The sequence below is a fragment of the Amblyomma maculatum genome, chromosome 7 (assembly GCF_055883805.1).
Source record: "Amblyomma maculatum isolate TAMU_Amacu chromosome 7, ASM5588380v1, whole genome shotgun sequence".
Lineage (NCBI taxonomy): Eukaryota > Metazoa > Arthropoda > Arachnida > Ixodida > Ixodidae > Amblyomma > Amblyomma maculatum.
The window spans coordinates 100,363,416-100,435,504 of NC_139350.1; the positions used below are offsets into that span (position 1 = coordinate 100,363,416).

Consider the following 72,089-nt stretch of genomic DNA (forward strand, 5'->3'; position numbering starts at 1 on the left):
CCTTGGCACTTAGGTGCACACTTCTGAACCTAAGCACAAAGATATAATTTTCATAAAGCACAAACAACCGGCGCAACAAAACGCAACATAATCGCGCCGTCGCGAGGACGTGCGGCGGCCCTTTGACGTCTTATGTCCTTACCTGCAAGAAAAAGCAGCACCTTGGATGCGGGACGTGTTATTTATTAGCGAGGACCGTGAAACTTTGTTATGGGTAAACATTCAGGACAAGAAATCTTCAAAAAAAGACTGTCACTTATGCGTCTCAGCGCAGAACATGGAGGCAGCCATCTTGAATGTTTTTTTTTTTCTTTTTTTTTGGTGTACATACACAACAGATGGCGCGAGACGCTACAAAAACGATAATGATGATAATGGCCGCGAATTTTGAAAATTTAATTTGGGCAGAAGGGTGGCGTTTTTCGCTTAAATTAGGCGCAAATCGACGAGTTTATAGGCAGACGCCAGGCATGAAAGGGAGATTCAATTTGTCTACGAAAAAAAATTTACGCCATACATAGCATAAAAACAAATCCCACTAATAGTCCTTTTCGACTTCAATTACACTCGGAGACAACTTATGGCAGTGTGGCCAAGGCTAGGCAGAAAAGGTAAGATAGGCTACTGTTCCCTAGCCTTGGAAAAGGAGCCAACTCACCCCTAGTGACCTTACACTTTCTCTTCAATTTATCCCTTTCACCCGTCCCCTCGCCTTCCACAAGGCAAGAGGACCATGGCTGTCCTCTTTCCTTTCCTGTCTGGCCTTGGCCTTAGTATATACATAAAATATACTGACAATGAAACATGAACTGATCGCACAGCGCCTAGCTTGTCCGTGCGACCCTCCATAGCAGTTGCAGATCCTGTATGGCCCGAGAACTTGTGTTCCGTCCAAAAAGCAAGGTAAGGCACAAGCTTTCTAAACTGGTTTATTTTATTTCATACATACTGCTAGCCTCCTTTTGGAGGCTGTTGCAGGTTTGGGGCATAATATAGAAACAGCAAATGACAGGAATACTGACAATCCACACTTGTCTAATTTTTATATAATTCTATATGGCAGTGTGGAACAAGAAATGGAAAAGAAGGATATGATACAATATAATCACACTGAAGACACATGTTTCATTATATTTGTACAGAGGTCAGGCTACACATATATAGGGTACTCAAGGAACAATTGCCAGCCGTGAACTGAACCCATCTAGTGATGAGCAATTAACCACTTCATCGGCTAAACCATTCCATTCGCGGACCGCCAGGGGAAAGAAGGAGAACGTATCACAGTGTGCTCGATACTCGACTAAATGCTTGGAATGACGCATTCTTTCGTTTCTATGTGGTGACAGTTTAATAAATTTGGAAGCTGTATGCAATCAAGAACATCCACACCGAGCGTGCTGCATAGCAAACAGCCTTCGGATACTTGCCATTGAATCAAGCTATAATTGGAGTCTCTATAAAAGTCTTGACCATGAACTGCAGTACTTTATGTTGCTTTTCACCTCATCTTGGTTTGCAACTTCAGGTTTAGGTTCATTGCACAGGCAAGTTCTGAGTGTACCTGAGTGTAACTATAGGCAGGGGTGTTGGAAGAGGAGGAAAGGCAGGGAGGTTAACCGAAGAAGAAACCGGTTTGCTACTCTGCACTGGGGGAAGGGGGTAAGTGGATATAAAAGTGATGGGTAAAAGAAAGTTACAGAAATATGAAGTCAGTACTGTCACATCACAGCCATATCACGTCGCATCGCAGCAAAATCACAGTCTACCGATCAGGCCCGTGGTTTTCATGAAGCAGAGCAGTGCCTGGGAGGTCTTCACCGCAGCCAATGGCATATAATCTTGGCATATAATCGCCGCAGCCAATGGCATATAATCTTGATTTCTGTCAGAGGGTGTCCATATAGACACTCTAGTGCAGGGCAGAGACATTGTATGTGGTCCACTCGCAAAGAATGTGGCCTATAGTCTCGTCAGACCCACAGGTTGCACATGCAGGGCTATTAGCCATACCTATCACAAACGAATTAGAATTTGTGAACGCTACACCAACCCACAGGCAGCACAGCAAAGTTGCTTCACGGGGTAGGCCGTGTAGAATCCGAAGCTTCAGGTCAGGAGCAGGGGTGCCGAGAAGCCTGTTCTGCTTATGATATAATGACAGCACCACATTTAAGCTGCAGTGAATATGTTTTGTTACGAATGTTGCAATAAGTGGGTACCGCACGGTTGCTGATTTATCTATACATAGGAGAGTGTCCCCCTTATATGATACAAGGAAAGAAATAACCACATAGCGATCAAAAGGATGGAGGAAGGAGACACTGATGACAGCATGCTTTCTTGCCACTGAAAAACTGTGGAATAAAAGAAATCAGGCTAGTGCCAAGAGACGGTTGGTTGGTAACTGGTTTATGGGGTTTAATGCCCCAAGCATCTCGAGTCTCATGACATCAAGAGAAGTGGTTATGGAAAAACCAAGCCCATATAACAGTGCTCTGCACATATAACAGTAGGACAAAAAAAAAAAAAAAAGACATAACAGAACTTGCCCAGACATAACAGATAAACAAATAAACAGACAAGTGTAGCAGTATAACACCAAAGCATTGTGCCTTACAACATATTTACAAATTGCCTTTTCAAGGTCATGGAATCGAGCATGTTGCATGCAAGGGCAAAAGTGGCTGTAAGCGTGGGAAGAAGGTGACACAAGCCGCTGACAAGGTGAAAGCTTTGAAACAGTTCACAGGAATAGGGAACGTAAGGCACAATGAGCAGGTACAGGTCTGGACAGTATCAAGGAAGTGACAGTGGCTGCGCACGATTGCGTCGCATGAATGTGAAATGTGTAGCCTCTCAAATGACGTCAATGTATCCATATGCATTTGCATTTTAGCGTGCAGTTGCTGTTTGTTTGCTTTTCTTTTTTTAGCGAAGTGGGGGCTTGACTATGGCAGGCCTGAACTGTTTGAGATCAAGTTAAATATTTATCTAAAGCTTTCCTGAGGCCTAAAACTCCATTCGTGTTGTATCTGCGGAAATACGATTTCCCATCATCATTCTGTTGTTCTGTATACTGATGTCCATTTAAAGCAAGAATAACATCAGGAGAATGTGGCTGCTAATATTTAATTTCGCAACAGATGCTTAAGCTAGGGCAGCGCAAAATGCTGAAGCCAGTCTAGTGCTCAATAATACTGGGTGAGGTTAGAGCATTGAAGGATACTGGTTCATATCTACGGCACTCACACGCCATGCACGACTATCCTACGAGGGTGTGGAGGAGCAAGCAGTCGGAGGTTGCAAGCCCAAGCCACGGATGACAACAAGGACAAGTGAGCGGATGTCTATACCATGAGGTATTGCTAATTTAGGCATCTAGATCATCATCATCATCCTCAGCCTGACTATACCCACTGCAGGGCGAAGGCCTCTCCCATATTCCTCCAATTAACCCGGTCCTGTGCGAGCTGCATCCACTTGACCCCTGCAATCTCGTCCGCCCCCTGCTACGCTTTCCTCCGCTTGGAATCCAGTTTGTTGCCCAAAGCGACCATCACTTATCCTTTCCTCGCGCTACATGTCTTACCCATGCCCATTTCTTCTTCTTGATTTCCATTAGAATGTCAGTGACGAGTTATTTCTCTGACCCACTCTGCACGCTTCCTATCTCTTAACATTACCCCTACCATTTTTCTTTCCATAGCCCTCTGCATTGTCCTCAACTTTAGTAGAACCCTCTTTGTTAGCTTCCACGTTTCAGTCCCATAGGTAAGTACAGGTAAGATGCAACTGTTGTATGCTTTCCTCTTGAGCGATACCGATAAACTACTAGTCATAATCTGGGAGTACTTGCCAAATGTGCTCAATCCCAGTCTTATTCTCCTTGTTATTTCCCTTTCATGGTCCGGATCTGCTGTTACTACCTGTCCTAAATAGATATATTCGCCTACTACTTCAGTGCTTCGCTACCTAACGTAAACTGTTTTTCCTTCCCTAGGCTATTAAACATTACCTTAGTCTTCTGCATATTGATTTTCAAGCCTACTTTTTTACTTTTCCTGTCTAGGTCATCATTCTTTGCAATTCATCCCCTGAGTTACTTAGCAAGGCAATGTCATCAGCAAATCGCAGATTACTGAGGTATTCTCCATCTACTCTTATCCCTAACTGCTCGCATTCTAGATGTCTTCTTTCTTAGATTCTAGCATCTAGATGTCACTGCATAAATTGTTCATGGTTTTTTGTGCACCTATTTCTGCTTACAGCTTTTTCTTTGCTTGTATTGTAAGTTATTTGTGTTTATTTGATGAATCCCCCTCCCTATGTAATGCCCGCAAAGGCCCTTAGGGTATTTGAAATAAATAAATAAATAAAAAAAATATATGGGTGTGTAGTGCTAACAGTAAGTGCTGGACTAGCTCGGTGCAGTAAGCAGCCAACAAGTGTGGCAGTTACGAGACGTAGTGTTGGGTTGAGCGCTGGGGTATTATAGCGTATAAGTGTGTATTGCAACCCAGATTCAATTTCAGTTTGGTGGAATGACTATGCAGGTAATTCATTGGGTATAGGGTGTGGCATGTCCAGACGATACCAACGACAATGGCAACAATGTGGCCTCACAGATTGACACTCATATGTTTTAATTGTTGCTATAAATGTTTTTCAGTCACTTAACAAATTGCTATCCATAGCAGAAACGATACTCATGCACTGAAAAATAAAATGAAAATACTGAATATAATGCACATATATATACCTTGGTACATGTACTGTACATGTAGGGAGCCAAGGATGCGAAAGTTGTCCAGAATAAACGAGCGGCTGCGTCTCCAAGACTGCTGAAAGTAAAAACAAAAAATGGCATAGACACATGTAAACACTGAAATGAAGTGAGTGCTCTACAAAGCAGCGTTGCATATGAGATATCAGCCCAAGTTTATAGTCTACTAACACGTATACAGTAACAAGGCAGCTGCAAGTGACCTGAAGGAAGTTAAGCAAGCTACCTTCCTGGCCGCATTTTGGCAGCTCGCTGCATTCGTTACTCTGGGCCTCAAGCGAACTACTGTATATTGTGTCATAGTTATATATATACTTTTTATTTTTACCTACCCTGTCCTTTCTCCCTATCATTCACCTCTCTGATTTCCTCTACCCCTTCCTCGCTATCCCTTTAATTCCACCGCCCCTGTTCAGGTGCTTCAGATATCAGATACCGGGGCTGGCAAACATCTTTTCTTTCCTTTTGTATATGTAATAAAATAACCACTAAAACAACAAATGCTGCTAATGCTAATCATCTTAAATTAGAATCAGATAAGCAGCAAGCTGACACAGTATAGTGCCTACGTTGTCGCGTAGCGTTGTCGCGTAGCATTGTCGCAAGTTCCTGACAGAAAAATAAAATGTATTTGCGCAAAGCTTTGTTGGAAACAATTTCATTCCTTCCAAAGTCATTTTTGCTATACTGCTTATATATCGATACATGTTCTGATAAAACACGCGAGTTTTGCACCGTCTCCAGATTGCTTTCCAAAGCTAGAAGGTGGCATCCATGCCACAGAGATATAAGTAATTGACAAATTGCACGCTAATTTCGATCTGTCATATCTGCAAGCTCAAAAACAATTAAGTACCGGGTTGCTGTTTACCTTAATTCACTGCTGAATGACACCTCTCGCATTGATTTCGCGGACAAAAATGGACACGACACCCACCTACCGCTGCACTCAGCGCACTATGTCAAAAAACAACAGCAATGACAATGGCTTACGTGAGAAGCGACGGCCGATGTCAGATCGTTGACGCAGACATCGCAAATTTGCTCGGTACCCATGAATCGAACGTCCGACTTTTGCAGTTGAATGGTTTAATGCACTGCCTGCAATGGTTTAATGAGGGTGCGTTGCACTACCTCCGCTGCAGCAAAACCACGCCAATAAACTGAGAGACTTTACAAACACTATAGTGTTCAATTCTAGGACACTATTCGCCGCGAGATCGACCTAGAGGTGGCGCCACCATCGCTCCGGTAGTGTGGATCGGCAGCCGGCGGCGCTCGCAGAAACGCAAGCTGCGTAGGTCGTCTTCCGAGTTTACGGCGGGTTTGTTGGCGATGAAAACGTTTCTTCTGCAGTATTTCTGCAATATTGCAGAAAAAAATTCAAGGATTTCGCCAGTGCAGCAGAAGAAGCGCGGATTTTAGGAAAACAAAGCACGCTCCACCACATGTCTTCCAGATTTACTTTGCACGTTTCTTGCGCTGCACCGCGCTCACGCACCTAATACTTGGGCCTACCTAATGACAGCTTTGTTTTTCTTATCGACTTTTAAACAGTTTGCGTGTGTCTCATGCGAGTGAGACCGGTGAATTTAGTGTCAAGCCAACGCAGATAAAAGGTTCGTGCTGTGACCTGCAGTACTTTAGATTGAATCGAGAAAGCCTGGTTCATTATATCGTACTTGACTCGAGGATTAAGCAGGTTAAATGTAGCACTAGCAGCGTACTGCATGACGAGTTGCTTTAGACTCAGCGCACATCAACTCTGCCCCAAACAACCACGCACTAGTATTCCCCAAAAATGAGATCACGCCGACACTATACAGGAAACCTCGCCGCACAGGAAAGCTGATTGTTCACGTGTACAGCGCTGAGTGAATTGAATTTGCCGAGATGCTTTTTGCGGCCACTGTCATAGAATGTGATAGTGTATTACTGCATGCGCCACTAACTGTAAACGATTCCCTGAAACCCAGAAAATTATAAGGGATTTCTGAAGTGTGGTGTTATATATATAATGGTAAATTAGTAGTTTAATTATCTTGTTTTGCATTGCCAATAAATTTCACCGTGTGAGAGAACTTTTACACACTTGACAGAATTTACAATAATCAGCGATTAATGTTCAGTAACGTTAAAGTGCAAGCTACGAATTACTCGCTGCGAAGACATCGTTATAAACTGCACATGGGCACTGTCATGTTCTGGGAAGCAATTTTAAAGGCTGAAAATTTCTTTATCACTAATTATTTAGCAGTGACTAAATCTTATGCGAAGTAAAATATTAGGGTTGCTTCCATAACAGGTGCCGGATATAAAACTATTTCGAACGAAATGGAGGTCACCTTATCATGCGTCTATAAAAATGTATTTATTCCCGAACTAAACACTGATATTTAAGCCCGCATGAAGCTGTTTTACTCCCCTTGTCTGAAACGACTTGTTTGCTGGGAAGACAGCACTTGGAGGAAAAGGGATTATAATCATTATAATAGGCTACCAGTAAAGTACATTAATCTCGGTGTATTGTGCAATATTTAGTGTAACAATTAGGTGCAGGGAAGATGTTTCCCAAACATTCAAGCATTTCTCTGAAGCAAAATGTGCTCACTACCACTTTTACGGATACACAGAAGCCTTCAACAGCAGAAAAAAAAAAAGAAATGCATATTGGCTCGGGTCTAACGCATGAAAGCGGCATCGGCTATGACGGATGATAGCAGAGGCTGGTTTTGGTGTGTTTCTTTTTTCTTCATTATTAACACCACATTTACCACGTGGGATTGTTTATTGTGCAGAGGAGCGCCTTTCGAAACGGTCGTGTCGTGATTGAAACCCCCGTTCTCGTAATCAGCAGTCGAGCGCCCTTGCCATTCAGACACCGCGACAGTGGTTTAAAAGCAAAAAAAAAAAAAAAAAAAAAGGTACGCACACAACTCTATCGTGCATACAGAAGGCATAGCAGGCATAGAGTGGCCTGTTCAAACTGCATTCTGCTATATGAAGCAGTCTGCGGTGGCATATGTTTTAGTAGCTGCTGTATTCCAAACAGAAACGGGAATATGCGATTTCTGAGCGTTTGCATTAACTTTTATTGACGGCAGCGACCTGTTTTGCTTTGACACGGCGACAGTACCACTTCGTTTGAAACATTGCGTGTCAGAGGATCTCAAGCGCCGAAGACCGCGATGGATGATGTCCTTATCCAAGCATATGACATACTCGATACGGACAAGTATTTTTTTTTTTTTTTTTTGTACTGAAGCGTGGGGTTATAGACAGTTCATATTTAGTTTGCAAGAGGTATATAGGTAAGCAAAAGCGCACAGGAACCGCGAAACAAACAAAAACACTCCTGTACACGCCGCATGCGCGTGCGTAAATCACTGCGGGCTGGCACGCGACGCGAAAACGCATCCACATTGAGTAGGTTTCGCCGCTGAGCCGCAAGGTGGCGACTCTGCTCGATCTCGAGGCCAATACAAACACTGCCCGAATGCGCCGACGACGGCCGAAAAAAAAAGAAAAGCCCGCCAGCCCGCCACGAATCTGGGGACAAATTCAGACTCAACTAGGCACATAATAGTCAACATTTAGGTACTTTGTAAAAACATGGCGTTCAATGCGTTTGGGGAAATCTAGGGACAAACTTTTAGCCGAAAAAACCCTATTCATGGCGGGTTTTAGTCTCGCCCACGCCCGTGTGTCAGCCGTCCGAGCGCCCGCGTATGCGCGCTGTGCGGCGGGGCGGATACCGCGCGGACTGTACGTTCTTGTTTGCTAGTGCGTCGTCTAGAGCTGTTCGCGACAAGATTTTACAAATATGCCGGTTAACGGTGCTCAGTACTGTTAGCAATCACCTAATTTATTTTCCATTTTGGCCGTCGGCAACACCTCGGGGAAGTAACATGACAGGAGTTGGCTCCGAAGAAAGCAGCTTGGAGAGGGCCGGCGTACGACTCGCACAGCACGCTTCACTCGCCGTACAGCTTGCTTTAGCATTCCTAAAGCACCTAATTCACGTCCAGAAATGTAGTCGTTTTGAAAAGAGGGCAGTTTGGAGGCAGGATGTATGAAGAAGTGAAACATACAACACGACCATTATCAAAACAGTCCAAAATGGTATATTCCGTTGTTTCCCACGCCAACTATGCCGACTACAGTACGTCACTGAAGCCACAGGAGAAGTCGGCATTCAGTTGGAATGAATTAAATGCGGACTACCCCGCATGGAGGTAGATATGACCTAATTGTTCAAGAAAATGTTTCCATTCTAGGGTACGCAAGCCACCGGTAATATGCAAGTCATTGCCTCCAGAAGGTCGCTCTAGTCCTGTTTTATGTACATACAAAATAAAAAAAATGAATAGCTTTGAAAAAGAAATAACGACGGAAAATAGAGGACGCAGAGGCTATAGGGTATACGCTTATTCGCTTCCGCTAGATCATCCTTCTGCGAAAGAGAGGTTGTGAGGCCGGCACAGTTTCTCACCACGAACAAAAATAGTGCTATAGGTTCGAAGCTAGGTCGCAATTTACTCAAAAATTTGGCTCGATGCATGGTCGTTTTCGACTGCTTTGCACTTCAGATTGTGCAAACTTCCTGTAAAATGTAAAGGTTCAAAACGTTTACCTACTTAATTGGAGCACCAGAAAAGCTCCCACTTGAAGCAATGAAATTTCATGTGTTTTTGCGGCTTCGCTGTTTGCGAAGTAAGCGAATCACGACAAGAGTTCCCAAAGGGAAAATAATTAAATTCCCTTGCAAGTATTTCACGTGTAATATCAACCTTGTTAACAATTATAGTCTGGTTAGTACTGCAAAGAGCACCCGCGGCAAGTAGCCCGATTATATATAGTCCGGTAAGCATTAGTTGCAAGTATATCCTGTCGATTACTCATATTTCATACCACACACTCAAAGAATAAACACGTATTATGTCCGCATTTGATTTCGGCATTATATTAATTGCTTGCGTGTTAGGTGTTCGTCATCTTTTTTGCATTTTTCCGCTTTCTCTCGGTGCGCGCCAAGAACTGCATCATACCTGCCAATTCGACGCGTAATTATCAGTGCTTTTATTTTTGTTTGTTTGCTCTGTACCATTTGATGCCAGTAAAGCGTCCGCACTCAAGTGCCCACTATGAACGTATTACGTATGTGACAGGTTTCATTTTTTACATTTTATTTGAAGTAATGCCGCAGCTGTACTTGACTTTTTGTTTTTGTTTTTTTTTTCATCTAAACAGCTGGTTCACCCTTTGGTTAGTGGCACGCAAACAAATGTCCGTGATATACGTATATGTTAATCACGAACAAAGAATAAATGCTTGAGTCGCGTATACCTTGTTTATTTTTTTTTTGCCGGTAAATACCACAGTGCTTTAAATTAGTACGGTAGTGAATAAATGTGTTTTGCTCGCACACTGTATTAGTAATTTATATAAGCGGTGATTAGGGCAGATAAAGAACACCGATTAAAGAGATATATTACAGATTACTGACGATTTAAGATAAACGTTGTTATGTATTAATAAGCGCAAGCTGAAAAATGTAAGCAGGTGTTCGTAAATAAGGTTTGTAAAAAATAAATGTTCCTAAGGAGGCCTTACGAAGCACAAGCTTTGATTCGCATGTACACTGTTTTTCTCCGCGTGTTAATAGCGCTCCTGGGCAGTAGCCTTTATTCCCTTACAGGAAAAATGAATGCAAAACACCACGCTTCGTTGCAAAAATTAAGTACAAATTGCTCATCTGGACGATTTGTAACTGTCCGCAGGAAGAAATGTTGAGAGTTTCAGATAGCGATTCAAACATAGCGCGCTGCTCCGAAGGACTACCCAAGCGTGCACAATGTCTCCAGATAGACATAAAAGAACGGCAGGGATCAGTTTAAGCACCTGGAATAAGTCGCCTCTTTATTAATTATCACACTAATTGCGTAACGTCTGAAAATCGCTTCAAAGAGAACCGCACCCCTCCTCTGTACCCCCGCTATCCCGCGGCCTCTACGCGCCGAGCGGCGAACGTGGCACCCCTGTTGCACGTCGCGCCTTCTCGCGGGAGTCGGTTCTTGTCATCGCAAAAGCGGCCCGCTCTCCGGCGCCGGTCGTTACACTGCCCAATATTCTAGAGCACTATAGCCATGTGTCGCCGGCTCCGAATCCGTGATCGCTCGCAAGCCGGACTTGACTGTGGCGATGGTGGCGGACGGGTTTCTTGGCATCGTAGTTTGAATATCGTAGCCGAGTGGCCGTGTGTGGCCGTGTTCCCAGGTGTTCCTTTCCACTTGTTATAATACTCCTTGAACTTCAGCCTCGCGTACTGCTGTTCGTCAAGCGGCATGCTGTGATAGCACCGTCTCCGACCTGTGGACTCTGCGACGCTAGTTCTGCAATGCGTGTCAGCCCGCCCTTGTCGATGATACATGCCTGCGGTATGTTGCAAGTAACTGGTGTATTCAGCATTCCATATACTTACTTGCATTTCCCGAAATTTATACGAGTCACTGCCTTTGGATCATCCGAAAGTACGTATACAATCGGACTGAGGTGTACAGCGCAAGTTACGCAACACATGGGATGCGAAAAAACATGGAATCTCGCTGTCATTTTTATCGTTGTCCTCGACTTCGACACCACTATTTAGTAGCAGTGGTAAACTTTAATCACCTGGAAATACCAGTATAAAAAGGCCGGTTGGAGACAAAATTGCCTCTCTATCCTGGATTTCAAGAGGTCGGTTAGTGTATCCGCAGGGCAATTGTTTTGCCATTTTCGTTGCCTTTATCGGATGTACAAACACGGAATTCGGTGTCCAATTGATGCAGGCAGCTTGGCACAGCTAATCTATTATGAAGCTCCGGTGCGGTAGCCAGCCCGGGACTAACCGGGAAATAGAACCTCAACCGGGAAGGCCAGCTATTCATCACAGCTCTCAAGAGACTTGCTGCCGGCCTACTGGACTAGTCATGCAACCGTGGAATCCAGGCATATTTTCAAGTAAACTTCTGTACTTAGGTGTGCCAGGAGGTAGACCGCCCGCGTAAAGAAAAAATGCTCTCGACATCTCCCGACGCAGTCCTGCCTCTAGTTTTGCTCCTAAAGTTAAAGGCTCGAAGCGCAAGCTGTGAAAGTTCTGGTATTTTTGCACATTATTTATCTTCCAGCTGCTCTAGCTCTAGACAGTTCTTGTATCTAATTCCTGTATTTTTATTTTTTTGTCTCAGAAAACATCCCACGACGTCCTATTCGATCGATGTTATTTCTACCTGCCCTGTTGTGCTTATCATTGTAGACAAGCATGTAGACTAGTGTTAAAACAATAAACAAACAGTGCTGCGTTCGTGATTCCATCTTTGTCCAGTCATTGCCCTTGCGACTAGTTGCAGCATGCACCAAAACAAAGTTTGCCAAGTAATTATTTCCTCTGCCTTAGGGAAAAAAGGCCAGCTGTGAAAGCTGCAAAGATATGGACTGATATCCCTTCATATTTTTTCACACAATCATGCTAATGATGTGTTGCATCTTCAAAGATCTAAGCAGTCTGCTTGCCAGCGCAAGACAGAACATTGCGGACTGCATATTAGTTGTGTAGTGTCAAAATGCACACATGCATCTCGATTTCAGGTCATACAATACCCTCGGGTGGTCACAAAATACTCCATATGTCATGATAGCCAACTGCAGCTATGGGATAAAAAAGGTATATGGACATAAATCATTGCAAGAGTAACAAAACTGTAAATTTGCACTGTTAAAAATATTAAACACTACACAGCGAAAGTAGTTTTGCTAGAACCATTGCTGTGACTGACATGGCAAACAGTGCTTGTTGCCTTTAGTGATGTGTTGAGCACAAGGCCTGCATGGAGATTTTAATCCTGTCCGTTAGGCGGAGTTATGTCCTGTTTTTGTTGTGTTGTCATGCATGCAGGCCAAGGTAATGCCATATGGTCCTTGGTTCCAACGCTGCAATTCTGAAAAAGTGACTGCCAACACAGGTCCGATGTACACCGTCCTACTGCTGACCGTGTATATTCCTAAGTGATGTCCAAGTCGGGCAGACACTAATCGACGCAGCTCACAAAGCAACATTCCTGCCAAGGTAGTTGCTTACCATAAAAACCACATGCCATAGCTGCCATTCATGGCAGCCCAGAAGTAATGAAGTGCTGACGAAACATATTTCAGATGTTCAGTGAGTTTACACAAGAGGGAGTTGTTAATATGGTTAATTAGTCACCAGTGAAATTTACACTGTATTTATTTTGTTAAACAAAGCTCCTCTTGTGGAGTAAAACAAGCTAAAATTAGCCACAGGCACAAAGTAGGCAAATGGCAATACATATTGAAATACTTATTGTGAATTGTGTTTTATTGTCGGATTCCTTTGAAGGGACACTAAGGAGGATGGAAAGCAGTTTTCCTGTATCGCTAAGATACAGTGTTCTAATCTTAAAGAGACCACACGAGTCGCTTTGGGATGTTAAACCCTACAAACCATTAAAGAGACCACTTAAAATGAAAGCAGAGGTTTTAAAAGGATGGAAAGACCAAGAAACAGAACAAAGATGCTGCCATTACCGGCCAATTTTGCAAGTAAAATGCATGCTTCCACACAGAAGTTTTGGTGCAGATTACTGCAAGATATATTGTGTCGTGAGCCACTCTAATGTGGCAGTGACACGTCCTTTTCAGCAAGGTCATCATGAATCGACTCATGGGAAGGCTTCCAATTTAAATTTTCTCACCAATAAATACTATATGCCACAATTGCTGCCGGACAACACAGCCATAATGAGAGAAATAATCAAACATTTACTGAGACCAATGACTCAATGGAGTTGTCCTCAGTGTCACTTTAAAAGGGTGAACTGAAGCATTCAAGCAAAGTATGCACTGATGCATGTGAGAAAATATTCTGAGGTAACACAATCTTTGCTCCAACAGAAGACTCGCAACTTCACCACAAAGAGGGAAAACAGCTGCCCAGGTACACTGGTACAGCACATACAGGAATCGCAATAATTAGCAGACATGCATTTCAATTCACAGAATGTCACGAAATGTGGTCGCTAGGTTAAATGTAATAGCATTAAATGTGCAAGCATATTTTGCAGATTGCCGAGATTTATTTGTTGCTTCAATTATTTATTTCATATATACGGCAACACCTTTGGTCAACAAAAAAAAGGGCGGGTAGGTGCCAGGAAAGGGGTCAGATTAGATGTGCTAGGTTTTTCTCCTGGAGGAGCAAGGAGAGAATCATTCTCCTGTAACCAGTTGACGGTGGATTCATCCAAATGTGAAGGTCCGATGTTCGACGACCCAAAAGTTACCTAAACGGGCATCTCTGCCAGCCGTCGACCAGAGCATATGCAACAGAGGTGGTCATGTGTAGCCTAAGCACGGACATCTGCACGAAAGAAGGAAAAAAAAAAAAAAAAAAAAAAAGAGCTCACGTTTTGGGTATCACATCAAAAATATGTGTAAGCCCACTCAGCAACAAAAATTGACATACACTGTGCATGCATACAACTCATGAATATGTCAGCGCAACTTAACAGTGTTGGCCGTTTATGTCATATCGTAATTATGGTGCAGTGAGGCTTGCTGATGAATTAAACAGGCTCTGCTCATCACAAACCTCTCAGCAGCACCTTCCCACAATCAGTGTCCTGACCTTTCAATAAGACAGCTTTCTCCTCCTCGCATTGCTAGAATGCATCAGAACGTTCTTGCTCACAGCATATAAATACGATCAATATGATAAAGCTTACCATGAATGTCATTACGGTTTCTTCCCCTCCCCCCTTATCATCTGCCTGGACTGTATGCACAGCTCTCTTGACCTATCCACATCCAAATGAGAACAACTTAAGGGAATAGTGAGGGCAAAATGAACTTGGTCTATACCAATAAATTACTGTGTTCTAATAATGAAACACAGGCTTTTTCTATGGTAGAAGTTTTATAGATTACAAAAGTATGGAAACTAAAATACAGCTAAGCCACCAATGGCCACTTTTGTAAGTAAACCGCGGTGACATTACTTAATGTTTACTCCGGCAGATCTCCAATGCACGACTACACAGCCGTTCACTACCCTTTGATGATAAGTGTGTTTTGCAGCATGAGCTGCACCTCGTAAGGATTAAGGGGGGTCTCCTGGAGAAATTTGTGATGCCTTCATGACATTTTCTGAATTGTGACCTTGTGGTCTGTGCATGTACAACAGTATGGTATATGCGCAGAAATAAAAATTGCCTGCAAGCAAATTTCTGGTCTGAAGCCCTGAGGCACTAAAGCCACTCTCTTGTCGTCGGAGTGTGACGCCACGCACCATGTGATGGGTGCATAATAAAAAGCATATAAATGGCACACGGCTACGATTGTGATTTGAACCCATGGCAAGCTACAGAGGTCAGATTCACTGGGCGCTGCATTAAACAACTAAGCTATAGCTTCTTTTTTCTTCTTTATTGCATGAATTGGTACAAATACATCAGTAAAAGATCGTGGTTGCCATGCCCCTTGGCTGACAACCGTGTCTAATGGACCTTCAGTGAACTAAGCTATAGCTTCACCTTGACATCGCACACATTATACAGCCACTTTCTCATGCTACGCATCACTGTCTTCATCAACTTCCACTTGTGCACAGTTTAGTCACAAAGCAAGACCATGCAGACACAAAACATTTCAACATGTGGTCACTGAAAAAAAAAAATCGTCTAATGCTCATTTCATATGCCTTAGAGAAACCCTCCAAGGTTAAGCAGACTTGCAATAAAAAGTGATTACTCATTGCCATCCAACCGATGGCAGCCCTATTGCTACAAGAAAAGATATGCAGCTTTTTCAACCAAAGAGGTTTTGATAAAGCTGCATAACTTTCCTTTGCAGCCTTATCGCTGTGCTTTGGTGGCTGCTTATGAGTAATTACTCCCATATTCCACTAGTTTAGTAGGTCAGAGGGGAAGGGGGTAGTTTGGTAACGCTGGGGGCTTCCATCGGCTGAGTCCGTAACTCTGTCTTCTTGGGCAGCCATGCTGTGCTACAGGCCACAATTTTTCAGACTGTTCTACGCCATTTCTGTGAGAGCAAAGCTTACTGCCTTCTTGTTGTTGTTTTATTCGTGCTGCGAATGGGTTTTACTCTACAAGTAGTTCTTTTGGTCATGATACCACAGGTGCAAATCAAATGTTGCATTTTGATTGTTTTCGGAGTAATAAATGCACCTCTTGCTGGCAAAAAAATATCAGCCTACCTGGAAGAACCCACATAACAATTTTTTTTAGATGAGTAGGATGAAGCTGTCTGCAGTGTCCCTTTAGGGAAGCAGCAGTGCAAAACTTAAATAACTGGAAGTATGTAAAAGCTGAGAAGCTATTCTATATCTAATCGATAACTTAGACAAAAAAATTGAGTTGCTGCACATTAGTCCCATAGGCATCTGTACTTCAGTGAACCTCCGAAGTTTACTACTTTCCTTTTTTTTTTTCTTTTCTTTCTTCTCTCTCTCTCTCTCTTTTTTTTTACATACTGCCCATCGAAATTTCTCAGCTGTGTACAGCCCAGCCAAGGAACTGAGTGAAGGCATTCCTTTCATTACAATTTCTCAGGAAATGCAACTGTGGGTGTGTTTTCTGTAATTCTGTCTGCTTTCTTACTAAACATATGAAATTTCTAATAGTACTTAGCTATACAACAAGGGGAAGTTTGCTACTGGAGAAGAGTAAAAATACTGGCATATTTCTGTAGATCTTTCCCTGTGATGACAATAGTAACAGAATATCTGTTTTGCAGATATATTTATATTTTCTCTAAGCTGGGGACGGTGGCGGCATTGCTATGAACAAAATATTTTTCTTAGCTGTGATAGATATAACCAGCCTTATTTAACTAATACCTATTTTTAAATTAGTAACTGAATGCTTTAAACTATAGCTGTAATGAAACGTTATTCGTCTTACTTAAATCACCTTCAGGGGCTCCCCCACGCACTAACATTAGAGGAGAGGAGAGGTGTCAAAACTTGGGAATTCACGAAGTGCTTGCAAAAGTATGGACGGAGGTCTGGTTCCACCTGGAGCGGGCATGTCGCCTCTTTAGCGAGCAGTTCTCGGAGCTCTGGTGTCGGCCGCCTGTTTCTTTTTTTTTTTTTTGTGATGGGTGGTAGACTTTGTTTTGTTGTGATTTCATTTAAATATCTAGGTTTGGGGGCATGACATTGATGGTATAAGTAGGATGCAACTTAAAGAAAACAGCAGTTGCTAACAATGACCAATGAATGTTTCCGGGCATGTGTGTTACTCCACTGAACGGTAAAAAATCAGTTTTTGATGTGTAAGTACACCAAACAAGCAAGAAGCATTGATAGTATTCTTAAGCTGGTAATTTTGTCTGATGGTTAGCTTCTTATTTAGGTAACCAGAAAGACCTTAAACAGACTATTTTCTGTGACGAAGAAATTGTGCATGGCAGTTACTGCAGACTTAAGTTGTATCCGAGACTATAGAGGGGAAGCAGTTGTTATATTTATTTTTGTTGATGTGTCGCATAGGACAAGCAATATTTATGACTCCGACATTGATGAGAAATTGCAAATGAACACTTTACACAAGAGCAGAGGTCGTACTTATGAGAAAAAAAAAAAAAAAAAAAAAAAAAACTAAAGAACAAGGACTACATAAAATGTGTTGAGAAACTATATGGCATTTCAGGTTACTAGCAAACCTAAGAATGCTGCAAAACATGTGCACCTTTGCACCATGATATAACAGATCAACATAAAGCTATGCACATGCAGCCTTTTATGCAATGCACACACAAATTCCCAGTGCTCCTGCTGCTATTGGAATAAACGGTAGAATTTCACCCCTGGTGGGCACTTCACGCAGGTGCATTGAGCATCCAATGATGCAATATTGTATGCGTGACATTGCGAAATCCTTACAACTGCAAACATACTGCCTTATGCCACCGTGAAACAGCAAGGCATAGGCTTCCGCTGGGGATCACATAGCGTCGCTTCCATCTTGTGGCATTATTGTTATACTTGCACCGTGGCTCTGTCGCTTTGAAGTTAGGATTGTTATTGTATTTGCCGTACTTTTTTTCATGAGGAAGTCATAGTTTCATCCACCATAAGCCAGCTAAAGACAATGTGTCCCTTTGCATACATGCTCGTCTCCCAGCGCTATTAATAAAATTCTCAGTAGTGTGCAAAAAAAAAAAAAAAACATTCGTTAAGGAGCTGACTGAGAAAAACAAGGGGGCTGTACATAATACCCCTTAGGTTGAGTGTTGGGCATCACTGCATCACTGACCTTCATTTTAATGGTGGGCTCGTTACTGCCCGCTATCTAGGCAGCAGGCAGTTACATCATCTTTTACTGTCAAGTTTCAAAGATATCCAGAGCAACATTCCTATTTTGAAAATTTACATTTTAAAATGTCCTGCCGTGTTTCTTACCCCTAAAGCTAGGTATACTTTTTTTATCTGGACGCGGAGTGTTCGACTGCCACAAAGAAAATATAGTTGAAAAAAGTCTGCAGACTGTCCTTCAGATGTGAAGCATTTGCTACATTGTACAGAAAATGCTTTGGACTTCTGCACACTATGCCATTTCATACACAACATGCAATGCTGCCAAAGGCAGTATGCCTGTGTACCGACTGCATTAGTGCCTGAGAAACAGTTTGTCCTACATGCAAGTCCGAAGTGCAGACATGGATCGTCCAACTGAGCTATGGAGACATCTATCTTAACACTGAGCATATTCATCAGTGCAACCCTTGACTACAGCAACGGATGCAGAATTACCAGCATTACCGTACCTGTCATGTGGAATGTGATGAAACAGCAAAGCAGTGTGAGAACCTCCTTATAGTGCCAATGGCATCAAGACTACCAGAACAGAAGCTGTCATTAAGTTACTGGCCAGACAACAGAAAGGAAATCAGCAGCTCTTTATGTAGCCAACAGCCACTGTGACTAAACAATGTTGAGGAGAATGTTTTCTCTTCTTAGTTCGTAGTTCTGGTAAGTGGAGAATAAGGTGTGCATTTTTTTTTCTTTACCTGACAGACTATTTGAGAGAAAATAAAACAATGTCCTCATTTCCTACTCGGATTTGCATGGTTAATGACATTTACAGAAGAAAAAAAGACCGCCATAGGTATTTTTCCCTTATCCTACTCACCGAAAATGAGGTTCAGTCATTTATTCATCTTAATAAGCTTTGGCGGGTCGCGATGGTTAGGTACATACATCGCCACTAACTTTTCAGATGCTTTAAACTGAAGGAGGAGTCAAGAAAATGTGCAATAAGGAACTGTGAAATCAAAGTGACACAGGCCTACGCGAATGGTATATGATAATAACACGAGCCCTTTCAAAGCAGTTATTTTCATAGCTGCAGATAAATCAGGTCATAATGTACAGCACTGCAGTGTTCTAAAAGGTGAGAGAATTGTTATTCTGAATCTATGGAGCAATGACCTGTAGTAGATGATTTTGGTGCACGAAATGCTGTTTTAAATACAAGAAAGGTTATACACATATATTTCATGCAGAACTTTACAACGAACAAAACATTTTAGAAATGTTGCAAACAAGGTCACTGAGCATTATCGGCAGGTGGCCAGCTTCCTCAGTACGCGAGGCCGAAGCTCAAGGAGTAAGTGGAAAGGAACACGTACGGCCACACGGCTACGATATTCAAACTAGGATGCCAAGAAACCCGTCCGCCACCATCGCCACAGCCATGTCCGGCTTGCGAGCGATCACGGAGCCGGCGACACTGGCGACCAGCTATCGGCCTATCGCTAGAAACGACGACGAGAAGCGGCAGACATTTTACAAACAAAACATTAAACAAGGTTTACGTCACATCCGGCAAGTTATTCCTCCTCACTTCTTTCAGCTGGCGCATGCGCAGAAGCGACGGAGCATTCCAATAAAGAAGGTCTGGTAATAGGAGGCTACTCCCGACACTGTTGTCATACAGTGTTGCGGGCTTGGGAGCTAATTTATGGCGGCTGTACAACGCGAGCGTGGTCTCGTCTCGTCGTGGGAGCGCCACTCTCAACAGTGACGTTTTAGAGAACTAAAAAAAAACAGCACAAGCAAAAGCAAACCTCCGGCGCTGGGGAGACGTATTGAACGCCGAGGTAGCTGCTGAACCACCATTCCGCCTTGCGCCTCAACACAGGTTCTGCCACTTGGACACAGTGCGCACGACATTCGAAAACAGATTAACGCTAAGAAGTTCCATCAATACTTTCAAGAAATCGTGCCGACAACTTTCAAACTCGGCGCTGCGTTATATCACACCGCGCGATTCAAATTCCTTTGTTGGCGCGCAGGCAACGGCATTCTGCAACGCAAAGCCACATCATACACTGACAAAGTATAAACGTCAGCCCGAAGTTGCAAGTGATGCACACGCACCTGATCAAAAGCTGAACGTGCGCTGGAACGTTGATATCCTCGAGAAGCACCCCGAAAAAACGGCATAAACACAGAGCACCGACAGAGCTGCCGCCAGCCCGATCAGCGAACACACCAGCGCCAATATGCCTCTACGGAGCTGCGCATGCGCGCCTAGAGGAGAGGTGGAAAGGAGGATGAGAGAGGCCAGCACGGGAACGCTTGCGCGGGAGCGGGAGCGAGAGAAAGTAAACCTACCTCTCCGCTGCGAACACCGCCGGCATCGCGCTACCGCGTCGGCAGCCCGAGCCGTACTCGTCGCGTGCTCGATGTCGACTCCTCTCGCTTCGGCGGCGGTTGCAGTTTCTTGGACGCGCACCTCTCAATTCCATTTCACTGCCCTGCTCTGCACATGTAGGTGATTGTGACTTAGCTGGGCCCCGACAGAACCGTGCTATATCCGCGTGCTTTCCCATCTTCATTCAGTGATCCAGCAGCAACAGCGTCGCGCGTCCAACCGTACGTAGTTTGTTGAGACCGCGCCCAGAATTAAGTGAGAATATTTTGTGTCGCGGCGTTCTCAATTGTTATTGCGGCTAATATTGTACATTACGGCAACACTCAATAAACAGGATGAATGCGTGAGTTTCGGGGATGTGTCCGAGATGGAAAAGGAAGCAATGAAAAAGACCTAACATCTCCAACTGACTGATCCTGCATGTAAGACCCATAAACAAAGGCATACTGATGTATCAGAAACATGAACCAATATGTAGTGGTCTACAAGACAAGCATGTATCGGCCTATAAGATGTATGAGCTTCTGTACTGGTCTGATACTTTTCTTATACAACCCACCGATAAACCTATGAAACCAATTACTATTGCCTATAGGACAAATATGTACCAGTCTATAAGATTTATGAGTTTCTGCATAAGTCCCATAGAAATGCAGATACAACACATAGAATACCTACAGAACCAATACCGATTCTTATAGAACCAATTACGCTCCCTATCGGTCTTTTTTGCTATGGAAGAGCCTCCGGTGAAGGCTCTCGCGTGCGGCGAAGCAAGTTCTCCCTAGCTACGCTCTTCCAAGCTCGCACGTCTATGGCCTGGCTTCTTTCAACGTTCCTGGACTGATGTTGCTGACTGGCTTACCCAGCGCCAGCCTTGCACCCGAATCCAGTTCCAGCGCCGTTTCTCCTGTGTTTCTGTAGGCACTGGATGAACCCCGTGGGACAGCTGAGGCAGCTGAGTCCACACTCATGGACCTCCGCTAAATATTTTTCTCCGCAAGCCTAAATTTGGTCAGCCTGCTGATTAGGGCAAATATTGGTCCGATGTCAATCAGGCCGTAGCGGGTATCAGTTTCACGTAGCGGTGGAGGCCAACTAGAGCAGCTTATACCCATTGATAAACGTTTAAAGGCGCCTCCTGGCCCTAGAACATGATCGCTGCTACGTTGAGTCTCATAATTTTCGCACTCCTACCACTGAAGCCTCGAACAAATTAATGACTTGTATATATGTCTGCTTCAGTGGCTTTTGGATGAACCTGGATAACACAGCGGGTTGTGTTTTCCAAAGTCTTGCTTGAACAGCTCAGGCCTGTCTTCGAAGTCTGAGCTGTCCAATCGCGAGGACCTGACGATTTGTGCTTTCTTCCTAGGCTGGCCAGATATAGAGAAATCTGTGACAGGAATGCCGGCAGCAGCATATGGCTTTACTAGACCAATTGGTGTCCTTAAAATTTGCGATCTTGGGAGTCCCCTTTCGCTTGATAATGATCACAACGCCTTTTGCTTCGAACACTATAGGCATAACGTTATGTTCCTTTGCTGCTACTTTGCTTGCTGGTTTGCTTGCTGCTGGTTTGGGCTAGTGCTAACAGACGGGGATTCGGAAATATGTCTGAGGTGAGCTGAAAAATCTGAAGCTGCATCTGGATGCATTTATAGACAGCAGATTATATCTGTACAAATTGACTACGTTATCTGCATCAGCATTAACTTTATCTGCCAGCTTGTATAGAGTGAAGGCGAAGCTGAAATGGTGGAGTCGCCTATAAATACATTCACAGGTACATTAAGTTTATTAATCTATAATAGAAACAGAGAAGTCCAATAAGGGACTCTTGCGGAACTCTGGTGTTAACGTTACAGTCCTGTATTTCAAAAATGTCCTTGAGATTACTACGGCTTGTTTTTATTGATTAAATAGCTTCTGATTAGTTAAGTGCAGGCCCAGTATGACCGGTGGTGTCGAGCTTATTGAATACAATAACATGGTTGAAAGAATCAAAAGCTTTAGAGATGTCGATAGATAATGCACCAGCAAACTAAGCCGTATCAATTCAGGATTTAATTTTATTGGTGAGCGCGAACGCAGCTAATCTAATGGAAAATGCCATCCTCAAACCAAACGGTAAGGTGAGAGATAATCAAATTTTACTTTTTTGCTGTTCAGTCAGAAAAAGATGGCTGTTATGATAATTTTTCTGAACAATGGCAAAATGGTCATAGGGCATTAATTACAAATGTTTTTTTCATCTCCATTTCTGAAAGTGAGAGTTAGCTCAGCCTTTATATACATAGTAAGGAAAATGCCAGATCTGATGATCAGGAATATGAGCGAAGGCATTGCACTTGGAAGATCATTTTTAGCTTGATAGGAGACGATGCATTTTCATTTAGATTGCAGGCATAACTAATTTTCCAGTGGTCATAAACATTATTTTCATTGCGATGTATTTCTATTTCATGGTCTTTTAGCCGCTTTGAAGAGCATGCCTAATACGTTAAAATATTTCTTATGCACTGAAAGCCTTATGTTAAAGGGACACTAAAGAGAAAACTGAAGTAGGATTACACCGATAGAATGCCAATTCCCGATTACAAAAAATCCACTCTTACTGAAAGCAGAGCTGATATAAGGTAGTAAAGAGGAAGAACAGAAATACAGGTATCGCCGCCACAGCCGAACCTCTCAACTACAAATCGCGTGACGCTCTGGGGATCCCGGAGGCTGACAAATGCGAATTACGTTGCCCGTTTGAATGCTGTTGTAGGTTTTGCCTCGAATATGATAACACGCTTTTATCATACGTAAACGACGACGCAAAGACAACGTATATGTTGCAAGGCAAATAAAAAAATATACTTGGAGACACCATAGGCGCCCACTTCAGTTTCGGTTATGTTCCAGCCCAGGCACTACGTGCGTGCTCGAATTGTTCCAATGTTTGGACCTGCAGCGCCTGAATTACGAGCTTGGAGTAGCAGGTGTGCCTGGCTCATTCACATTTGAGCATTCGGAGGCGCGAGCTAGCGAAATCTGCTGCCGCCGCCACGCTCCTTCGTTCACACTTCTGAGTCAGCATATCGCCGCCATCGCCACTTCGACTGCGAGCTCCCGTTAACCCTGACCTGACCTCTTGACTGCAGCTACGTACGCTACGAAAAGTTACATATGCTAAGTGCCGAAGGAAAAACTCATTATTATTCAATTGTTCACTAAATCATGGCACATCTGTCTCACATACTGTGGCAACAAGAGTTTCAACATGCTATTTGCAGGCATCGTAAACAGAAGGGACATACTTGCCGCTCATACCAAGGAGAGTGTCGATCTTATTCCAAATGTTATTGTTCCCCTATTGCATCCTTGCCTATTGCGCTGGTCGCCCGGCGGAAAAAGGGCCTCGGATAAAAAGTAACAACTAAAGATAACGAAATACCACAAATACATTAAAAAAGCTAAAAAAAACAATTTGTTAGAAAAAAAGCGCCACCACCAGCTGGATTCGAACTCGCCACTGCTTGCTCCGTAACGTTCGGCGCTAACCAATCGGCTGCGCCGAGGCATAGGAAGCTGGGAAATAATTCTTCATATTATGCCTGTGTCTTCTTCTCTTGTGTTTGTCTTCCTGTGCGCTTTAACTTCAGTCTGATATTATGTCACGGTCACATTTATAATAGAACATGTTTCGAAGTGTACAGGCCATTGCTTCCGGTCTAAAAATTACAACTTCTTGACTGTCGGAGCAAGCTGCCTGCTCTCACGACACTGGAACCATTTTAACATGTGGAATTTTACAGCACTGGCAAATTTAGGGGCGCCGGCTCTTCGGTCGTGCTCTGCTACCGTGCACGTAATTTTCGCTGAACACAAAGCTATAGCACAAACCTTGAAGGAAAAGAGAGTGACGAAGCTTCAAAACTGGCAAGCACAGCAGCGAGGATACGATTTTGCTGGTAACTAAATCTTATTTGTAAGTAAACATTTTCGGTTTGTTTATATGCAGTGCAAGAAGGAGCGCAGGAGAAACATGTAAAGTATTGTGCATTACAAGCACTGTGTTTTTTTTTTCTTCCTTTATGGGCCCATCACTTGGTAAATTACTCTCTAAGTCATTTTATATATTTCGGCTGTGGCCGTCACTTATTGTGAGCCGATGGTTGATTGCGAGTACGCTGTTGCCATGTCGGCCCCTGAGGGATACCGCGGTTCACGCCGGCTTGCTAGCAATCGCGGAGTCTCCACTTACGTCATAGTGTGCGTCACTCTACTCGACTACATAGTTGGAGGAAATGGTTTGAATGCGACCAGCGGAAACAAGAAAAAACTTCAACTTCTTATCGCAATATCTCGGCAATTATTCAATTTTTATTGCCGGATATGCGCCGACAGTGTCGCCAAATGTAGTTTATTAGATTTTCATAGCATCTTTGAGTGTCTTTAGTGTCCCTTTAAATTGTTGCTTGTCGCATCTTGTAAGGGTTATCTATTTTCTCAATCTGTTTGAAGTGCTACAAAGTCATCCAGGAATTATTCCGAATTTAAAATGTTTTTTTATTGCGCGTGGATAGAGTAGAACGTTCATTAATAGCATTAGAGATAGTAAGAAATAACTGATTAAATGCATTATCAGCATCTTCAGGAACCTTGCTACTGAGCAGCCAACACTAGTAGCAGTTATTTAAAGGAGTAATGCAGCGTCAATTTTTTTTTTTATGCACAGAGTATACCTAACGTGGCCAAGACAGTTATCGATCTGAATATAAGTGCTGTGTTGATCAGTTCAACCGGGCTCTATAACACCTTAATAAGGACGGTTATTGAGTTGGATAAAACGTGAACTATAAGTTAGCTTGCACCAGTTGTCCGAAAACATGTCGGAATTTAAACCTCCTTCGTTTTCTCAACCTCATCCGAGTTTACTGAAACTTTCACGGCCTGTTTTTGTGCTTTCTGTTATATTTTTGCACGTTTCACTGCACCTGGTCGTTCTGCTTGTCTTGGTTTATAGACAGCCTTCACGGGCAAGGAGGAAAGCAGCGGCACGCTATTTCCACCTCTTAGTAGCTGGTGCGGTAGCGCAGCAACAGCATGGCACCGCCGACGTGAAAACGCCCCATAGGTTTGTTTTACGGGGTTTGGCGTCCAAAAACGACACGGGCTATGGGGGTTACTGTTATGGAGGAATCCGAAAATTTCTACCAACTCAGGTTCTTGAACATGCACTCACGTCACACAGTACACGGCGCCTTGCTTTCTGCCTCCAACGAAAAGCAGCCGAATGAATTTCAGAAGTTCCCGTTTCGTTGCCTCAGTCATGGAGTTTAGTGGGCAACCTTAGGTGCGCAACGTCATCATTTGCACGGCCGTCAAAATCAGCGGGAGAAAGGTGGGGTTGCGTACGCGGGGGAACGCCCTCGGCGCCCGAAAGAGGGAAAAGAATAAGCACAGGGGAAGGTGGTCAGTGTGAGGTCAACACGGAATGTGGTGTATGTGGCCGCGGGTATATGCGAAAGGGAAGGCTTTTGAAGTTCTTGTTTACTCCCACTGTTTCACAGTAGGAATAAACACGGAGGTTAACCACGTAAGGCGCCATCGGTGCTTTAAGGTGGCAGCGGTTGGTTGCAGTCGGTTGTTGTGGCACAGGGTGAGCGGCATGCCAGCGTGAAGAGAAAAAGGGGAAAGGAGGAAAACTCAACTCAGCAGAACGGGCTTGCATGGCGATGCGTGGAATTTTCAAACGCTCCTCCTCTCCCCCTTTCTTTGCAAGGAAAAAAATGTTTAGAGATACTGTGGCGGGAGCTAGCCTAAATGCCTGCAAATTTCTCCTCCTATGACGGCTAACTTAAAATTCACGATGCTAGGTAGTCGGGCGGCCTAAGGCAATAAGCGAATAAGAAATGTCATATTATTACAAGGAAGCCTTTCAAAAATGATTCTCGTCCTTCAGGTTCTCGAGTGTTTTTGAAGCCCTCTTGGAGATATATATATATATATATATATATATATATAGTGAATCAAAAGAGTTCTTTCTAGATTTATATGTTTCGATATAGGAAGACTTGGAAGGGACTTGGTATGGGCACGATGATTGTTAAACCGAAGGTGACATGAGGCCACTGTCTGTCCTATGCATTGCTGTTTGTGCATACTGCATTCAAGAAGGTGAATAATGTCTGACCAATTGCAGTCAGAGTGGATATTGATTGAATTTTGCAACTCATCTAGTAATTTTTTGTGGAACACGTAGGTCTTCCAAATCTTTTTCCAAATCTTGCAACGGCATTTACAAGAGGGGCGACAACTGCGTTTAGCGGTGTTTTCATATTTTGAGTGAATTAAGTATTTATATTTTTGGTGCGTCTGTAAGCAACATGAGGTGCGGATTTCAATATACCGTACAGACATTGACTTTCTTGGATGGTATTGAAGAGTTTAAGAAGGATTTTGTTAGGTTTGTCGGTTACTATCGAATGTAAGAATAATATATGTCCAGTAATCTTTTTGGTTGTTTTCATGGTGTCCCTGTAGTACATTACGGTTAAGGCTTGAAGCTGTTCCTGTGGCGTCGTCAATCGAGGCCTGTGCATGACTTGAATATTGAAAAAAATTTTATTTCCAGTAATATACAGGAAATGGGCCTCGGGCGAAAAGCTACAGCGATAGCTTGAGAGATGCCCGAGGCCCAGTAATGGCAGAGCAACAGGACGTGTGACGTTAAGGCGAAGATATACATATATAACATGAAAATTTTGAAGCACAGAAAGAGCACATATATACAAATGAAACAGCAAGTTAAAAAACAGCACAGTAAATTACTCCTTTAAAACTTTCTCTCCCAGCAGCTGAACGTCACGACAGGGTCAGCAAAAGAACCTTCGCGCACGGGCATCGGTTAAGTGGCGAGGAAACACCACGTGATTCGACCCTGATCCGAGCTCGCAGCTTTATTTGATGGCACTTTACCGCTCCACCGCTGTCTTGACATAAGCTTCTTGAAGGGGGGGGGGGGGGGTGCAAGCTTTGTCAAGAATTCGGTGGTGACGCCACGGCCTCGCTGAGAGCCGCCGTGTCATTTATGAATGCGCGCACTCATTTCGTTCTAATGCGGTCTTCAAAACGCCAAGGACGAGCGATCTACGCCGGATTCTTCTGTAGGTGTTGTGGTGCGGTGTGAATTTCGCCTGTCAGGCTGACATTTGCGGGCTTTGTATCGCGCTACAATTTTCTAAAAAAAAATTTTTATCGATATGTACTATTTGGAGGTCCAGCTAAAATTAAAAAGTAAAAAAATTAAGAATTTATTATAGCATTAGTTAATTACCAAATGAATTGATGCATTCTGCACATTATCTGATGAAGGGCGTTACGCATGGGAGCACAATCTTTCCAGTACTACCATCGCTTGCTCAGAAAATGTGTTAAGAGAGCTGGATTGGGGACAGTTAGGGACAAATGTCAATGGAGAATTTTTCAGTGATTTGAGATTTGCTGAGCAGCGCAGGTGACGAATTTTGAAGAATGATTGATGACATGGAAGGCAAAGCAAAGCGGTAGGCCTGAAAGTTAATATGCGGTAGACTAAAGTAATTTTCCACAGCCTCAGAGAGGAGCAGGAGTTTGCAATAGGCAGCGAGACGCTCCAAGTGGTAAGAGAATACGTCTCTTAGGACAAGTAATACCCGCAGGTCCAGATCATGAAAGGAAAGCAGCTAGATGCATCAGGTAAAGCTGGAGCCTGTTCGGCAAGCACTGCCAGATCAGGAATGACAGGTTACCATGCAGCATCCCTTCGAGGAAAGTAATGACAACTGCATCTTTAATTTCTATACGCACCTATGGGGTAGAAACGTGGAGGCCATAGCGAAGAGTGTTCGACTTAAATTGAGGACCACACATAGAGTTATGGAACGAAAATAAGGTAACGTTAAAAGATAGGAAGATGTGCCGAAAGAGTGAAGGCAAGAATGCGAGCTAACAGCATTCCAGTGGAAATATAGAAGAAATTGGCATGCTCAGGTCATGCAGTGCGAAGCCAAGATAACAAATTGTCTCCAAGATCGAAGTATTGGATTCCAAGGGAGGGGGAGGCAGAAAATAGGTGGGCCGAAGAGAATAAAACGTTTGCAGGGGTCAAACAGATGCATGCAGCTGGCACAAGGCCCTGTTAATTGGAGGGATATGGCAGGGGCCTTTGCCTGCAGTGGGTACATGCCGACTGATGATGATGATGTTCAAAACAAAAAAGTCAATGAAATAAAGCCGCTATTTCCCGCGAGTATTGACGTCAAAAACCTCACACTCATCGCAATTCATTTTGGAACTCTGTGAGGACAACTGAGCAATATGCCTTACTGAATGAAATGTGATGTGATCGGAATAGAATGCAAGCAAACATGCACTTGTGTTGACGTGTGGGAAGCCAACAGTGAGGCTCCAGGCATGCATTCGCCACGGCTAGGACCGCTCCCTCCCTTTCTTCAAATGCCGGGCCCGTTTACGAAAAAAGGAACGATGAAAAATACAGCGCGCAGAGTCGAGACTCGAAGAACCATGAACAGGACACTACCCAGTGATGACGTACAGGCCTACATCACCGCGGTCACGTGACCAGGACCATGCAATGTCTGAAAAACGACTCCCCCTCATAGTAGTAGTCGGCATAAAATAGCGTTTTCCTATCTTATTCTGTCTCTGCAGCTGGATCTGGTTATGGTGACTCTGCTGTCACAAATATGCGCTCAACTGGGCTGGTGGGCATCTCCTGTCTTACAGGCAGTGGCGAAGGCGGCAAATCAATGAGGGATTCTAGATATACCTGATGCCAACCTGCACCAGCAAGCGGTGTGCGGGATAGTCTCGCAAGTGTGGAACAGACGTACCTTACCGTGATTTCTGTACGGTCAGATCCACAACAAAAGAAAATGAACAGAAGTTACGCAAAATAGTTCACAGCTCCAAGACAGAAGAAATAAAGGGTGCATTTAGGGGCATTTCTTCCTGGCAGTCTACAGCAATGATATACAAAGTATCAGTCAACAGTGAACTGTTCAGTGAGAATAAGTCTCCTTGAAGAGTTGAGGGGTGGGTTTTCTGCATAAGACTATGGAAAACACAGCGCACTACTGACGAGCCAACGGTCCTGGTTACTTGGAGGAATATGCGAAAGGTTCTCTGCCCCGTTTAGTTGGGTGTAGCTAGGCTGGTTATTATGATGTCGAAAGTGCACAACAGAGATTGCAGCAGCAGTTGCACGTCAAGGTAGTCTACAATGTATACATGAGTAAAGGCCTTTGTGAACAATGAAAGATGCTTGGCGTAAACACTGCTCCAATGAAGCTGGAGGTCATGAAGTCAGCTTTTAAGACTGGAATCAGGACATTCGCGCAGACACTTAAGCGAAAAAACGTTGCGAAAGATGACGTCTCAATGGGGATTATAAAGTTCTCGCCTCGTTGACACATGACAAGGTGTGTCAATGAGGCTTACTACAAAAACAAGATGGTTCTAACAGTGTGTTTATATTTTACCAACTTCATCTATTATCGTCAAAATAGCTGGCTTACGAAGGCCTGGTCCTTCTTCTATCCGGCAGTACAGCACTTGCCAAAACTTTGTTTTAAATTGATGGACGCAAACTAGATAGATTCATTTATGCTGACTTCCCCATGGAATTTCGATATCACCAATCACTCCATTCTGCCGAGCAAACTGGCTTTATGTGGCATAACCTGGTATCACTCTCTAAATACCTCATTATTATTTGCTCAGTCGAGCGCAAGTCATGGCCACATTACACTTTCAAAGTAAGCTCAAAGATACTCAGCATAGGGGTTCCACAAGGGTCTATTCTAGGTACTCTTATTTTTACCACCTACTCCAGTTGTTGCGGACAGAATATATTAACAGCTATATGTACAATAAAGCAAGGTATTTTCGTCAAGCGTTGCCAAGGAGCAAAACCGTCGTCTACACGTCTCAATAACATTGATTCACCGTTGTGCATTTATTACCACCAGATTGTCATTTGTATGTGAATGATAGCACCGTGTTTAGCTCAGACGAAAGCATCAGTATATAAAATTTGCATCCGGGCATACCTATCTAAGCTACCATGATTCCAGTGAAAGAAGCTGACAACCTCTCGAAAACAAGGTAATGCATGGTTTTCCGCTCTCTAGCAATAATGGACATCTCAATTTTTATCAGCTCTCGTGCAATCTACCCTTTGTGATTAATGTTCATACTTCGGCGTAGAGTTTAATTATACTTTTTAAGATTTTATGCTAACGTAAATCTACAAAACATGTGGCGTACGGATTCTTCTGAAACCAGGTAAATACTTTATAGCACACGCACACCAATCGCAATTAATTATGCCTTTATTCATAGCCATTTTAATCATTATATTTTACTGATTTCCACGTCTATCTCATCTAGCCCGCTTGTGCTCATGCGAGTCAACCTGTGCGATTTATTACACGTAGATTCTATACATAACTCCTATTGCTTCATTCTAAAAGAAGCTTTACCCTCCGATTAGTGAGCTAACAAAATTTATTCATTTGATTACATCACTTATCCTCATTCTCAATACTAATCTAAACTATATTCCGGAAGTATGAAGAGAAGTTTGGGGGATTCGGAACTGTGTTTGGTAGTTCTGTGAATATGCTGATAAGCACGGCGTTGAATAGCATTAGCCTGAACACTCCTCCCTGAGAACACAACGCGGGACCGGATGGTCTGTCATGTTACCTTGATCAGACTTACTCCCTGGTTCTTCATATCACTTGCATTGTATTGTCACGTAGTGTTGACAAGGCCGATGGCAACAAATGAAGAGCCTGAGAGTTGGGAAGAAGAGTTGGGAGGACAACAGAACAAGTGTCAAGCTCATAGCTGTTAATCCTTTAAGGTTGCGGTTATTCGAAGCAGGTAGTTTTCCATTGTGCTTTCAAAAGCGGAATTTTGCCTGAGGTCCAAGGACAGCAACATTTGAATGTGTCTGCTCAACGTAGTAAACGATGGAGTACAAAGTGAAGAGGATGACTGTACTTTTTCCACGACACTTTACATTTGATGTTAAGATAATCTATGCAGACACTGTAGTTAAAATTTATGAAGGTTGGCAGTATTTGGTCACTACCGAATATTCGGAATTATTTAAATACTACATTTGCTGTATCGAATAAGAGCCAAATAATGCACATTTGATCGCATTATAAATTCTGAATATTCAGATACTGGCAATTTCAAGCTTTTTCAAATGTTGATACATCACACGGCATGCAGGTGCCTTGCGTTTAGGTGGAGGCAAAATGCTGCAGCTGCCGCACCCGGGATCAACCCAGGTCCCCTTGCATATGCAGGCAATGTTGAAAAGAAGGCACCCACAGTTTTTTTGCGGCTTCTCTTCCTGGCAATTAATAAGCAGCGTTAGATTCTTTTTTTTTTTGTTCACTTGCATGACATGATAGGAGAGAGGCAACAAGCTGTGAAAGTAGCATGACAAAGGCCCGCTTTCAAAGGCTCATAGCACTGACACAAACTAGCAATACTGAAAAATAATAAATCATCGCTCAGTAATAAACCAATAAACCATGTGTGAAAGAGAGAAAACTGCACTTCTGAAAGAAAACAAAAAGGGAGCAAAAGCTGCCCCCCCCCCCCCCCCTCCCTGCCCCTCAAAAAAGAAATGTAAAGTGGCTTCCACAATGTGTACAAGCAAGACACCAAACGAAGAAATATGAAAGTCTATCAATTATGCACCAGCACATAAGAAAAAGAAATTACACCAAAACAACATTCCATTAACCCTTCTGCTGTCAAGAACGTACCAGTAAGTTTTTGCTCTCCCCCCCCACAGTGTCACAGACGTACCGGTACATTCTCTATCATGCGTTCAAAACTTCACGCCTGAGCGCGAAGCTGGCGTGCTTGGATAGGCTGCGCCATCTGTAATATCTTTCTACAAGTTTGTATTTTCGCCCCGCGTTGTGTTGATACGTATATACTGAAGTGTATGGAGCGACCGCGCCCAACCCCCGCGACCTTCTTTGCTGGAGGGCGCGGTGGCTCTGCGCGCGCTACTCTATTGCGCCAAGTGATCATGCGGCACACGCATTTCGCGGCGCATGCGTGCGGTTACGGCGTTACAGGTTCAAGGGTTGTTCTGCCATCTGCCGCAGTTTTGCTGGTTTTTACTTCTATTCTTTGGCGTGTCTTCTACGATGCGTCACGTTCAGGGGTTCGCGTCGTCGACACGACTCGAACGTTGCTTTCACTCTCTCTTGCCGCGCCCTTGCTTACGGCTAGCAGCAGCAAAGGAGGTTGTTTAGCCTCTTTCCATTTCCCTCTGTCATTTTGATTTCACAACGTGCCATTTCTCTCCGTTGTGCGGGCCACCAAAAGTGCGCCCTCCGAACGCGCGGTTACTTTCGGATGGCTGACCGCACCGGACCTTCGACAGCGGACTGGAGCGATGGCTCTTGATTATAAATACGAACCGAGCTCGGATTCGGACTCTAAAGGAGTACTGAGCAGTTTTTTCTATACTGTCCCCGAACAAGCAGAATTTTGGCGGAAGCACCAGTGAGCCACAGCGCTGGGAGAGCCCGTGCCAGACCACACTCCGCTTTTGACCAAAGCGCAGGGAATGGCGGTGCTACCTATATACAAGCGTCTCACTGATGAAAAGCTGCTCACCCGGTGCCTACAGGGAAACACACAAAACGCAGCAGAGTCGCCGAACAGCAAAATCTGGCTACTGTGTCCAAAAACCAAGTTTGCCTCGTGAACTGTCGTGGAGACAGCAACAGGTTCAATAGAGGACACAGTATACGTTTGAGCAAGTTCTCCAGGAGCTTGGTGTGCTGCCACCAGAAGAGCTTGTTGTGCTGGAAAGCTCCCGTGACCAGCGAAGAATGAAGAGGATGTCTGACTACCAAACAGCCGAAGCCCGAGCACATCATCGCAACATGGCAAACGAACTCTATTCGCGAAGACTCCATTCGCGAAGACCGTGAGGGGCCAATGTATGGGGCAGGTGAATTTTAGCAACATGGCTGTGTCTGAGACTCATTTTTGTATCTTGTGAAAAAAATTTCATGAGTTTGTTTTATGTTTTTTAAGAATACAGACGTTTCAAACTTTCAGATGCATTTTTCTCCACTTGCAGTTTTCAGCATTCTTGGCATTTTGTGCACACACTTTCAAGTGCTTAAAATTGTCGGATTTGGGTGAAATTTTGTACACTACTGCTTCAAAGTGTGAAGAATGGGAATAGTTGACGACCGATTTTTCGGACTCTCAACGGACCACGAAAATGTTCGAAAAATCGGACAGTCCTAAAAAACAAATGTGCACCAACAAAGCTAAATTTATTGCCTATTATTCACTTTGAGGCTGGAAAAAAGTCATGAATGCTTTTCTGCACCACGCTCCGCTTCCGTGCTAACAGGTTCACCTGAATTTCGCTTGCATCAGCTCAGCTTGCGTCGGCTGCGCTGCTGCAGGTGAGTCATCGTCGTCGTCGCTCTCACATTCCACAAGCACTTGGCGAATATTTCCTGCATCTACGAGCCGAGCGCACAGTTCCAACTGGTGGTCCACGTCTGTGAACTCTGAAAACGAGACGTCCGATGGAATTTTGACACCAGCTGTGTGAAGGTCGTGAATGAACAGCTTACTGCCTGACAGCTGCTCGACGACGCTCTCCTCGTCCAAGACAGCCGACTCATCATTCACCAAAAATCCTGCGTGGCGGAAGCAATTGCGTAGCGTTGTGGGTGCTATAGACTTCCATGCATCTGCGAGGGTACTAAGTGCTCCAAGCAGATCGACAGAGTAGGTTTTCCCACTGCCGAGGCACACCACAACCACCAACCACTGAATCACAACGCAGATTCCGTTGAGTGCCTTCTTGCAGCCACGTTGCACGAAAAACAAAAAGAATTCCTTATAAAATCCGGGAACAGCTTCTTGAAGAACTAAAGTCGATTTAATTAAATGCAAGCCGCAGTAGCGACAGAACGTAGTTCTCGCATCGACCATGGCTAGGCCTACTCGCTACGCTCGGCAACGCACGTGAAACGCACGGCAAACACACAGAGGAACAGGTAGTCGAAGCGATCACGCTAAAAGAAAAAAAAAAGCAGTCCGACGGCAGCGATGTTGTCCCGGAAACGGAAGCTGCTAGGCAAATAATATAGCCTCGATCCAGCGTGTTTAGCTGAGGAGAGGCAGGCAAGGCCTGCACCGGTTTTGAGGCTATCGAAGGAAAAAGTAAGCAAACAAGATGACGGCAACACCGCTCAAAATGTTTGGCAGTTGAACGGCTGAAGCTTGGAATGTCCGAACAATCGAATAGCCCTCCTTAGAGTGTCTGAAAGTTTGAGCAGCGTAATACATTGACTTTATAAGGTATGTCCTGGGGCCAAAAAAAGTCCGAATAATCAAGCATGTCCAAAAAATTGGGTGTCCGAAAAATTTGTCGTCGATTATCTACCTGAATTATCACTATTTCTACTACATTTTTTGCAAAAATTCTGAACTTTGACTAACAGTACCCAAAATATACACTTTTGGTGTTCTTGAATTGTTTTGCATATGATGGATATTGTGAATAAATTTCAACTAGTGTTACTCGTAATACACTGCAGAAGTATTCAGAAGTATTTGGAGAGCTATTTGCTGCATTTCTGAAGCACTGATTAACAAGAGAGCAGTGCTGCAAACAAATAGTGATGGAGTATAGGTTTTTTTCTCCACCTCTCCTTTTTTATCAGTTTCTCTGATTAGTTGAATGGCACAGACATTATATAGTCTGCACTTACAATTAGCATTGATACCGTATTTACTCGCATAATAGGCGCACCCACAGTTTGGGTGCGAAATATCAATTTTTTTATTTCCGGGCATAATAGGCGCACCCCGAACTTGGCACTGAGATCAATGCCATATTTACATGATTGGAAGCCGACGTGCCTGCCTCAAACTAAGGTGAAAAAAAAAACACGCACATACATTCTACAACGCGAGATGCCGCATCTGAAACCTACTGTGAATGAGCCCGGAAGTTTGGGCAAGGTACACGACGATGATGGCGAAGTACGACAGCTTGGAGGAAGGAAACAGTTTTTTGCTTGCTCCATGCACGAGTATCGGTTGTGACGGCCAAGTACAACAACATGCGGACCCTCAAAAAAAACATCAACGGCCGAAAAAATTTCTTCCGTCAACTACCGATACCACCCGAACTGCCGCTAGGAGAATGTACGCTTTACGCTACCATCTCTGTGGCAGCTCTGAAAGCTGGGAGACTCGAGGAAATGAATTCCAGGAGAGGAGGATTGGGAGAAGTGTCTTGTCCATTTGTTTTCTCGGGGAAAATCGGAAGCAGTGCTACGAGTGACTTTGGTCAGGGGCGACGCGACACAAGCGGCAGTGTCATCGCCATCGATGCGCATTTTAGGTTAGGTGCTAGGCGGCGCAAGCTGCGATCTGACACAAAGGGTAGACCCATTACCATATCTATTCTTCTGAGGGGCCTCGTTTCGCCATTTTGCAAGCATGACAAAAAAGAAATGACACCGACCAAAAGAAGAATGGTGGAATGACGTTTCGGCTCCCACACGGGAGCCTTGTTCACAATGAGGCGAAACGGGGAACCCATCCCGACCAGACGGGCTTCCGTCAAACTCTTGACTTCAAATTTTGCAAGCAGCGTGCGGTTAGGTTTGTCGTGTGTGCTACAATGGGGAAGGATGCGAGCTACATGGCTGGATTCAAACTAAAAGCTGAGCAGTACGCAGTGGAGCATGGAAACCGTGCTGCAAGCAGACATTTCAGTGTCGGAGAAACCAGCGTTCGCTACTGGAGAAGTCATCAGGAAAAACTTCAAGCCACCAACACGTCACGACGGACCTTCCGCGGTGCGAAGTTCGGAAAGTATCTGCAAGTGGAGGAGGAACTGGTTCAGCACATGCGGTGCCTCCGACAAGACTGATGTGCAGAGTCCCTCGAAATAGTGCAGACTGAGGCGCGTAGAATTGCCCGAGTGCAGGGCATCGAAGCTAAAGACTTTAAGGCAACTTCCGGGTGGACAACGCGCTTCATGCGACGCCATGGGCTAACCCTGAAGAGGCGAACAACATTGTGCCAGCGCTTGCCCGCGGCATACGAGGACAAGGTGGTGGATTTTCACCGTTTTGTGATACGGCTCCGACAGCAAAATAACTTTATTTTGTCCCAGATCGGGAATGCAGATCAGACGCCCCTTTGTTTCGACATGTCAAGAAACACCGCTGTGGAGGACAAAGGTGCATGAAGTGTTCTCATTAGAACATCTGGCGCGGAGAAGCAAAAATGTACTGTTATGCTAGCGGTGACTGCGGATGGGCACAAACTGCCGTCGTACGTCATTTTTAAAAGGAAGACCCTTCCCATGGGAACTCTCCATCGCGATATACACGTTAGGGTCCAGGAGAAAGGCTGGATGAATGAAAATTTAATGCTGGACTGGATAAAGACGGTCTGGGGCCAGCAGCCAAGTGGCCTGTTGTATCCGGCCATGCTCGTTCTGGACAGTTTTCGCGGACACCTCGTGGAAAGTGTTAAAGCGAAGCTGAAAGAGCTGCGCATGAATATTGTGATTCCGGGTGGCTTCACATCTGTACTGCAGCCTTTGGACGTGTCCTTAATTAAGCCTTTTAAGGACAACGTTCGAAGGCTGTACACTAACTGGATGGCTGGAGGGCAGCATCAGCTAACTCCAGGTGGCAAAATTAAGAGGCCGCCTGTGGAAATGTGCAATTGGATAGTGGAAGCCTGGAGAGAGATCTCTGATGATGTCATTAGAAAGAGCTTCAAGAAGACTGGGATCTCCAACGCACTAGATGCGAGCGAAGATGAGATGCTGTGGAATTCGGACAAAGAAAGCGAGTCCCCGGTCAGTGATGATGAATGTGTGCTCTCGGACTCCGAATTGGAATTCGAATCGGATGAGTACAGCATCAGTGCATGTATGTAAATAAATTTTTCGTGTGCGTGCACTCGACGTCTCTCGTCTGTTTATTGAAACGTAAGGAGCTTTCTTTTTCATCTTTATGCTGGGTTAATCGGCATTTATGTGAGAGTAGTCATATTCTCGACATACGTTAAATTTAAAGCGCAAGAATGCGAGTCGAAAAATTTGCGGAAATTTTACCCCGCATATAGGCGCACCCCGAACTTTGAGCCAAATTTTCTGAAAAAAATAAAGTGAGCCCATTATGCGAGTATATACGGCACACGTGAGCATCTAGGCTGTTTCCGCACTAGGGCCCCACCTACATAAAATTCTGAATGCTTTTTCTGGGTAGGGTCCTCATCCCATTATGTGCAGCATAGCTACACGTGAGCTACCCAAACTGTCTCCTCGTAATTCTTCAGCCTGAAGTATCTTAAAAACTACACTTTTTTTATGACAACCTTGGCCTTCCTCACAGTGTCCTGATACAGCAGTTGTCATCCATGAATGTGTCTCCCTTTAGACAGCAGTGAAATTGACTGAGAAGGAAAGGAGGAGATAAGTAGTACAATAACAGAGGAAAGGTAACACAATTACCTAGGCTGTGATCACAAACTGAGCATATTTAAAAAGTATACAAAAATTTGGAGGATGCTTAAGCTTCGCCTTCAAGAGTGGAACGCGATAGCGTTATTGCACCTCGTCGAGAAAACTTATTAAACGCAAGGGTATTGGGGCATCCTCACACCGGTACCCGCGCGGCCCGAAGGGGAGAAGCGGGCGAGCGAAGATAGTGATCTAAAGAAAGGAAAGACGCTTGATTCTACAACCCGTGAGGGTGCACGGCGAAACGTCAGGGGCGAGTGGCGCGCCACGTGTCGGGGCAGCGCCGCACATTGCGAGGAGGGGTTCTTCTGTCTTTGCCGCAAGATGGCTCTGCATGTGCGCAGAGCGCAGAAGAAATGTAGCGGAAACGTACTTCGCTATTCGTGTAACTGCAACTTCTGTAAGTAACATGCACATAATTACCGATATACACCGCAGTATAACGTTCTACGGCACGTTTTTAAGGCAACACCGCATTCACTAGAAGCGCTTTTGTACCGCTTTAAAGCATCGAACTCGTGGCTGAGTGGTAGCGTCTCCGTCTAACACTCCGGAGACCCTGGTTCGATTCCTACCCAGCCCATCTTGGAAGTTGCTTTTTATTTATGAAGTGCATGGCGGGATTTATCGCTCACGGCCAACGCCGCCGACGACACCGGCTTTTCTGCGACACGAGCTCCTTAACGCTACCGCATTAATAAAGCACAATTCAAGAAATGTTGTCCCCAGTTATTTCATAAGTTCATCCATGAGATTTGGTGTGTAATGCAATGCTGAATTGCAAGCCATTGTTTTCAAAGCATAAAAGTGTAAATCACTGCATGGGTTTCTAGTTGGTTTACAGAAAGCGACCCAGGCTATGAGAGACGCTGTAGTGGCTGGACTCCAGAAATTTTGACCACCTGGGGGTTCTATAACGTGCACCAACAGTATAGAGGTGCTTTGCTTTTCGTCCATCCTGCTTCATAGAAAAGTCACACTGTATTCAAGACAATGCAAACATCATCATGGACTGCAAGGAGTACATCATAAGGGGCAAACAAATTTTAGTCCCCTCCCCCTTCAACAAACTGATGCATTGGCAACACTGGCGCGACAACATTTCAAAACTTTAGAGCATGCCTTGCCTCCTCCACAAAAGCCTATGCATTCCAGCCTGGCTTTGGACAACAACAATCCTCTTTTCCCCTCCAAATGCCTGCTGCAAAAACAAGGAAAAGAGAGAGAGAGAAAAAAAAAGAGCCCAAAAAACACGCCTGAACACTTCCAGAGATGCCAGGATGGTGACCATCAGGTGCGAGTGGATGACACCCAGCTCTGTCAGGGACACTGACAATGTCCACCCAAAACGCAGCGCCAGGTCCGTCAAAATGGCAAAGTAGTAGTATCCCTGCAAACAGAACTAACGTTTTGTGAAAACACTGCACGCACATGTAACTTGCCTAGCTCTTCTCAGGAATAACCTGTGTGCCGTGACTGCAAACTACAGCGTTCACCATCAGTGGGGGGCAGCACAGCTATACAGGAATGCTAAAAACGCTGAAACATTTCCTTCTCTAAAGCTATATCATTAGCCCGCAAGGACGTAGCCAAACAAATGGTACATGTCTGTATTAGCTACTGAAAACTTCCAACTTCTGGAACTGCAACTTTCACAAACGACACAAGGAAAAGTGGAAAAAGGCACATAGGGATGTTTATTTTCATTACGTGCTGTGAGCGCGACATCATTAGCGATTCCAGCGCTTGGCTTCCACCTCTTTTGCTCTCACAGGGGCATCATCAGCTTGGCATTTCAAACATGTTACACTTCTGAGCACTCCCACGAATGAGTGGCAATTTATGGCTGCTATTCTGACTGTGCTGGCTCGTGCCAGCTTTTGCTCCTATGAGGCTTTTAAGCTACAGCTTAATTAACACCTTGAATGGATGGGTGGTACTGCTACCTTCTAGCTTCCTCCATTACGCAGAATGATACAAATGTTTTCAATTTTTGCCGACGTTGCCACAAATTTTTCTGAGTGAATGCTTCTGAATTTTTAACTCGCTGAATATTTCTGGGCTCTTTCCTGGGTACAAGGTGAAAGAGGCACCTCAAAGGATTTGGCAACGTCTTCTTACAACTACACATCCCACGCCATGAGGTTTCAGAAGTTATGAGGTACAAGCTACATGCACGAGGTGGTCATGTGACCACAGACAAAGGGACACACACCAAAGTAGCACTTAATCAGTAGCACATTCATTAGATGCATCACTGTGGCATCAAGCGTCAAAGCCATAACATAACTAAAGCCTGATGCCGGCTTTTATGGCACGATTTGCTGCCAAAGATGTTATGAAAACCTCTCCAGTGTCCCTCCTCCTCCTGGCTCTAGCAGCAGGTGCTTGCAGGGACCACGTGCTGGCACTAGAGTCTAGTCAGGCGTCCTCAAGTGTCTCTCTTTATTCAGGCATTGTCTAAATCCCGATGTGAACTCAAACACGACTGTACAATCAATTTTAGTGAGTGACTATTCTATTTATAATGCAATGATAACAGGATTTGACATCTTAAGATAGGTAATCGCTAGCTTCTAAGGACTGTTCACAGTGGCTCTCAACACGTGAACCAAGTTAGACTTGGCAACTATGCATGTCTGATTAGTGAGTTTTGGGTTCAAAGCACAAGAAATAATTTGCGACAGCAAATGTGGTTGCGGAAGAAAAAAAAGAAAGCACACTCATCAAGGCAACAAACAGATAGCAATAAATGCTTTTAAACCTATGTTCAGCAACGTTTCAATCAGCAGCAAGCCAAAGTGCAGTAAGCGTAACAACCTCAAGAGCCCTTACCATGCAATTCCTTGCATGATTCTGAATTAAATACATATAAAGTTAAAAAGTTAATCAAATCTTTCGTCTCCTTAGACAGCTTACCGGTATCCTAACTATCCTACCGCCTACTTCTACCGCACATTCAGTAAAGATATCTCTGAAATTATTGTTCATTGCTTCTAGGGTAATGTCGCCATCCTCGTTTAGAGTTGAATATCTATTCTGCAGCGTGTGACATCCCTGTGTCATTTTGGGATGTGACACAGGGATGTGACACGTAATATAGTAAATGTCTGTGAAGTTTCCACTTAAAAGCCATGACATATAACAAAAGTATTAAAGGTTTCATATCTAGGTCCCAAACCACTGCTGGCTCCACGTGCAGATTGGCTCCTCCAATTTCCAATGGCCATTTTTGCTACAGGTTGACACAACTTCAACGAGTAACAAACCTTCAATACACACTTTCCTCTTTTTCGCGCAATTGCCTTGAGGGTTGGGGAAATAACATGCATTTGAAAATACTCACTGTGCCAATCAATTCTCTTTTGTGCAAGTAGTACAATTCAAAATGCTTACTTCGAACTGGAAAATCACTATTCACATACGGGCCAAAAGAACTCAATGTCCTGGCAGTGCAGAGAGAATTGAGGTGTGTGCTGCACACTCCTGTGTGCTACCTGATCATAATGTTCCTGTTCACAACACTGCCTCCCTTTATGAAGCCTGAAAAATCAGTTTCCAACTGCCTTTTATCTGGCTTCCGAGAACATTTGTAACACTTTGTATAAACTTGAAATTCACACCTACATATCCAACAACTTTTGCCTAAACAAAATTCTAACCGGCTCTGTCAGCTCTGGTTTTTAAGTGGTATGAATATTCTTCACAGTCACTCGGCTGCGCCCATGTAAATGCTCATTTTCTGAAGTGAAAGCTTCACTACACCATGTATCAGCCAAGGTCAATCTGGCAGGCCACTTGACCTTCAACGAGCCAGAGGTCACAGTGTAGCTATACTATAGCTTAACCCAACATTATTCAATAGAGACAGTTGGAAAACTACACTGGTACATCGCGTTGCAGAGTGGGCCCAAACTGTTGCTGTTCTGGCACCCGCGAATCCCAGTATGATCGCTGCGCCTCTCACTCCTGCTGCAGTGGATGGGTAAGGCTGAAATTTTAACTCCTACTAACCATCTTCTTTCAGCAACACAACAGAAATTAAAACTGTTTTTGCATTTTTAAACACATTTTTGTACGCATATGAAACGCGCGTCGTCTGCTGCCTGCCTGCTTGAGATACGTCTGCAAATGTGACGGCTCCTCATGCGTACAAATGTGTATTTTAAAAAATGGAAAAACAGTTTGAATTTCTGTTACGTTGCTGCAAGAAGACGATTAGTAGCATTTCAAATTTCTGCCTTACCCATCCACCAGTGTGGGGGCAAGGAGCGCGGCGGTTGTTTTGGGATTTGCGGACGCCAGACTGATGACAGTTTGGGCTGACTTCCTACTCCGCAGTTTCCCAACTGTTTCTTATCTAAGAACGTTGAGCTTAACCATCATACCACATATGGTATATCACCACTTGACCTTTCGCGGCAGATACAGCATCACGTGTTTGTTCTCTCTTGCAGTTGACGTCATCTGGATTCCACAGTCTCCTCAATCTAATCGATGCAAAAAACGATTCTGCCCATGTCTAAATGTAAGCCTGGCCAAAGCAAAACCAAGCAAGACGACGATTTCACTTTGCCTAACCAGTTTTAGGAGGGTAAACCTTTTCTTCCTTGAGAGCTAGCTACCCCCTTGTATTCGGAGAACATTCAGCAGACTACCATGTGGGTTGTACAAACAGCATACCAAAGAATAAAAAAAAAATATTACTCACAGACGAGAAGTAGACGATCTCTTCAAGCAGGAAACGGTTTTCACCGGCATTGGAATCAAAAAGGCCCCAGTCTATCCTAACGTCCCAGGTGTAGGTGAAACATGAGCTGGCCACAGCTGACAAAATCCAGAGGATGAAGAACGGGTGGCTGCTGGATGATGGGTAGCTATCTGCACGTGGGAGATCATGCACAACACTGAGGCGGGATATGAAGGAATGCTGCTGTCATCAAATTCACACACAAAGCATAGAGGTGGAGCATCTAGGAGCAGCCTAATCGCATCCAATGCAGGACAAACATATCTCCCATTCACCTCCACTTAGTATATTCCTTGTGGCAGCCATCGCCAAGCGATCCCAGAAAATTTCCCAATTTCATCTCCCACTCTTGGTGTAGCCATCAATATCTGGCCCTAACAAATGATGGATTGTATCTGTATTCTCTGCATTACATGCCTTGCTGTAATTCCCCTTTTCATCTCCATTTGTGATATGATGTTGTTATGGAAATGCTTCTACGAAGGACTCTGATCCACTGGTCGGAGCTTAACAGAATGAGGGCAGCTTACACATCCACTCATATTAGGGAAAATTATCAGCTCAGTTTGTTTCCTAGCCCACACTGCCCTCTTCCTGTCTTTCAAATTGTTTTGCTTTTCATAGTTAAATGCGTAGTCCACACACACACACACACACACACACACACACACACACACACGCACACACACACACACACACACACACACACACACACACACACACACACACACACACACACACACACACACACACACACACACACACACACACACACACACACACACACACACACACACACACACACACACACACACACACACACACACACACACACACACACACACACACACACACACACACACACACACACACACACACACACACACACACACATTGAGATTGACCTGTGTGGAGAAGCCCAGAACATAGCAAGAGACAAAAAGAAAAGGGTACCAAAACAGTACCCTTGTTATTCCCGTGCTACATCAATTTATTCGGTTTGGTTTGTGCAGTTTAACATCCTAAACTAACTCAGGCTATGAGGGACCACTATAGACCTTTGTATCGGGCGAGGAGGATGTCAAAACGCCCCCTCCCTGGGCTGTTGCAAACCGGTTCTGCTGCTGCTTCCACCGTGCTGATGTCAGGCGCATACAACAGCCCAGCGAGCAATATGGCGACTGAGGCCCTCATTGCAAAGGTCTATAGCAGAGGGCTCCAGATTAACTCTGACCATGTGGCTATATTGCACCACCATCGCTCAGTAAACGGATACCTTGTACTTCGCCTCCAATGAAACGAAGAAGCTGTCATGGCTTGGATTGCATCTATGTCCTCGGGCTCAGCAGTCGAGTGCCTGAGCCACTGAGCCACAGCGGCGGGTCTCTTTACTTTTTTTTTTTGGCTGTGCTCTGCATGTTCGCTTCAGATAAAGCTGGCTTCAGTATATTGCACAGCAGATAAAAAATTCATGCACAACAAACCAGTGCACTGATGGCACTTCGCAAAGTAAGCAGAAGCTAAATTGGGTTGCATCCTGCCAGTTACTTTTGTAATCCATTCAAAACAAGCAAAGGTACGTATCGCACCCTGAAGAAAGTGTAGCGCGTGTCAACACTGTCATTGCCCTGTGTCCAACCTCTCCGCATCTTTCCCCATTCAATTTTTAACTGTTACTGCATCTTCCCTTTCCTAATTAGATCCTTCCTCATCTGTTTAGTCCCACATAGGGCACCAAGTTCACGAGGCATGCTTTCTGCATCAGGCAACAGCTCCCACTATCTGGCACAAACTGCGGCTTTCGTAACTGGTTGGAATTGCATTCAGGCTTAGCATGGGGCAATACCATCAAAACACACTCAACTGCAGCAGCATACATCGCGCAGTTTGGAGTTACATTCCTGCCACTGCTATTGCCCCGAGACCTTAACTCACTGAAGGAAACCAACACAAAACTGTGAAGCAAAGCCTTCGTACAGTCTCTCTGTATGCATCTTGAAGTTGTGTTGATCAAGAGCTTTCAGTCCAAAGCCATCACCATTCTAACGATTTCCATGAAGCAGACAGACAGCCACTTCCTTTCTTTTCCTGAGCAAGTGCATGAAGTAGATTCACTGCCGCTAAAAAAAAAGGAGAAAGCCGACCGAAACTCACCCCTGTAGACATCGAACAACGTAGAGAAGAGCACGACGAAGAAAGTGGTGGCATACTTGGTGGCATTGGCCAGGTGCGGAAAGTCCTCTCGCGTGTCCCGGTATTGACGTAGGGACTGTGCAAACCGGAACCAGGCTAGCAGGCACGCCAACACGGGCCGCAGGGCCAGGTTCACGGGCCGGTTCATGCAGCGTGCCGCATCTGCAACACAAACCGTTAATGATTCGCATCGCAATTAAAATGCAAGCATGAAGACAAGCCAGCACGTTGATGCGCGGCAGCATGTGGTGTGAGGAATGGCTAATGTGATGGCGTCAATTTTGCCGAGGTCCAATAAGCAGCGTAAAAGCAGAGACAGACACCACACAATGCTCAACTTACCACAGCATTCGGAATGTGCGATATCACTGCATGTCAGGATTTAAAAAAAAAAATGTACAATACTCAGGATACTCAGTGTAAAAAAAAGAAAGAAGGCCACATGGCCTGTCCAATTGTAAAAAAAAAATAAACAGACTCGGACTGATGGTGAAAGGTGTTAAATAGAAGAGGAACAAGCCCTAACACTGAGCAAAAATGCAGTCAGATGGCCTGCTAGACAAGCTACCAACATCCTGCCAGTGTGTACACCACAGATCCAATATCAAGCTTTACCAGACCGGACGCTAAACATCTTATCCAAGACACTTGAATGCATATGAATTGTGGTCACTGCACTGAGCTTGTTTTGTTTCTTTAAAAAAAAACTATTTCACACCACTGTTTCCTCCCTACTGATGGCAATGGGGCCTTCAACTATATCCAATCGTTATTCAGCTAGATCTCATAGAGAAATGCCAGGAACCATACATAAACCTATAAGAGGCTGCGACAAAACTGCCCAGACCATGCTCTCCTGTGCAGACTGCTCACATATGGGTCCATCATTTGTGTGTAAAAACCAGAGTATGTTGAATAAAAGTAAACAACTAGCAAGCATAGCTTCTTCCCACCAAAAGCACCATAATGACATCCAAATGATACAGCCAGAGGAGAGACAGGGTGAGAGGTTCTGCCGGTTTACATCAAACCTGGACAGCGAATTTCACTGATGTTCACCGGACTCGGAACGTGTGTAACTTCTAAGCCACTCTGCCAAGTTGCCAGAGCAGGTTGTTCTCTTTCCTGCCCCTTGAAGCCCCTCACAAATGATCCATGCAGCATAGCATAGGAAAAAGGGTTTACAAGCAAAATTCCTTCAAATCGAGTCACAGTGAGCAGGGACTTGGCATCGCAATTTTCAACACCAAGACAAACTGGCACCTTTTGTTTTGGACGGTCACGCCTCTTCACGGCAGCACTTGATAGCACAACACAGAGCACTTGTCCCTTGAGCCTTTGCTTGTGTGAGAATGTCTGTACAAGTTGCTTCCACTGATGCAGTGTGTCCAAAGCTCACGTGAACGCTCCCAAACTCTGGGATCAACAGAGCTGCCGAAATCGTGTCATACGCAGCCAATAGTCTCATCACAGTGCGCAGAATGTGATGCATTCAAGTGGCACTGCATCGGCTTGAGGCACGAGCAACACATGCGAGGTGGTATGTCGCCAAACTGAATATTGGCACATAGAAGTAGCAGGCACCTACGGCACGGCCGCTCGATGGAAGCGCACTGGGTGCGGCCTGCTGCGTCGCGCCGCCGTCAATGGGCAAGCGCGTCCTTGGGGAGTTTACAGTTGCGCCCGCGATTTCTGCTGAGGGCGCCACTGTTCGGGGACACGTCGCCGCCGGGGTCGCCGGCTCTGAGCGTGCGGTTTGCTTCCTTTCTGAGCGCGTTCGCCTCGCGTCTGCGGGGTAAACGAAAACTTTTTTGTGCGCGCATGTGCAAGCACGTTAACGTTGAGACTGGATGCGTTTGTTTTTTAGGGCGAAAGCCGTTCTAGGCCCGTGGAACGAAAATCTATGCGCAGAAGCTGTGCTTGTTATCTGTGCGTCGCATCTGTGCACTGGTGTACCAGTCGCAAAAGCGGACGTGCAAGGAGGGAGATTAGGAATGAAAATGATTGATGGTGCTAGGTAATCAATAAAAGTTACAGGCATTGACAGAGATAATGACTAATGCTAATAACTAATAATGGTTAATAATGATTAAAATGATTTGTAATGACCAATATATCAAACTACGACATGTAATGACCGCAATTGATTACAAATGAGTAAAATTGCTTAGCTATGTGTGGTAATGACTATAATAGCTAGGCATGACTCATCATTACGGTTAATGACAACGAAATGACCAATATGTGAAACGACATGTAATGACCACTGCTGATTCTAAATTAGTGATAAGGGCTACAATGAATACGCAGGCAGACTCATCATGACTGAGAAACGACCAATATATCAAACGACGACTTGAAATGGCGAACTGTGACAAACGATGAGAGGCAAATGATAAGAGAAGGGTAGGCTTTCGCCATCTTGCGCTTAAGAGACATCTAAGAGACCCTCTTATTTTATCTGCTGAGCCCGCTTCAGGCAAAGACAGCAGCGAGGAGTGGAAATGCACTCGCTTCCTCTGAAATGAAAGCGGCGCTGCGGTTAAAAAGTCCAGATGCTGAAGCATAATGCCCTGTCAGCTGCCATTGAATTTGCTACAAGGGACAGCAGATTGGACTTGTTGGTGATTAATTATAGGTTAACCGTGCAAACAACGCGACGGGAACACAGGAGAAGAAGACGGCATAACCGCGCTAGTTGTGTCGTCCTCTTTTCCTGTGTTCCCGTCACGTTGTTTAACCTATTTAGTTATCAGGGAGCTGGCCAGTGAACTAGGATTTTTAACTATGTGTTGTGAAGCAGATGAACACGATGAGGTAGCACCAGAAGCTTTTCTCGCAGGTTATGTTGCGAGGACATATCAGAAAAAGCTACGAAGGTTTTTTTTTATATAAGCATGCAATTTGTTCTATATTTTGCCGCGCTAGTCTGAGTGGCCTCGCAAGTAAAGGAGCCTGTGCATACAACATTTGTTTATACTGTTGAGACTGTTTGAGCCGATGCGATAAAATGAAAAGCCGCGTTCCACAGAAAATCCAGCGCCCGCTCTGTCGGCGGAAAGTCGGAAAAAAAAAAACCTCTCTGGTAAGAGGCACTTTAGTCGGCGATATGGTCAGACACCTTTGGCGCAATGAGAACACATGATATGTTCAATGTGGCAGGAGCTGCCAAGCCAGAGAGAGTCAATAAAATGTAAGGGTGAAATGGGAATTATTGAAAGCGGGACCCTTAGATCCCAAGTCAGGCACACTATACTCCTATAGGGCACGTTCGTACGGCTGCGGTAAAGAGGGGCTTTATAGTATAGCTATGTGTATGGTGCTATTTCATATAATGCAGTGGCTTAAGGCTGCATTCTAATGATATGTGACAGAGGCAGCAATTACAGAATACGGTGAATAAGCAGGTAGCAAAGTGCGGGCACTCTAACAAGGCTCCTCAAGGAAACTTAAGAACCCCAAGTTTTGTTTATCACTACCAGGTTGTTGCTTAATTTATACGATATTTGGTAATGGTTTTGAGGCGACATGTCATTCGAGCAAGAGCCTGTTGCAGGAAATATAGTCAACTGGACCAGTTACAGGTTAATGAAAACCAAGGACAATGGAGGCTTGATATACCCCGCAAAGGAAGTAATCAAGCTTTGTCAGCTTACGAGCACCTTCAAACAGGATGATGAAGTCTGAAGAGGTCCGGTGAAGTAGCAAGCTGTGTAAACTTATGGTTTCATCATTGTTTTCTAACTGTACACAGTACCTGCAGCTAATCTACAAAAACAATGATCGTGCTCATGCTAAGGCGCTATGCAAGATATCTTTAAGTTGCTGCCCCCACTGATAGCGAGCTGGGCTGGAAAAATCAACTCAACAGTGGAGCGATGTGTATGGCTATGGCATAAACCTCTCTCAAGAAAGGTTTTCCGTCTGCGAGTGGTAATTTTCTTCCTTTTTTTTTGTGTGGCCATTAAATAAGCGTACTTGGCTGCTCGCTGAATCTCGGCTGCAGTTGCGCTCTGACGCGTGAACATTCTTGTGATCAGAGCTAATAGTTTCACAACAGCAACACTCGATGCGCGTTCTTCTATTGAAAATCACGAACCAGCAATATTGTATGCGTTTGCGAGCAGCCAATAAAAATATTATTAAAACCTTTTGGCGCATATACGTAGCACCTTGAGGCAGACCGGCTCTATCAAGCGCGCTTACTTTGTCCGGTCATGCAAACTGCGGGAAGCCATGACGGATAACGTTCTGGCGTACAAAGTTTAAGGTCTCCAACTGAGTCGAAGATCCCAGGTTATCATCTAGATTTAACCTAATAAACATCTTCATATTTCCACCGTAAAATTTGTCACAATGAGATAGAAAGGATGGTTACATGTCGCGTTTTCACAGAGGTTGCTCATAGTAGGACATTTTTTTAGTGGATAGCGCTGGCAGCTTAGAACAGGTTGACATCAATTTGTGTATAAAAGCTGTATGCAGGAATGAGTAAATGGTATGAAAATGACACACGGAATTCGCGACACAGTTAAGTGGTTATGCTTTAGGCTACCATGGCAGCTGAACAGCTTCGAATTGTTCATAGTCGGGTGACATTTTAATGTGACGAACAACTGGATCCGATGCAACATCACGGTAATGCGAGCTTTCCATTCGAGTGGCCTTGAACCATCGTGACTATAAGTTTTTCGGGGTACACTCCAGTGTACATCCTTGCCGAGCAAGCGCTAAGTGCTGACATGGTCACACTAGACATGACAATATATACTAATTCTTGCTGCCAAATTGTGTGAAGCGGAGCTCTTATATCCTTAAAATAAAGCGCTTCTACTAGGCCGACGCCTCCCTCAAAGCGCAGCCAGGCGCAGCTCTCCGCGCGCTGCTGTCCCCGAACGGTGGCGCCGCGGCGGTGGCGACTGGAAGTAGGCGCCTCCCGCCGGTTTCGGGCGATGTAGCAGGCCGCACCTAGTGCGCTTCCATCGAGCGGCCGTGCCTACGGCTTGCTGGTGCGCCAAGCTGCAAACCCTGGACCAATTCACGGAGACAGTGAAATACCCAAACAAAGTAATCGCCACCCCTTTCTCTACTTGGCTGCAGTGCAATCTAGAGTGATGGTCTGGAATGTAGGAGGGCATCACAAGGTCAAGATAGGCTGGCCTCCACTGCGAGGGTAGAAGGGAACACACACTTGAGACTTCCCAATCTGCCACTTGTTCTGGTACACAAAGTCACACCGTGCTGCACATTACAAATTGAGCACAAAGAGGAGCGACAGTTTTTGAGACATGCAGCAGACAATTGGGCAACCTGGACCACCATTCCAAGTAGCCATCACACCTTTGCAGTGTTTCAGAGGGCGACCTCTATAGCCTTGACAACGAAGGCATTTCTGGGGTATGGCGTCACGCCTTCCAGACACCAGACCACTGGAAATTTGTACATCAGGTGTGATATCTGTCTCCTGCAGCCAGGACAAGACACAAGCAGGGTGGCACACTCATGTCCCTTTGACCTCTACCATCTGTGACACATTCCTCTTGTGGATGCAGCAACTGTATTCTGGTGAGAAAGGGGCAGACACACCATGGCGGCACATGTGTGTCTGACCTTTTCTTACTCATAAAGCTCCCACCGCAAATAAGAAGAACCCTCATTCTCACGAAGAAGGGCAGGTAAAGAATGGAGGCATGCCTCATCTTTACTGCAGAGGAGGCCAGAGACAGCATGGAGGCACACCCGTGTCTGGCCTCTCTTCTGATGTCAATAACCCACACTTGGACAGTCTGTGTAACACTTCAGAGTTCTTGGACTTTATACCAAAGTGCACCGTGAATAGCTGGTAAAGTGGCTTCTTTGATGACCCAGCGCACCCTTATGGGTATACATCAAAAACATTTGCAATGACGGTGCCACCTTGTGTTGCAGCTGGAAGTGAAGGCGCCACGGTTCGGCCACACCTGCTGCCAGCTGCAGTAATTTCCAGTTGCAAAACAGTGCCCACACACAAAACCTTGCTGCCACTGGCAGCCCACAGGTTATTACCAACTCGTCCGGTTCACAGGAGGCGTTTTTTTTCCGCTCTCTCGAGGCACCCATAACTCCGCACTAGCATCGCTGTGATAAACCTTTGCCTCTAAATGAAGTTCTAGAAGGTGCATCTGCCCCCGTCTGGCCCAGCGACTCTGCAGCAACTGCGCAGGAAAGTGGGCCCGTTACATAACACTGATAAAAGAAACACCAGTCTCGCTTCAAACTGGTGACTACTGCTCACACATTTAAGGCCTGCGCCTTGCTTAAAGGTCCTATTTGATTAAAGCACCTTTACTGTAAAAGAAGCCAAAGACAGCATGGAGGCAGCACACCTGTATCGGGCCCCTCTTCATGTGTCAATAGACCACACTGGACAGCTTGCACTACAGCCCCTTATTTCTAAAGATGGGTGAATTCAGCAGTGATGTGCACTTGTGTCTTACCTCCCTTCTGGTGTGCGTAACTCACACTTCACGAGCCTGTGTTGCAGTGCTTCGAATGTGTAGAGCGTCATCATTTAGTATCAAAGCAAACGCAGTATTCAAAATAACCAGCGTGAAAACACAGACGAAGACAAGAGAAGAAACACTGAAAACAGGACGAGAAGTGTTTCTTCTCTTGTCTCCGTCTGTTTCTGCGCTGGTCATTTCAAATTATGTCTCACCAACTCGTCCAATCTGCAATTTTGATTAAATGCAGTATGTCTGTATGGTCTCTGGTGCTGCCTAGAGGCCGCTTTTGAATTTTAGTTCCATTAAAATTTTTTCTCGACAACAAGGATACAAGCATCCAACCTGTTCTTTCCCAACTTGCACTGTTAATGTGATTCGGAAGACTCTGCTATGGGGAGAAAAAATAGACATGGAATAGATGCACACCCAAAGTGGACCTTTCCTGGTGTCTACGCTTCACGCTGCATTCCCTTTAGGGGAAAGCACATTTATTTTGCTAAGAAATAGCAAACATCTCTCTAACATTCAGCCAATGTCCTTCTATGTACCTTTTCAGTTTTTCATTCTCCCAATGTTCGGAGCTCTTCAAGACACTGATGTTCTGTTTCATTTCCTCTTCACTAGTTGAGTTTGCAATCTTCCGGAGAGCAACAAGTACAACTTCCTTTGATTGCACACAGTTTTCACTCTTTTTGAGCCACCTGTCCCATGACTGCTCTCGGTGGAAATTACAGAGGAAAACTTTCAAAAAGATTCATGCAGAGCATTTATCTCAGCTTGGCTGTTGTCAATCATCCAATAGTCAGGGCAGAAAGCTGGATTCCATTTTTTGAAAATTGCAAGTGCTTCTGCAATGCAAGTGCTTGTTTCAAATTGTGGTATAAAAGCTCCAACTGTCATATAGCCGTGTGGGCTCTTTACAACGATCAAAAAAAGTGGCAAAGCATAGTTCTTTGTCTTATTGGTTGCATCTAGGCATGCAACAGTTTGGCCATATTTAGCATGATCTCTTTCATGAATTTTGATTGATAATAGAAGTGTTTCTTCACATTCTTGTTCCAATTCTTGTACTTCATCACTTTCACATCTCAGATTGTTACATATTTTCTTTTTGTATGATCTGTAAAAAATGTTACTGTCTGGTTCATCTTTTTGGTATGTGCCTATCAAGACTTCGGCATTTTCCTGATCTAGAGAGAATCCTGTCTTTATGAAGCGCAGCCTGGATATGATTACGTATATCTGCATCAGTTGGGAAGAATGCTCGGCAGCTTGTGTCCGGCTTTGACTGATTTGCGAAGAGAACTTCTTTGACATAAAAGTCTAAGCATTGCTTAACTGTTTGGACACGTGTTGTGCCTTCGCGCACAAGGTCATGTATTTTGGCCGATACTTGTTTACTCGCAGCTTGGCTGAAGCCTGCAATATGTTCAAATTCATGCCCACTGTGCACTCTCATGGATGACACTGTGATGTATATACGTTGCTCGGTCCTGATGTTCGCTCTTCTTTCTATTTCATTTTCCAGCTGTCTTATCTTGTCAGTCTTCATTCTGTATGTCCTTTCTATTCCTGTGCCATCAGCGATGTCAACCTGAAATGCAAAATGATTAAAAGGGAATGACAATTATTAGATGTGTATATTGTCGACAAAATATATATGTTTCTTGAAAAGATTAATATGTGCAGGTATCAGAGCAATGGATATTGAAGCATTTTAAGTTATGTCAACCAGCCTCCAGTAATTATAACAGTTTTGTTCCTTTGCTTATGTAATATTATTGGTGGCATTATGGTTAAATACTGCATAACACTGAGAATAATTTTAATTACCATGACATCACGAAGAATAAATTCTATTGTATTATACTGATATAACCTGTTTTCCTGTAGTGCAAAATTTTTATAAACAGTTTGCTATGTATTCTGCAATATTTGGGCTGCATGCTTATAACTCTTGGCGCACCAGACCTAAGTAAGATAGCTACTGTGAATTGTACTACTAGAGAATTCACACTCCTAGAAATTAAGCCAGAGGCACAAATATATTTGCAAGGAAGAAAAACATGGACAGAAAAAGAAAACACGCACAGTGCTAACTTCCAGCAATATTTATTTTGGAAAGCAAGGGCGGTTTTTATACCATCGTATCGTAAGTGCACGATCAGAACATGCACTAGCAAAGCGTACCTCCTAGATATGCGAGCTCTTTCGGCAACAGCACAGCAGGGGTCTACTTAACAATCACCTTTGAAAAGTGCAGTCTTTTTCGCTTCAATTATTTAACATGTTATTCGGTTTTCGTGCACTTTTAAAACCAAGCATTTTTTTTAGAAGGGGAAGAATGCTTTTGCAAATGCGGCAGTGGCCAACAGACCTTTCCCACACATGTTCTTAACGTCTGGCCCATGCTACCGCAGCTAATCATTTAGGCATCTGCCCGTTTGCCCCACACATTGTTTGCCACAGGAGAGAGATTTTTCATGCATACACAGCATTTTCGACGTAGTTAACAAATTTTCCCGATGCTTCTTTGTGCAGCCAACCGCCATCTTATGCGAAATAATAACTCAACTTATTAGGAGCCGAAAAACCGATCTAGCACTAGATTGCTGCACCATGTTTTTTTTTATTATGTGACAGTCAATGATTTTATGGGACGATGGCAACTTTTTTTTTTGCACGGAGTTCCCTGACTGGCTTTTTTTTGCACTGCAATTTTTTTTCTTGCTTCATGAACTAACATAACAAGTCCAATCATCCACCCTTCTAAATATATTTGGTTCTGTGTCTGACTTTTTCAAGCAGGCCATGATTTCAACTCTCATGTAGCTGATGTGTGGGTATGCTTCTCTGTTCTCATCAAAATGTGAACTTAACGGCCTCAGCTTTTTTATTTGTCTTCATAATACTTTGACATATATATGTACATTTTTCATCAGTGCTGTGAGACAGAATCTTGAGCTAGACACTAACTTGCCGTAACAACTGCTGATTGTAGCAAAGCTGTCGTGCAGCACAGGAAGTTATGATGGTCCTAGGCATGCTGCTGGCTCTTCCGTCTTCTAAATGCCTGGCACCACAATTCCATCTTTGTCAGTAGCATTCCCATTATGCTGACAGAACAAAAAATTATGAAAGGCAAAGTAATAAACCTGAATTCACCTTGTACATTTTCCTGCCATCTGGTGATTTTAGCTTCAGTTTTACCTGTTCTATTTTTATGAGAAAATTGTATTTAATTTTATGCTTGAATAAATGAAAACAGCATTTTGTCACTTGGTTTCACTGGCATTAAGATTAATTGGTTTATAGGGTTTAAATCACAAAGTGATATAGGCTACAAGAGGTGTTTCTAACATGAGTTTTTATCCTCAGTTGCCTGTATAAGTAACCTTTGGCCATTCTAGCTGCTTTGAGACAACCATTGACAGAAGCCTCTTGCTAATGGCTATACCTTCGCTTAGACTTTTCCTCCTTATCTTTCTCAGGTATTAAGCCCTGCACATCACATACATATTGCTAAAATTTAAATCCTTGTCCTGGAACAGAAAAATCAGGCCTACCTTGAAGTCGGGATATACAATAAGCCACTTTAAGTGCATGCTTGCAGTGCATCCTTTTTTCTTTGTTCCCTGTAATGTCATCCTTTTCTTTCCAAAGACATCTTAAGGCCAGTCAGGTGGGCAACTCATCTGAAAGAATAATCACTCGTGATAATATTTGCTGCTTTCATCTGTCAAAATGGCACAATATGATGTCACAATATTAATGAAGACATCTGTCAGCAATAAATTTTATTGTTAGTCAATACAAATGTCCACTTATACCATTTTACACTGATGTTCATCATCTGTAGATCTGCAGCTCATCAAGACATATTTAGGTTTCTGCCTGTATATATATTTTCTAAGAAGTGTTAGTATAAGCAGTTGTTCAGAATTAATGTCAAACTGCGTCTGAGCAACTTTATAATTGTCTTGCAATATTATAATAGCATGCTGAGGGTGTGTTTAAAATGCATTGTGAAAAACTGTATAACAGTGAGGACTAATATAGTTAACACTTTTAACGCGGTAGCGTTAAGGAGCTCGTGTCGCAGAAAAGCCGGTGTCGTCGGCGGCGTTGGCCGTGAGCGATAAATCCCGGCATGCACTTCATAAATAAACATGCACTCATTAAACAAAAAACAACTTCCAAGATTGGCTGGGTGGGAATCGAACCAGGGTCTCCGGAGTGTGAGACGGAGACGCTACCACTCAGCCACGAGTTTGTTTTTTTTTCTTTATTTCCTGGCTTTGGTTCATACCATTTCACAAGAACACAACACGAATAACACAAAACAAAGTACATATTGGAAGGTCATCATCAGCCAATGCCAGGCTGGCTTCGTCTCAGTACATTAAAACTCCCGCAACGACAGCAAAGGCTCTACCTTTGAGAGCCATTCGGGAGGTTCAGCAGCCACTTTCTGTATGGCAATAAACCAATTCACACTTTCTCGAAAGTATATTCTAGCGGGTCGAGCATCCCTGTCGCAGTGATAGCCCGCCATTCTGGAGCGCCATATAGAGTGGAGGCCCATGAGCATGATTAAATCATACGGAACGCCATCTTCATTATCAATGCTTAAATACCGGATGCCGTGGGAGTCTAGTGGAAATTCTTTCTTTATCGTACGTTGCAAAACATCCCAGAAATAAACCCCTTCCCAACAATGCAAAAAAACATGGTCTATTGTTTCCGGCTGCTTGCAGATTAAACAGTGCGCCCCCCACGGTAAAAAGAAATCCCTTTCCTCCAAAAACTTCTTTACTGATAATGTTCCGGTGTGTAATTTAAAGAAAAATGTCTTAGCTCCTGGCGGCACCTGCATTCTCTTTACTCTCTTCAAGACATCTCTGCCCGGACCTCCACTGTATAAGGTTCTGTATAAGGGTTGTGGCAAAACAATGTCACATAAATCGCGATACAGCTTTTTTCGTTTTACAGTGGACAAATATTCATTAGAAAAACGCACTGAAAGAAATCTTACACTAGCGACGACCTCCCTGTAATAACCAAAAATCCCACCCGTAGCTTCTTCGGTGGAGACAACAAACTCCGGCAGTAGGCGCCGTAGCCTAACTTGGCAGACGGTGCGTAAGAAAGGGTCCGAAGCATCCCGAAAAAACAAAAACCGGTTGACCACCTGCCGTAAAAACAGATGGCCGAGTCCCAAACCGCCGTCTTTTACCCGACGGAACAAATTCGTCCTGCTGCAGCGTTCCCATTTACCTGCCCAAACAAAAACGGCGAAAATCCTGTGTAACTTCTGTACGTTTACGCGCGAACAACTCAAAACTTGCATTGCGAACCAAAGTTTGGTGATAAAAAAAAGATTGCATACAGTAGCTCTGGCAAAAATCGACATGTTGGCGCCTTTCCACTTCTCGGCTCTCTCCCGTAGTTCGGTCATTTGCCCTTTCCAATAATGCTCGCTTTCGCGGTAGGCATCCAGCTCGACGCCCAAGTACTTGGTCGGTGTGTCTGTCCACGTAACATTGGCAAAGCGATCTGGTTTCGACGGCCACTGTCCATGCCAGAGCCCAAGGCACTTGGCCCAGTTCACCCCGCTACCGGTAACTTGAGAGAACTCACGGATACATTTGACAGCCTCGGTGATACTCTCCTGGTCAACCGTAAAAATAACGATGTCGTCTGCATACGCGAGCAGCTTCACTTCGGCTGCTTGTAACCTAAACGCACTAATGTTGACATTATTCATAAGTTTCATGCACAATGTTTCAATATAAATGCAAAACAAAAGAGGGCTGAGGGGACAGCCCTGTCGCACCGAACGCTGCAGTCGAATGGGGGCTCCCAGACTCTTATTAATAATCACTCTCGTCGTGCAGTTACGGTACGCCAGGGCCACACCCTTACATATAACTGAACCAACATTCACATGTTCTAAAAGGGAAAACAAAATTTCGTGATCGACGCAGTCGAATGCTTTTTCGAGGTCGATCTGAAGCATGGCGACCCGACCATCCCAGTCATCACAACACTCAAGGACACTTCGCGCCTTTTGAATGTTGGTCACTATTGACCTCCCTTTTATCCCACACGTTTGGTGTGGTCCTACTATATCCTTAATAACCGTTTGCAACCTTCGGGCCAAAACCTTCCTAAAAATTTTATATTCAACGTTTGTAAGTGCTATGGGTCTGTAAGATGTTACCAGGCGTAATTTGTCTATTTCATCAGTTTTAGGAATGAGTACGGTGTGGGATGACCCATATGACGGAGGCAGGGCATTTACTGTGTAGGCATCGTTATAAATTGCGTTCAAAATAGGTGTGATTTCGGACTTAAATTCTTTGTAAAAACCCGCGCTGAACCCATCCGGCCCCGGTGATTTACCGGCATTTAAACTGTCAATAGCGTGCTCCACTTCTGTTTCAGTTATCTTTAGTTCTAACCTCTCTTTCACTTCATCGTCCAGACGCGGTATCGTCGCCAGAAACTTATTCCTAAAAGTGATAGCGTCTACCGTGTGGGATGCGAAGAGGGTTTGGTAATGGGCGTTGAACGCTGCTTTGATGTGGTCGTTGTCCGCCGCCAAGATACCGCCCCAATCTATTTGGTCGATGTGGTTCCGTTGAGCGTTTGCTTTTTCGAACCCCAGCGCTCGTTTTGATGGCGCCTCCCCTGCAGCTGTGTCTTCTGCCCTTGCCCTCACTAACGCACCTCGATAACGATCTTCGTCTATCAATTCTAGTTTTTGCTTTGTTTTCCGTATATCTTCAATCCATTTCCCCGGCGCTCGAGCTTCCTGTTTAAGCAACGTACGGAGCAGTGTCCTTAACTCCGTCTCTTTCTGTTTTTCCTCAAACCGTATACAGGTTGCCCTCTCTATTGCTTTAATTTTTATAGTTTCTTTACACAGCTCCCACTGTTGCCAAAGGTGCATATTTTTACTTGGGTTTATTTTTTCAATTTCTTCTTTTACTATGCGGGTAAAATGTTCATCCTGCAAGAGTTTATTATTGAATTTCCACATTTCCCACGAAAAAGAATTCCCTCTCTTTACCCATCCAAAAGAACATTTAACTAAACAATGGTCTGAAAACGATACCGGCTCTACTTCATAACTATTGCATTCAGGTAAGATGTCGAGGGATGCATAAATGCGGTCCAGCCTTGCATGGCTCGAACCCTGGAAGTGCGTGAGCTTTACGGTGCGGGCTCCCTCGAGACACTCTGCCACATCCTCGAGGTTACACTCCTCAACAATTCGCGATAGCACTTCAGTGCTTGCGTCTCGGTATGGCCGCCGGCTTGTCTTGTCTCGCGCACTAAGGACGCAATTAAAATCACCTAGGACGATCAGTTGTCTATCGGTGCAGAGCCGCTGCTGGATGCCTTGGAAAAACTGCGCCCTGTCATCTGCTACATTAGGCGCGTAGAGACAGACAATCCGCCAATCCGTGCTATTCAGCGAAAAATCTAGAAGTGCACACCGGCCCGACTCACAAGAAAAATGACCAAGCACTTCAAGCCCCGGCAACTTCTTCACAAAAAGAACACAGCCAGCCGATGTGCCTACAGCGTGGCTAACCACAGCAAAAAACCTAGGCGTGAAACGTTGCACCATGCTCTCGGTCTCTTCCTCACCGTAAACTTTCGTCTCCTGCACAGCTAATACATCAATATCATGCTCCGTTAAAAGTCGGTACACCTGGCCTTGTTTTCTCTTTCCTGCCAGACCTCTAACATTTAGCGTGGCGACCTTCAACGGTGATGCAGGGGCCATTTTTTAAATAAGAAGAAGAGACCGAAAGCACGGTGCTTACCTCTCGCGCCTAGCACAAGGCTAGACGCCTCCGTCGCTGCTGGCGCCATCCTCCTCGAGCTTCTGGCCGTGCTCGAGAGGCGCCGTGTCGCCGGCCCGCCTCTCGCTCGCAAGGTTTGAGCGAAGCTTCAACGTGGGCCTCCTTGTTTGAGGCGCCTTTGCTGGTGGTTCCTCGGAAGTGGGCGTTGCCTCCTTGTCGTCGCCGGTGCTGGTGTCGGCATGTGGGCGTTTCCCGGGGGTAGCGGCCGTGGTCGTCCGACCACCGCAGTTGTGCCGGTGAACCTCGCTCACTTCCTTTGCTTCTGCGTCCTTGGGAGCCGGCAGGCTCTCCGCGTCCGCTGAGGTCTCCTCGCTTGGCTGTGGCAAATTCACCGTAGCTGGCGCGAGCTCTGGCTTATCGGCAAGGGGGGCGTCGCCACTCGGAGTCACCGAGGTGCCCTGCGGCACGGGAACCTTGTCCAGCACGTCGGCACCCTTTGCTGCTTCCTCAGCCTCGGCGACGTCCATCAGCTCCCTGTTGTCGTCCTTCGCACCGAGCCCGGTCGCTGACGCGTAGGTGCGGACGCAGTCCTCGTCCGCGTGTCCATAGCGCCTGCACTTGGAGCACCTGGGCACCTTGCAGTCACGGCGAACGTGGCCTGCGCCGTGACACCGCAGGCACTGCATCGGCCGCCCGGGAACCACCACGAGAGCCAACTCGCCGGCGACGCGAAGCTGGTGGGGCAGGTCGTCCACCTTCATACCTGGCTTCAACTTGAGCAGCACTGTTCTCGTGGTGGATCCCTTTTCCTTCATTCCAACGACGCGCCAACGCTCCCGCGTCACCTCGGTCACGTTTCCGAACGCCGCGAAAGCAGTCCGGCTGTCCTCGTCTTGGACACCGTGTAGCATCCAGTGCAGGCGTAGCTTCACCTGCTGGTCTTCAGGGTCGAATATGAGGCAGCGGCGTCCCTTGACTTCCAGCTCCTTTAAGGCGGCCAGCTTCTTCGCGGCTTCCGTGCTGTTCATGGTTACCGCCCACACATGGTTGATTTGGTACGCCCCCAACGCCACGACGTCGGGGAGCGCACCGACGTTACCGAGGGCATCCCTGAAGTCCTCGACCCTGTAGGGCCTCATACGCACGTCGCCGTGCAAAAACATCGTGTTTAACACAACACGTCCGGTGGGCAGGGTAGGCAAAACGATCTTGTAGTCCTTATCTTCTTCGGCGCTAAACCTGTTTCCGCGGCCAGCAACCGCCGCTATCGCCGCTCCGACGGAGCTCATGATTCTCGTGGCTGAGTCCGTGCCGCGATAGCGAACGGACTCAGCCACGAGTTCGATGCCTGAAAGCGGTACAAAAGCGCTTCTAGTGAATGCGGTGTTGCCTTTGAAACGTGCCGCCGAACGTTATACTGCGGTGTATATCGGTAATTATGAGCATGTTACTTACAGAAGTCGCAGTTACACGAGTAGCGAAGTACGTTTCCGCTACATTTCTTCTGCGCTCTGCGCACATGCAGAGCCATCTTGCGGCAAACACAGAAGAACCCCTCCTCTCAATGTGCGGCGCTGCCCCGACACGTGGCGCTCCACTCGCCCCTGACGTAGGGTGCCTCGATGTAGCGCATCGAGGCCCTACCCTGACGTTTCGCCGTGCACCCTCACGGGTTGTAGAATCAAGCGTCTTTCCTTTCTTTAGATCACTATCTTCGCTCACCCGCTTCTCCCCTTCGGGCCGCGCGGGTACCGGTGTGAGGATGCCCCAATACCTTTGCGTTTAATAAGTTTTCTCGACGAGGTGCAATAACGCTATCGCGTTCCACTCTTGAAGGCGAAGCTTAAGCGTCCTCCAAATTTTTGTTTTACTTAAGGAGCCTATTCAAGCACAAAGCATTTCTGCTAGCTCCAAGCTATGTTAGTCAGTGAATTGTTAAAAATGGCACAGATGGAGGTTGTTATTGGCAAAAATGTTTACCAAGAGAGAACAGGAAAACACAATGACCCTGGTGGACTCTAGCTAGAATCTGATGAGGTCATCTGATAGGTGGTAATTGGCATGCAGAAGGTTTAGTTTGGCAACTGCTGATTGAGGTAACCACATCCACATCTGATGAAAGAGGCTTTCAAATACAAAATAGAATGTTGTGCAGAAGTTCCAATGGGAGTGTGACATCTTACTCATATTTTAGGCAGTCATTGTTACTGGAAAAAGATCATGCCCTTGTTTTGTGAGTAGCAGTTGTAACTGTTCTAGAAAAGTGCATAATTTATATATTATTTAAGGTGTAGTTTCCTTACCGTGCTGCTGCTTGGACATTTTCTGTCCTTGTTGCGATCAATGCCCAGCACGCAGTCCTTGCTTACTCGCCGGACAACGCGGAATGGCATGTTGAGAGAGATTGGCACTGCTCCTCGATTTAAGGAAAACATGAGCTGGGCTGTGTGAAAAGATAACACCATTAATTAGTATGAAAAAAAATACATTAACTTATTTTTTATACACAGAGCATCAATTAACAGCTGAAAATGCTACAGTTCAAGGCACTTTGACTTCGGTACTCTAAGTGGCATTATATGTGACACAGATCTCTTTCTTTCTTTCTATATATATATATATATATATATATATATATATATATACATATATATACATATATATATTGCTTGAGAATGCAATAGTTTGACAGATGAACTAATGGCACACAATAAATGGATGACTACTTTTTTCGTCACCCATACACACTTTGTGTAATAACTCAACATTCCTTTTTCTTATTGTGCGACATACAGCGACCAACTGGACGCAATCGATAGGAAAAACTTCAGCCCCCTCCTCCCCATTGATTCTATCTCAACTAGGGGGAGGATTGCACGTAGCATCTTCGGAGTGCCTCTTCTTTCCCAGGCTAGGCTTTTCAAGCGGCTCCTTTGAAGCCGTCGTCCGGACGGCGACCCGCGGCCGCTGGCCCATCTCCTGCGAGGTCCCTTCCCCACTACTGTTCTCCCGCTTCTGGCTATGGGAACCGCCCGAGGCGGCTTCTGCGGTTTCCTTTTGCACCACGCATCCCTGACTGTCCTGTGTCCTCTAACACGCCGACAGGGACGGTAAACAAAGGGAATCGCTCCTGTAGTTGCACGCCCGATTTCTACAGCTTTGGTTCCGCCGGGTGCTTGTTAAAAACTGCCCGTTTGTGGCGACCTTTTGATGAATCAGCATGGGAACGTTCCATACTCGAATACCATTCCATACGAGAGCAAGAGCTGACTAGGCTAACTAGGCTTCTGAAACTCGTGAAGCAGTGAAAGGTTTGTGTAGTGGCTACCGCATGCACTTATGCGCAATTTTGATACGACGTCGATCTTCTCGCTATGGAACGTGAGCGTTGGGATGTGTGGCGCATACATGCGTTTTGCAGTTAAAAAGCAGGATCACGTCATAATGCACTAAGACAGTTACAGAATTAATGTTAAAAATATTTTAAAAAGTCATCGAGTGGGGAAAAGTGAACGTGAATTACAGGCACAAACATTTTTGTTCTTGCGGCTGGAGCAGCGGTTAGATACATTATGAAATTAGAAGCGTCTGATTTAATTTTCATTTACCCGCATCCACCGATTTCGAGCTAAACGAATATCTTTTCTTTTGTTACTTAACAGCGTTTCCTTTTTCTCGGACAGCCAAAGTTTTGTTCCGAGACGTGTTCCGAGAATGTCAAACGTGAGAAATTAACCAATGTCGGCGCGTTCATCTAGGCGATATATTCTGCGCACACATCACATGCTGCATGAACTTCCATCTCGATCATTGTATCCCGATCGACTACGGAGGAGGAAATTAAGTTCATTCAGTTTACTCTTCACACATTCTCATCTGCGACTGTATACATATACGCTGCATCAGCTGATGCTTGAAAACTGATCTGGTAAAATACAATAGGATACCTGAAAAAATTACTACTGATAAAAAAAAAACTCCGTGGATGTGCAAGCTATATATATAAAGGGAGTGGGAACTTAGTGAAGCGTTAATCGCTTTTATTCCCACCTCCTCCATCAACCTACGGTGATGGAAAAATAAACATTATTATTATTATACTTAATGGTGGGATAATGCGCTCTTCTCTACACGTGAGACGTGTTGAAAAGCGAATATTCTGAATATCCGTCGACGCAATTTCATATATATCCCAATCTTTTCATTTGTCTACAATGCACTAAAGCGCGTAAATTTAGATACTTTTTTGAATGCTCATTATATATAGAAACCATTTATCAAGAAGCGCGAACATAGCGCACCCGCCGGTGCGCCTCATTGCCAATACTACCGACAACACAAACAGGGAGCTGAAAAAACATCATCTTAAATTCTCGATCCTGAATCTATCATAATAATACACATGAAACAGATAAACTCACAGGCTCCGGACTTGAATGTCTTCGATGATTCCGTGCAAAACTGGACGCGAGCAGATGCAAGTTTCTTCTCGAACTCTTCGAGATCCTCATCGGATTCAAGAAAGCCGGTCCAGTTATCGTCATTTTTCTTCAACTCCTTCAAATGTTCTTTCATTACGGTCTCCTGCGGGTCCTCGTCATCGCTGTCCATCATTTTGGGACTGCTTGCCTACGAGGACAAATAGCAGACGACACAGAGGCGCGCCCGCGCACGGAAAACGCAGCAGCAGCAGCAACAGCAGCGCCTCCACCGGTTTTTGTTTTTGTTGTTCGTTGGTTGTACAACTTTTAATTCCATCGGAAACGGGAAGTCGTGCGCCCGCGGATTACAGGCTGGCAGGTAGCCCTTGGCTTGTTGCGGCCTCTTCCGCCAGATGGACGGTGCGGTGCTGGATCGCAGGGTCCGCGCTTCGCAGCAGGGTATCCCAGGCTTCTCTACTTGTAATATTTTGCCCTATCCCTGGCGATTGTGGGCACTCTCAAATTTTGTGGTCGAGGGTCCCTCTCGCCCCACAGTGTTAGCAGAGATCATTGTCCCTGAAGTCTGGTAGCGTGTGAAACGCCCAGACCGGGTTCATGAACGTATTAGTTTGTAGCCGCCTCCATACGACAGCTTCGCTATTATTTAGTCTAACATCTGGCGGGGGTACCAGTCTACGTCCCAATTTATAATGGTCGATGATTTCCCCGTAAGTTTGCAGACGCTCGTCGTATGCCCAGTGTTCGGGGGGCTCGACGGCTACCCGGAAGCACAGAGCTCGGGCTAGCTCGTGAGCCGCCTCGTTACCAGGGACGGCAGCGTGAGCCGGTGTCCAAATTAACTGAATTTTCCTATTATCGTTCTTTGGGTGAGGATTTTGGCCGCCTCCGGCGATATCCTCCCATTCCCAAAATTTTGAATGGCAGTTTTGCTGTCGCTAATTATGAACTTGGCTTCTGTTCCTACGCAAGCTAGCGCTATCGCAACTTCCTCCGCAGTCTCTATGTTGCGGCCTCTGATGGCTGCCGCGGATACCGGTGCCCCTCGGCCATCGACTACCGAAGCTACCGCCGCACCTGTTCTGCCACTTGCCGCATCAACATAGACTACTTCCTTTACTCCCATGTTCTTGAACCGTCGCTCTAGAGCTTCGGCTCGTTTGGCCCTTCTTTCGACATTAAATTCTGGATGCATATTCCTAGGGAAGAGGGCGGGGGGACTACCAAGACATTCCTGATTTCACTATTAATTGTGACTTTTTTTTGAACTCCCCTGTCTGGGTTGAGGCCTACTTTTGCAAGGATTTCCCTGCCCGTCTCGGTCGTGCTTAGCCTCTCTAATTGGGAGACTCGCACTGCCTCCGCCAATTCTGCCCACGTGTTATGCACCCCGAGTTCGAGCAGTCGTTCGCTCGAGGTACCCATGGGCAGTCCTAGCGCCTTCTTAACGCATCTTCGAATCAGGCAGTCTAACTTCTCTTTTTCGCCGGCCTTGATGCCCAGGTAGGGCGTGGCGTAACTGATTCTGCTTATTACGTATACCTGGATTAGTTTTAGTAAATTTCTCTCCTTGAGGCCTCTTCCTTTAGTGGCGACCCTCCTCAAGAGCCCGAGGGTTTGCATCGCGTAAATCGCTCCCATGGTTAATCCAGAGGTTTATATCGTCCGCATACATGCTAATTTGGCCCCTTGATTTGGTTAAGTTTACCCGGGTGGTTTGTGTGCATTAATAGGGAGAAGAAAGAAAGCACAATGCTATAAGAAGCATGTAAAGAGTTTTATTGGATGTGTATTGGGAGCGATTTACGAGATTCCACTGACATGCGGTAAAGTATATATAGGGCAGACTGGAAGATGTATCAATGATAGAATAAGGGAACAGTAGAAGTCCACAGAAAATGGGAAGGGGTCAAATTTACCCCTGCACTGTCAGAAGAGCAAGTGTGAGCCAATGTTTAGCAGGCTTAATATTTTAGGGAAGAGTCGGGACAAGATGGGGCCCGCGAAATTTCAGAGGTGTTCTGGATACTGACATATGTGTTAGTGAAGTTTCGCTGTGTTTACGCAGGAAAGAATTTACTTTTATTGAGGAATCTTCTTGAGTAAAGGAAATAATTGAGTTTATTATCGGCCCTAAAGCTGTTATTTTTTAGACACCTCTCATGTATTGTGGCCATGTTTGTTTATTGATCCTTCTTTCCCTCAAGTACATGTACTTCTCATTCTCATGTACTTCATTGCTTGGTAGACATGCTGGGCAGGTTACGGTTATTTCTTTACATAGGGACTTCACAAGTGGAGTGTTTTGGATGGACATGTCTTACTGCACATGTGTGGTGGTTGTTTGCTAGTGTGTGACTATGTGGTGGACTTTGTGACTGTCCTGCTTGTATGATGGTTGTGTTACATTGGGGCGATTGTGGTATTAGCTGCTGGGCAAAGAAGAGGGGTGTGGAGATATACTTGAGTGTAGAATTGGTGACTGGCTTGGACGATGTTCATGTTCTGCGAGGAAGAACGTGCTACTACATATCTCCTTGGCAAAGAATTAAGAGGTGTGTGAAGAAGATGTACTTGGGTGTAGAAGAGGATGAATGGTGAAGATGAAGTGTGTGTTCAGATCCATATTACAGTTGGTAGTGTGTGCCTGTGTTGTGTTTCTTCTCATGTGATTGTGTTTGTTGCGCCACATTTCTGGGTCACACATATCTCACACATGTATTGCAGTTTCACTGCTTGCTCATCATTCAACCAGAAAGAGTGGAATAAGTTATGATTTCGGCGCACACATACCGAATATTGGTTTAGTAAATTTGAAAACATGCCATTTTCTTTATGCCATTTTGTGAATTGCAAATTTCACGTCTCTGTTCGCTGTGGCAGTTTCTGGCCATGAATCTACGCGGTGAATCTGGATAAGGCTGTATTATCGGCTTCATGGACGCAAGGCTCTTCCATGTGGTGTATGTGTAGCTGGAATTGGCAAAAGGATAACCCGTAGCTCGTGGCGTTAATTTTCGTCACGAGCGCACAGAGGCTCGGCAGCAGTAGCAGACGACCTACCACCGTGGTCCGAGCTTTGGGCAACTACGCAATGGATACAAAATGGCCAATAGAGGCCGCTAGAAATAAGGTAAAATGTTATTAAAAATATGACACGTTTTTTCTTACGCAAGAAACAAAAATTGCATCCATTCCTGAGCGCAAATACTATGTTTACTTTTCAGTTCTTTGGAGTTCTGGCAGATCTTATTTTGTGTGCTTTAGTGTTTGGCCTCACAGTTTCCAGGGGCCCTCATCATCGAGTTGATGCCGCTGGCAAAAGGCAGCTGCACGCGTTTTTTTCCAAGTAACGCGACCATTTTTATTGACCTTGGTTATGCTGCGGTACCGCTGAACCGCCTTTGGGCCTAGCCTTCGCCACCACAGCACCACAGTATGTATTACTTCCGCCCTGGTGATCTTGAACGTCCCGCTATTTTTTTATTTTTTTCACTAGTCACGCGCGCGGTTGTCACGGGGTTGAACTAATCGAAGAGCAAAACGACGACTCACCTGCGGTTATCATCGGTGCACTGCGCTTGCAGCCTTTTCGGCGCCACAGTAGCGTTTACTTTGTGCGGGACAGCGAGAGGTGTGAAGTGCTCCAAAAGAGTGTCACGTCCGGGTTTTGAAAGAAGACAACGTTGGCGCTGCGCTTGGAGGAAGAAAAATCTAGGAGGGAGTGCCGCGGCGGAAAAGTGAAGCCTAGTCATAAAAAATATAATGGAAAGAATCATGGGAAATTATGGACAGTAATATACGTTCGCAAAAAGACGAGACAAAGATACAGTGCTCTAGAATATTGGGCAGTGTCTCGTGTGAGGGCGGAGCATGGGCTCTTTTTGCGATGACTGCTGCGCCATTGGCCAGGGGGCGCCTCGTGTAACAGGTGTGCGCAGCGAGCCATCCGCTGGCTGCGCTACCGTGAGCGTCGGCTCATCGTATCTGCACAGCGTGGTGCGCTTAATTCGATATTTAATGTTTGGTGATCGCCTACTTGCTTAAGAATTTTGAGATTTCAACTATAATGCATTGTTCCATGGTCTGCGCTGCTGTATGGCGCTGTAATGCCAGCGACGATATTACAGTGAACTAGAATAATTCACTGTAATATTGGTGCGGTGCGCGCTATTAGCCACGAGCTAAATACAGCATAGGTCGCACTTCGCGTGTGTTATGAGTGCATCTCGTGTTTCCGAACCTATGTAAGTCGATTGCACACACTTGGATAAATATGTTGCACAGAAAGAAATTCATTCGAAGCCTGCGGTGTTTCGAAACTCGCGAATCTTAGAATCCTATCTGAATAGCAAAGGGGTTTAGGGAGCTCTTGTGTTGTGCAAAAAAAAAAAACAAAAAAAAAACGTCATTCTGCAGGCAGTCATTTATTCAGGTTCCAAACATGGCACAACATGCAAATATCAGAGCCTTGGTAGGCCGTACCGTCCTTGGCCACAAGCGTTCTTCTGGGAAAAGAAATTTCTGCTGAACGACGAGCACTCACCAGCAACTGGTTGTATGCCTGCACCAGCTAGGGCACTACTGTAGCCCACTAACATGTTCAATTAGTGCCTCCTTCTCTACTGGATTTCAAATGTCTTGCGAACAACCTTTTTCCTCTTATAGAAACTTCCGCTACAAGAGCCTCCTCACCCGATTTTGTAGCCGACATATCAATTTTGACAGCTTTTTCAGGGCCAATTTGATACTGTCTCAGGCAGCATCCAGCTCACATGCACTCGGCGTAGTGGAAAGCTTTTTCTCAGCGTGGCAAGGCGATCCTTGAACACATTTCGGGTGTCTTAGTAACCAGGCTGCAGGATCTGCTTTTCAGCCATGTAGTAGCGGATTCATACTAAACTTCTGAAGCTTTAAATCTCAAATGTAAAGGCGAGCACCTGTCCTCACTTCTTAACTAGTTGTGATAAAGTGGAAATCCTCATTGGCTTTAATACAAGTGAGAAGCAAAACATGCAGTCTGGTTACTTTTGGCAAAGACGGCACATTCGTTTTTCTTGGCAAAATCCCCCCTGTTGGGCTCCTCGGGACTGTCGCCGTCAGATGTCGGCTGCTCTTCATGAGCTAGCTTGTAAACACCGTCTCCGCTTCGCTGCATGAACTGTCTGTTCACAGATGTTCCTCACTTTCATTTTCTTTGGCAGCGACTTTGAAACATGTTTTGGCGCTTCCGGAAAGATGGTCGGAACGGCGTCATCAGTAAGCATGTGACCGGCCTCTACTCTAGTTCACCGTTGATTGTTTTATACGTGCGTAATGAAAACTTGTTCAAAAAAGCGCTCGCACACAACGCTTGCTTCGTTCAGCACTCTGTCTGCTTCCTTGATGTTCTGTGACCAAATCTCACAGCGATCGGCGTCGATGGATACACGGAAGAGAGAGGAACTCCCTTGCACAAGCTGTAACCGCTGTTGCAGCCCGGCACTGTCCCTTGTGTCGCGTCGTCTTTCCGTCGTCGTGCACGCATTGCTTAGATGTTCCAAGTGGAGAGCACAGATGAGGTTTCAACAACACACCAAGAAAGCGCAACAAACGGCGAAGAACATGCAGAACAACGAAACACGAATTCCTCAAATCAACGCACGAAGACGGTCTACGCTCGTTTTTGCATGCAAGCGAATGGAGCTCGGCTCGGCGCACCGCACCCCTTCCCTTGGCACACCTACCTGTTACTGGCAGCGCCCCCTGGGTGTCACGCGCGCTTTCATTGCGGCGGCGACCTCGCTCCTCTATTTTTCCCCGGCGCGGACGACACACTGCCCAAGGACTGTAACAAAGAGGAGAAGTTATAGTGAACTAGAATACTTTCTAGTGGCCCGAACGGAAGGAAAATGGGCGCCTCTTGCCACGGCCGGCCTCGAGGGAGAGCGCACGCTCTTTCTTACGGCCTTCGCAATCGCCGCGGGAACAATGGGAACGTTTCTCCTTGAGTCACGCTCCCCGCCGCAGCAAGGGGCGCGACCTGCTCACTGTTCGCTCCGCATCTGCTTCAGCGGCGGCGGGTGGCTTTTGCCTGGTTTCGCGCTGTCGCTCGTGGGTTTCGTGGTGAGTGCAGCACCAAAATGAAAGAACACAGAAGGTAGATACTGCAGCGGCATGTCGTCAATGTACTACACACGTGAACGGAGTCTTAATATAAAAAACACTGTCGCTCAGCAAACGTTCGACAAGCATATGCCATACATTGCGGCATGGTAGCTACTTTTGTCCCTTTTAAGCCGAATTTTTCCCAAGCCTGTACAAGAATAGGAATTTAAAAAAATCTGAATGAGCAGTGATCACATCGAAGCTTCTTTAAGGCTAACATGACAGCAACTCGTCTGCAGCAGCAAAACCGTCTTTCAGCGCTAGATGCGAAACCATCCATGTAGCACCGAAGATGAAAATAATTTCATAAAAATGTAATGTAAATTGCAGAATGCTTGCATGATATAAAGTGTTAGTATACATTCAAAGTAAATGTTGTAAGGTTGAGTTTTAAATGTTATTATAATTCATATATTAGCAAATGTGTTGTAATATAATCTTTATTTTATTTTCAAATAAACGTTCTTTTAATGAAATTTTTACATGATATTAAGCTTATTATGAAAACAATAAAATGCTCTGATATTCATGAGACCACTTGTGCTGGAAGTAGTAAAAAGAGGCCAATAAATGACGCAGGTGATACTAGATGCAGTGGCTTACAAATGAGTTCACCTGCTATATCGAAAGTATGCAAGAAACATCTAAAGCTTTACAGAAGGACACTCTCACAGAAGACACATTTAAAGCCCTATATAGCGGCCCCATTGACGCTCTCGTTGGGAAAGTAAGGGTAACTTGCGGAAGGAAACGACATGCTAGATGCGAGGGCCATAACAGCTAGCGGCGCTTGACTACATTGTCAAGACGGACGTTTCATCTGAGAGCAAAAGGAAGGCACCTTGCGTCGAAGCCCAAAAAAAAAAATCATTTCTGCCATGCCGCAATCAGTAACCGAGGAACTGAAGGAAGTGATGACATCTCTTGCCATCCCATTACCCACTGTCACATATTCCGGTTTATCTTACGTCGCTGGATATATCGTTAAGTTAATCAACTTCGAGTGTGACGCTTGCGCTATTCTTCTTGAAACTAGCGAAAGAAGCAGCCCCATGTAGACCCTTCTACGAGGACAATATTCTAGTGGACAGCATTATCCGAAACCAGAGCTTGTTGCCCTATTGGACATTTTTTTTTTAAAGCTGCCGTGCACCTACCACACACAAATGTTCTCGAAGTACTTAACATCCTGATTCAATCAGCGCTTGAGAATTCACCATTGAGTTGCCCGGAAGGAATTGACAACAGCCATGTTATAAGGTCCGCTTCCAGTATCTGAAAAATTTTTCAGTATCCTTCTTGTCAATTAATTATGCCTAGAAAGTGACAGACAGGAACGAGAGGCCAACTCCTTATGTGCACTATCCATACAGGAAGATTTTGAGACTGCAAATTTTCTAGCCGCAAGTCGCATTTTGATGAATTGATGAATAGGCAGTACAATGTGTAACTTTGAATGTCCATATTTTTTTTAGTGTTTGCCACTCTTTTCAATTATGCATAACTGTTTATGCCCATTTCCCTGATTAAAAGTTATTGTTTATCTATGTATTAAACAAACTACGTCTCTTATGCATGTGTGCACGGGCAGAGGCATATTTTTTTTATTACTTTTGGGCAGCCTTACCATAATATATGTCATACATGTCCGTCAGTCGCGAGACTACAATTTCAACCGACCGGTATATTTTGAACGAAAATAGAACAGCCCATGGACTCCCCTAGACAACTGAAATTTTAACTATATGGGTAAATTTTTCTTCCTTACTCTGAATCTGAGACGCGCTATTAATTTTCGCCGGTCCTCTTTTGCTCTGAACGAAAACGGTAGCGACAGAATCTCCACCCAACAGTTCCCCATGCACTCATGTCAGGTCGCGCTACACCTGCTTAAAACATTCAAAGGCACATTGCATAGCCTGGTAAATTTATTTTTCTACAAAACATAGGGGTAAAAAATGTTGAAGTGTACCCGAAGCTTCATTCAACCGTGTACGGCCGCACTGACGAAGGCGCGCGCGCGCGTGAGCGGATTGTTGACTGTATTTTATTCCTCGTACACAATAAATGTTCGATGCTGATTATGTTCTTTGTATAAAGCATAAGGGGCGAAAT

General features: G+C 44.9%; 3 protein-coding genes across 3 annotated transcripts; all 3 read right to left on the minus strand.

The window, feature by feature from the left end:
• Positions 1-30,695: 30,695 nt before the first annotated feature.
• On the minus strand, positions 30,696-35,996 carry LOC146184123 (uncharacterized). The gene is made up of 3 exons (XM_084608493.1): positions 35,814-35,996; positions 33,995-34,416; positions 30,696-31,373 (listed from the first exon to the last, which is right to left on the minus strand). The coding sequence occupies exons 1-3, from the start codon at positions 35,994-35,996 to the stop codon at positions 31,316-31,318; spliced, it is 663 nt and encodes a 220-aa protein (XP_084464619.1). The 3' UTR covers positions 30,696-31,315.
• Positions 35,997-39,148: 3,152 nt separating this feature from the next.
• On the minus strand, positions 39,149-46,250 carry LOC146184124 (solute carrier family 53 member 1-like). The gene is made up of 5 exons (XM_084608494.1): positions 46,118-46,250; positions 45,048-45,248; positions 42,855-43,024; positions 39,400-39,533; positions 39,149-39,155 (listed from the first exon to the last, which is right to left on the minus strand). Exons 1-5 carry the CDS (start codon positions 46,248-46,250, stop codon positions 39,149-39,151), a joined length of 645 nt encoding a protein of 214 aa, XP_084464620.1.
• A 5,704-nt stretch (positions 46,251-51,954) lies between these two features.
• On the minus strand, positions 51,955-60,873 carry LOC146184125 (uncharacterized). The gene is made up of 3 exons (XM_084609291.1): positions 55,138-60,873; positions 54,548-54,687; positions 51,955-53,165 (listed from the first exon to the last, which is right to left on the minus strand). The coding sequence occupies exon 1, from the start codon at positions 60,675-60,677 to the stop codon at positions 59,430-59,432; it is 1,248 nt and encodes a 415-aa protein (XP_084465417.1). The 5' UTR covers positions 60,678-60,873; the 3' UTR covers positions 51,955-53,165; positions 54,548-54,687; positions 55,138-59,429.
• Positions 60,874-72,089: the final 11,216 nt, after the last annotated feature.

Bases quoted from the DNA above. Each gene is read 5' to 3' on its own strand.
- LOC146184124 (XM_084608494.1), bottom strand. From the start codon at position 46,250: ATGCTGCATGGATCATTTGTGAGGGGCTTCAAGGGGCAGGAAAGAGAA. The intron at 45,249-46,117 runs GTTTGATGTAAA...TTTGTGTTGCAG, and splicing joins CAGTGAAATTCGCTGTCCAG to ATGCGGCACGCTGCATGAAC. The intron at 43,025-45,047 runs GTGAGTTTCGGT...TCCCACGTGCAG, and splicing joins GTTGTTCGATGTCTACAGGG to ATAGCTACCCATCATCCAGC.
- LOC146184123 (XM_084608493.1), bottom strand. From the start codon at position 35,996: ATGCGCATCGATGGCGATGACACTGCCGCTTGTGTCGCGTCGCCCCTG. The intron at 34,417-35,813 runs GTAAAGCGTACA...GTTGTGATTCAG, and splicing joins GCTGCCACAGAGATGGTAGC to TGGTTGGTGGTTGTGGTGTG. The intron at 31,374-33,994 runs GTGAACCTGTTA...CCCAACTCTCAG, and splicing joins CTGATGCAAGCGAAATTCAG to GCTCTTCATTTGTTGCCATC.
- LOC146184125 (XM_084609291.1), bottom strand. From the start codon at position 60,677: ATGAGCTCCGTCGGAGCGGCGATAGCGGCGGTTGCTGGCCGCGGAAAC.